This window comes from Gouania willdenowi, chromosome 10 (assembly GCF_900634775.1).
Source record: "Gouania willdenowi chromosome 10, fGouWil2.1, whole genome shotgun sequence".
NCBI classification, from domain to species: domain Eukaryota; kingdom Metazoa; phylum Chordata; class Actinopteri; order Blenniiformes; family Gobiesocidae; genus Gouania; species Gouania willdenowi.
Genome location: NC_041053.1, coordinates 20129242 through 20188135, shown reverse-complemented (window position 1 = coordinate 20188135; position 58894 = coordinate 20129242). Strand labels below are relative to the sequence as shown.

At 38.9% G+C, this 58894-nt stretch overlaps 4 protein-coding genes across 5 annotated transcripts; 1 reads left to right on the top strand and 3 right to left on the bottom strand.

Annotated features, from left to right (window-relative positions):
• Positions 1–543: 543 nt before the first annotated feature.
• Positions 544–41659, bottom strand: abcb7 (ATP-binding cassette, sub-family B (MDR/TAP), member 7). Of its 2 annotated transcripts, XM_028458717.1 has the most exons (16): positions 41298–41659; positions 37680–37757; positions 37528–37605; positions 30041–30160; positions 23658–23790; positions 19020–19288; positions 18494–18582; positions 18242–18329; positions 15080–15254; positions 13728–13885; positions 8998–9161; positions 8721–8850; positions 7420–7591; positions 5626–5729; positions 4473–4580; positions 544–1849 (listed from the first exon to the last, which is right to left on the bottom strand). In XM_028458717.1, the coding sequence occupies exons 1-16, from the start codon at positions 41442–41444 to the stop codon at positions 1631–1633; spliced, it is 2232 nt and encodes a 743-aa protein (XP_028314518.1). In that variant the 5' UTR covers positions 41445–41659; the 3' UTR covers positions 544–1630. The 2 variants fall into 2 exon arrangements, with proteins under 2 accessions (XP_028314518.1, XP_028314519.1); XM_028458718.1 differs by lacking the exons at positions 37528–37605; positions 37680–37757; positions 41298–41659 and adding an exon at positions 33388–33496.
• LOC114470512 (uncharacterized) lies at positions 33407–36277 on the bottom strand. Its single transcript, XM_028458719.1, has 2 exons — positions 34765–36277; positions 33407–33524 (listed from the first exon to the last, which is right to left on the bottom strand). Exons 1-2 carry the CDS (start codon positions 35966–35968, stop codon positions 33496–33498), a joined length of 1233 nt encoding a protein of 410 aa, XP_028314520.1. The 5' UTR covers positions 35969–36277; the 3' UTR covers positions 33407–33495.
• On the top strand, positions 41456–50060 carry uprt (uracil phosphoribosyltransferase (FUR1) homolog (S. cerevisiae)). Its single transcript, XM_028458721.1, has 8 exons — positions 41456–41660; positions 41728–42033; positions 45783–45825; positions 45918–45987; positions 46117–46179; positions 48134–48295; positions 48978–49076; positions 49658–50060. Exons 2-8 carry the CDS (start codon positions 41798–41800, stop codon positions 49762–49764), a joined length of 780 nt encoding a protein of 259 aa, XP_028314522.1. The 5' UTR covers positions 41456–41660; positions 41728–41797; the 3' UTR covers positions 49765–50060.
• On the bottom strand, positions 49991–57230 carry zdhhc15b (zDHHC palmitoyltransferase 15b). Its single transcript, XM_028458720.1, has 11 exons — positions 57096–57230; positions 56752–56778; positions 56587–56681; positions 56381–56501; positions 56053–56122; positions 55922–55954; positions 55730–55850; positions 55404–55536; positions 55184–55310; positions 54933–55051; positions 49991–51410 (listed from the first exon to the last, which is right to left on the bottom strand). Exons 1-11 carry the CDS (start codon positions 57217–57219, stop codon positions 51406–51408), a joined length of 975 nt encoding a protein of 324 aa, XP_028314521.1. The 5' UTR covers positions 57220–57230; the 3' UTR covers positions 49991–51405.
• Positions 57231–58894: the final 1664 nt, after the last annotated feature.

Genomic DNA, 58894 nt, shown 5'->3' with positions numbered 1-58894 from the left:
AAACTCCAGATATCAGCTTTAGACCAATGATCTATCTATTGTTAGGCAGAAATGTTACACATCATATTAAAAAGTGTGCCTAATTCTGATTTTAGGAAACTCAATTCCTTTATTAGTGATATTAGTGTTAAGTGTTTATTATAAAATTGTCTTTGGATTTTAACATGACCTGCAAGCTATTTATTACATTTGGCACATATCAAGTAAATACATAATGTTCCTCTTTTAGTAGCACTCTGTTATTTATTATAATGAATTCAAGTTAAAGTTAAAGTTTAGAAAATATTGCAGTAAAACCACAAAAATATGTTTCTATTGTTTTGTAATTGAGGTTGGAAATATTGAATAGGTTTTTACCAAAATCAGTACATACATTATTGTGTATCTTATTTTGTTTATGGAATTAATGTTTCCGTGTATTTCCTTTCAGTGTCAAATTTGAATTAGATAAAATATTTAGCTGCAACACTGTGGGAAAGGTTAACCTTTAATGTGCACTAAAAAGTGATTCAAAAGCAAATCAAAACATCATCAGGCAGCATACATTATTAGACAAACATTTATCATGGTGTCTATAAAGCACTCGGCTATAAAACAGGTCAATACATCATGTGTATTGTACAGGTCATCCAATTCAATTTCATCATCGGCACAACAGCAGAGCAATATTCCTTAAAAAGTGTGCATTATACAATCAAAACAGACCTCAGACAATGAGGACAAAAACATCAGGAGAGATGAAGTGCTTTAAAAGTGCTGCTGCAGCACTTCTAAAGCTCTATTAACTCACTTTTCCAGAAGAAGCCAGCCGATCAAAGTGAAACGATAGGCATCCCAGTTGTTGCCTCCTGTGGGGTCACTCATTCATTATACATTGGAGTCTCTTCCTGTCAGCTCCACATTTATATCTGTGACCCCCGCCTCCAAACCATTCACCCACAAAGCGGTTCAGTGTGTGCAGGAGTACTAATCTAATTATATTGTTAATGGTTTTTTCCAATCAAACTGTCCAACCCTTCGTTACATTTTTAAACAAGGGTTTGGAATTACGTGGGAAATAATTAGCACTAAATCAATCAAACCTAACTTCCACACTTAGGTTTTAATTGAGATGTTCTGTTCATACTGTGCAACACGTACGCATATTTTTGTATTATCAATTTGTTTTGTAAATGCAATGTAAAAATTCAATCATTACAAATCTCTAGCATATGAGTCATTACATGTACTTGTATCTCTCACCATCGAAATAGAAGATGTCAATAAACCTGATGTCAAAAATGAGGAGGAGGGGCAGCTATGTTGACTAACAGATGTCTTACACACGCGCATGTGATGTACAAGGTCTCTTATGCGTTGCTTCGGCTGAGACGAGTGGCGTAGAAGCTCCGTCTCTGGAAAGCAGCCAGTGATGAACACACTCACTCCCTGTTATGCTTCTGCTCCTCCTCCTTTATTTTGGCAGAGGTGACGTTATGTGCATAAAGAGGAGTAGAGACAGTCACACGGGGAGGGTTTTTTTTTGGCTGGAGTGGGTGAGTAAGCCCGTTCACAGCTCCGCACAGACCACACCAGCACAGGACAGGCCATATGTGAGAGATTCACCAGCACAGAGGTGGAAGAGCCTCTCCTAACAGGAGCAGTTCCCACAACCCTTCACACTGTTGAGGATCTCCTCCTGCAGTTTTTTCCTCTCCTCCTCCTTCTGGGTCAGCCGCTCAGCCGCCGGCCCGGGCGGCTTCTTTGTGCCGTTCAGGATTTTGTTGTTCTGGGCGTTCCACAGGTCTGCGTACAGGCTGCCTGGAGTGCTGAGGAGGGTTTGGTGGTTTCCTCGCTCTGCCACTTTACCCTGAGAGAAAATGACGGCGATTCATGGGTTTATAACATGGACTCACACGCTGTGAAAATGAGAGGATATAAATCTGAGTCCTATAGTTAGCATCTCCTCACACACAGCACTGACCATGGTCTCAGCGGAGACTAGGCCCCCCCAGAATCCTCGCCGCCTCTCCAACAACTGTTGCATTTTGCTCTCACAAAAACAGAGACTCGCAGACACACATGAACATCCACACGACGCAAACACACACCCCTCCCACACAGTCAAATATGAATAAAGGCCCCCCTCCCCCCTCCCTTCAACATGCAGAGGTGTTGGCATCATCTTCAGTGCACCCGAGATGAGCATGTGACTTTCACTCATTATTTTAATGAGCCCCCCCAGGCAGTCCTCTGCTGGTGACACCAGCAAACGCTATGGCGACATCACACGCAAACATGCCTTCGCACCACGACCCTCTGATCCTTGCCATCTGACTGGAAGCATGGGACGCCACACGCTGCAGTCGCCACAGTTCAAAGCAGCCTCTTCTTGTTTTATCTTCTCTGGCTCAAGCACTGGTGGAAAATGTCACTTCACCTGGGTTGCATTTTGTTTTAACTCATAAACCAGAAAATAACTGGCTTCGCTCTGTTTCCTTTGTGATTTGCAGAGGCTGAGCCCTGCCCAATACATACTGTAGCCTATTTTTTTTTTTTTTTTTGTACCAGTAGTACTAGTGTGCAACGCCAACTGAAAACTGGATAAACAAACTTTGGCAGATTAGGTTAAAAAACAAACAAACTGCAGCTACGTTACTGCATTTCATTTGTGAAAGTATGAATGTGCTGCCATCTGAACCCAGACATCTGTTAAGTGAGCAGATTGAGACCTGATTCTAAATGGTTCTCAGTTAGCTTCTGAACACTCGATTAAAATGCGAAGATACACCGCCAAACAAAGAATGTGGAGGAACAGTTTCCTTAAAGGGGACATATTATACCAATTTTTCACCCTTTAAAACAGATCCCTGTGGTCTAAATGACATCTGCGCTGGTGTTTGGTCAAAACATAATATGAATTAAGCAAAGAGGGGAGGTTTAAGACCCTGTATTATTGAGGTCTTTGGGAGCGTTCTGTTTTGGGAGTGTGGCCCTGGATTTGCAAAGACCACCCCCTTCCCCCGCCCCTCTCTTCCATGACAACTCCCCCGTCCTTCACCGTCTGTAGAGTCAAGGCAGCAGCCCTTCCCTTCTGCTACAGTGACATGGCTGCAGCGGAAGGCTTGCTCACCGGGGCAAAATTAAAGCGGTTAACTTCTTGAATAAGCCTACATTCTGAGTAAACTCATCTTTTAGTAACTCCATAAGTTGATCATTTAAACCGTAAAAGCAGCGCTGTTAATAATTAGCAATGTAAACATACGGCCGGAAAAGAAGTAATTAACCCTCTCTCTCCCCTGCCACCGGCTCCACACACACACACACACACACACACACATGCACGTGCGCACTTTTACTGTAGCGATGGAGTGACCAAAAACACCACTATGTTCTAGCAACTCATCACAAGCGATTGAAGTGACTGCAGTCGCTACAGTCGCGCTCGGTGTGAAAAACACTGGCGGACTTTCGCAGAAGTTTTTGTCAGGTTGGGGGTGGAGTCCATGGGTGGAGTTACCAGCAGAGGGGAGGGTATTTTCTTTCTCGATTTAGCTTGTGACATCACAAACTTAGAAAATTTGAAACGGATCAATTTTCTCTGTGTTATAAGACTTACGCAGACCTCAAACAAATGACTGGATGGGTTTGTTTCACATTGTGTGTGCCAGTGGACACTCAAGTTACTTCATATGTGATTAAAAATATAATATTATAATATGTCCCCTTTAAAGAAGATATTTTTGTAGAAATACTGCCTTTCACATTTTAAAAGTGATGCTGCGCCCCTTCCAACGAGTGCATTCCACCTAACACAAGGCTTGTTGTATGTTGGTAATTAAAGTTCACTATGAATTGCTTAAAGAAATGTCCTGAAATGCCATCTGTTGAAAAGTAAAAACACAAAAAACACATAGAACATAAAATCAAGCATTTGCAGCCCAAAGGTGAACAAAGCCCATAGAAACACCAAAAAACAGCATGAAACGCTCTTGGTGACGAGGACTTCCATAGAAAGGCATGTTTCGCACAGGATAAGGCTTCATCAGTGCCTGGGAAGCTGGCCCATACATTATTAGTCATTGAGACAAACAAGACACGCCATCTGACCAAAACAGCCAGTCGAGTCTGACTGCTTTAATGAGCCCTTATGGAGAAAATAATACATTCACTTCTACCCACGGTGTCCTGTTGTTGTTGCAGTTAATGAGAAAAGGCTAAACAGAGCATTGGTTTTATCACATACACACACCAAAGAATGCGAGGTAACTGGAAACAAATGAATACTGTAAGGATAGGTACCTGACTTAATCCTTGTTTGTGGAAGACAAAAGAAAAAAAAAAACAGAGCACAAGTCACCCTCTTTCCTATCGCTAAAAATTTGTCTAATTGGACACACAATTAACACAGGAGTTAAACACTATTGGGCTCCTGTATTTTTTATGTTTATTTGTCACACATTAAAAGAAAAATGAAGTGGATGAGTTCTTACCTCATTTAGCGCTATGATCTCATCTGCATCTATGATGGTAGAAAGCCTGTGGGCAATAAACATAGATGTCCTGTCCTTCACCATCTCCTTCATTGAAGTCAGAATGTTCTGAAAGCACACAGACAAACACCATCACTCCTCTGTTAAGCTTCACAGGAGTATTATTCTTCAACAATGTCCAAACTTGGTCCTGCATTTAAATTTTTTTTCACACTATTAACACACTGATACTGCACAACTATAATGCATTGCACTATTTTATTATTTTATTATTGTATGTCTTACTAACCTGTTTTTATTGTTTATTTTATTGTTATTACTAACCTGCCTTTTGACATCTGTGTAGCTGCTAAATACTTTTAATTTCCTATCTATCTATCTATACACCTAAATGTAAAGAGAGGGTTATCATTATGGAGCAGGAAGAGGTTTAAAACCAAGCAGACTAGAGATTAAGACTAAAGACCAAGAGTCTAAGCACTAGTTTGGATAACTCTGCCATCATCGATCGGAAAACAGTTCTGAGTTTGTTATATGTGTGAGATGTTGGGGGGAAAAAGGAAAAAAATGAATGACAGGATATATATGAAATGTATGCCTAAAATGTAATTCAAACACTGAGCTTGGTGAGCGGTAAAGTCAACACGTAGTTGCTCAGCAACATTTACCTTCATATGTTTTTCCTCAACCAAGTTTAAATATATTCATAATCTAAGCAGATGATCCCATTCAAAGCAAAGCAACCAAAAATCTAAATTACCACCACCCATCACCCCCCAGGTCAGAAAGGGCGTGTTGAAAAGTCTCATTAAGAGTAACATTTACCAAGACGGCGCAGTTTAGGCAGAGTCATATTTTAAAAGGAGGAAAGAGCAGCATGTGGCATGGCAGAGCAAAGAGGTGGTGTGTGTGTGTGTGTGTGTGTGTGTGTGTGTGTGTGTGTGTGTGTGTGTGTGTGTGTGTGTGTGTGTGTGTGTGTGTGTGTGACGCAGAGCGGAGCCTAATAACTGTGTACCTACAGCAGGTGACCGAGTAGGTGTTGTTCGGCTAAATCTGCACGCAGGCATGAAGACGACGTGCCAACTGGCATTTGTAGGAATGTCTGTGTGTGTGTCGGCGTGCGTGTGTGTAGTCATGCTTTTTGCGAGTCAACCTCTTCGGTGATGGAGTCGAGGGAGGACGTTGCTTCGTCATACAGGAGAATGGGAGGCTGCTTCAGTATAGCACGGGCGATGGCGACACGTTGCTTCTCTCCTCCTAAAGCAAAAATAACCAGCATCAGATAAAAAAAAAAACCAAGTGAAACATGTGATGTTACAGCAGGCTTCTCATACAGGAGGCCTGACCCTCACACAGTACACGTGCTCCCTGCTTCTGTCTAGCAACAAACTTTCATTTCATTATATGGAAACAACCAGCAGGCCTCAAAGATTTCTCCTACTGTGTCCGACTTGCCCTTAATCACAGCAGAACCCTCGGAGTCCTCTTGAAAATAAGCGGCAAACATTCAGAGTAAACATCAGCGGCAGCAGGGCAGCCAGGGGACGTTAGGAGCCTTAAACTGTCCTGATACACCCCTTCCTTCCACGCAAACTCACCAGCAGCTGTCACGTACATCAGCGGTGATATTAATGAGAAGTTAGTCATGTCTTTATTTTGTCTGTTCTCTCACTCACTCAGTCACACCACACACAGAAATCTGTGCTGCCAGTAATTGCGTCTCGAATGCTGAGTGAAGCTGCTCACACTGTGGGTTTACGTGGGCTAAATGAGTTGCAGAGTGATGCGAGGAGCCTAATACTACACAATCTGCTGTGGATCAAATGAGGGCAACTGAAGCTGTTAGGCAACATGTCATTAATCAAGTTCACACACTGAATAAAGGGAAAATGATGAAGTGATGATGGTGCAGCTAAGGATTAATCACACATTTGAATACTTTTTGTTTAATGCCTTGTTCGTGCAGGCTAGGTAATTAATGGGAAAGTATACAAACTTCCAAAGCGGCCTGTATGGGCCTTTTCTGATCACACAACACTGTTAACTCAAGCTCCAATAAAAAAAAACAAGAAGAAAAATTTCAGCAGTTTACAAAAGCTTTAGTGTTTTTGATGGCAGATAATATTGACTATTGGTTGGTGGTAAAAGTAAGTAAGTAAGTAAGTAATTTATTTATAAAGTGCTTTTGGCAGATAAAATCACAAAGTGCTGTACAAAACAGGAAATAAATAAAACAACACGAACAACATCATAAAAGCATAATAAAACAAAGGTGCATTTACATCAACAGGAGCAGTATCATAAAAGGATAATAAAAAATAAAATCCATTTAACTAAAAGCTTTTCTGAAGAGCAAAGTCTTCATATGTTTCTTAAAAGTGTCCGCTCAGTTCAGCTTCCGAAGAGACTGATGCAGGATATTCCTGTGAAAGTCTACCCTAACACAACTTTAACTATCCTGTGTTATGTTATTGACCACAGGGCTTCATTCTACAAATTAGTTATTTGTTACTCTTGTAACAAAATAAATATGTTCGCCCATGTCCGTATTTGTATGGAGCATTAATGAGCCTTTGGACCAATTTTTGGTCTAATACAAAGGCTTCCAGCTGTTGTTCTATTTGCTTCCAGCTTTATCAGAATAATGTATAACAAACTATTATACAGGTTTTTCCCTTTTCTGATAGAGACCCAATTTATTAAAGTTGTGGTGATAAAGCTGTGTGACAAATGTCAATTTTAATCGTTCCAACACTTCTGTATGTTGTTAATTCACCAATATAATCCAAAGGGCACCAGTATTACTGTAATCAGCACAGCTGCACTGTGAAATCAAAAACAAGCAACGAGCAATGCAGTCAGCAGCTGGAGTTTCATTATTCACATCAGTAAACCATTTTTAGTACAGAGACAATATTTAAACAAAAGACAAAGCAGAGCAGCAAACCTGACAGCTTGAGGCCCCGCTCCCCAACCTGGGTGTTGTAGCCATGGGGCATCCTGAGGATGGCGTCATGGATGCCAGCAAGACGTGCCACTTGGTACACCTCCTCAGGTGTAGCGTTGATGTTTCCATACTGCAGGTTGTAGAAAATGGTGTTGTGGAACAGAACAGCATCCTGACAAACAGCAGAGTTAGGGGAGGGTGGGGGGGTGGACGACAATAGAATAAGCTTTAGAGTTGTATAATAGTAAGACAGAAACAAAGGAATGCAGATAACAAATGTCACAATAAATAAAGGGAGAAAGAAGGAGGCAAATGACAAAATATGTTCATGCACCATCTGTTCAAATCAGCCTCAGAGCTCACTGCACTACAAACTGAGTGAATTCAGCCTATTTACTACTCTATTAACCAGGGTTTGGGTCAATTACATTTTTTTGTTACATTCATGTTTTCAATTACCCATGTTCAATTACAGTGACCTTTTTTTCCAATTACAATTAAATTACAATAATTTTTTTTATTCCCAGAAAGTCCAATACAATTATGTTCTCAATTATGAAAGTTTAATTACAGTTAATCACAATTACTGAGCCTGAAATAAATAACCTAATAAAAGTTAACCTTCCCCTTGTGTTAGCTTTCTGTTAGCATCTCTTATGATAATGGGTCCTAAATCAGCTGTAAAATACACTAAAAACAAACATCTATCATTTAGTTTGTTTCCTATCTATTGGTTACCTTGTTTGGCTTCATAATCAATGACAATATAGGCATTCATATTTTTGGTGTGGACATCTGAGTCTTTTTTGTGTCAGTATACCACTAAAATTATATATTTATCATGGTAAAATGTGGGTAAGCTTGGTATAATACATACATCAATAATTGTGAAATACATATGTGTAGCACTGTAACGTGGTTCCACAGTTTTGCATTAAATTATAATTGACAATTTCATATAATTTGTCATGGCAATTACGATCACATAGTCAATTATCTAAACTCAATTACAATTGAATTATGATAACGACAGCAACAGATTTTTTAAATTACAATTATAATTATGCCGTAATTGTAATTAATGATCAATTATGCCATTACAATTGACCCCAACCCTGCTATTAACCATTAATGCTACTTTGCTTGGTTCTGCCTCCTTGTTGTGAAAAAAAATGCTTTAAAAACAATTTTATAATTTAAAAACTAGGCAATGCGCTTAACAAATTAAAAAATGTAAAGGATCTATGTGGTGAAAATAGCATTTTCCTGTTATATTTGTCTGGACTTGTGTTGTCTCACACCTGAGGGACGACCCCCAAAACCTTCCTCAGGCTTTCAAGGCTCACGTCTCGGATATTCTTCCCTCCGATGTAGATGTTCCCCCGCTGGGGCTCATAGAAGCGGAACAGCAGCCGCACAATGGTGCTCTTCCTGCAACCAGACGTGGAACCAATCATCAGCGTCACTCTGTCTGCGTGTTGCACCCCCACAGATTATATCTTGTGATAAGACTATCTGAGCATACAAATGAGACGACACAACTCTGTGACGTTTAGTAGTGTCTCATAGGTGACTTACCCCGACCCGCTGCCACCAACAACAGCCACCTTTTTCCCAGCTGGCACCTCGAATGACACTCCATTTAAGACTTTCTGGCCCTCCAGGTACTCAAAATAGACGTCCTCAAAGCGGATAGTGGCCTCATGTGGTGCAATGGTTAATGGTGGGGCCAGATCACGCTCCTAAAGAGGAACATTGGAGGGTTAAGTGAGCAAATGATAAGCGGGAAGACAAATACAGAACAGCCAGTGGCAGACTTAGATAAGATGATGCAATATTACTCCAACACTTTGTAAAGAAGCTGAGAGCCTATGCACACTACATGAAGCAGAAACACCCACAGCAAACTGGAGAGAGCATGTCAAAAAACCACTTGATTCTTCACTTGCTGCCCTGAATGCTGCCTGAAGGATCAAGGTGTGAAAACTCTTGGTAAATGGTGTGCACAGTGCTGATCATGGTAAGCCAATAAGTAATGTCATACTTCATCTGAGAGGGAAGGATTGTTCTGCTGCATTTTTGCACTTTCTTATATAATCACCCTCAAACCTACATAACATACTATAATACAAAGAAAGTGCATGAATGCATAATTTAACAATACGGAGTAAATATCAATCAAAATGACCATATAATCTAATTTTCTTTATATAATATCTCATTTGCAAAATCCGATAACTTCGTTCTTGTAAATTTAGTTGAGGTGATGCCTGTCAAATCAAAGTTGAATGGCTTTTGTAACATCCTCTCATTGGTTGAAATGTATTTACTGAAAATTCACAAAAACGGAGTTATCTGCTTTTTCAATAGAACTCGTATATATCTAAATAATGGATCCAAAAAAAAGGACAGGGGGAACATTCAGCACATAATGGCCTTCTGGGCTGTGCTCTTCCACAGAGTGATACACGAAAAATAACAGGACACAGTAATTACAGGCTGGTCATGAAGCAACCTTCATATTGTTAGACAGCAGGTGCACATTTGCACTACAGCACACTTTTCTGAGGAAAAATCAGCAGTGGGGACAAAAAACAAACACCAACACTGATCAAATAGTGATTCTCAAATGTTGGTTGTTTTTAAGATAATGTAAATAAATTATTTTAAATGCATCCTTTGGGTATACCTGCTTTATCTATACTGAAAAGATAATACAGCAGTGTTTAGGGTGCCTGTCCGTCATTCTGACAGAATACCAAGGAAAGGAGAGCTTGGCTGTATTTGAAATTACATACTAGCGTACTCATACTAAGTCTGACGTCAAAATTACTATGTAGTGCGTTCACATTAGATTGAGTACGCGAGAAATACCCGTGACAGTTCTTAATTATGGACGGTGGGCAAACTATTCATACTCAACCACCCCATGATGCATTGAGGGCAGAATATAAAATTGTCCTGGGACCGGCTACAAGCTAAAAACATCTCCAGTTTTAAAAAAAAAAATCGTTTTTAAAGCTTTTGTAAATAGGGCTTTTGTTTTAAAGTTAACCAGAAGTTTTGTCAGTAGCACAATGTGGGTCTCCGAAAATCTCCAAAATGTCAGCATGAAATGTGTTTCCGTGGATTTTATGGATCTAATGTCCAGATGTTGATATTCTGCTTTGTCAGTTTCTTGCTTAAAATGCTTTCACAATATATCGCGGTAATTTTCCCAAGATAACAATATTATCGCGATACAACGATAATCAATATAATATGGGAATTTTCATCCACGGTACATTATGATATCTGTGCCACTGAAGAAATTCATAATTTATCTACTGCACTGAATACATTTCACAGGAATTACAAAACATCGTCAAACAATTTCACATGAATGACAGCCAAGTAAAACAAACTGCACAGTGGCTCTTCGTAACATACAAGAACCACAACTAGTCCAATGTCCTTGTGTTGTTTAAGTCTTTATTTTTCATGTATCATGTAAAAATCACTTTTTCAAGCTTTACATGATGTTACGTGTGTGATTCCCTCCAGAAAAATAGACATCCAGTATTTCTCAGATGTAATTCTCACATGTTTCTGAGTAATCTTTAAATCTCCTGCCAGCAGCCATTTTCCTGCTGTTTTGCTCGATGGGGACAAGGCTCCGCCTAGGGGACGAAGCCCCTCCTATGTTCTCTTCCTTAGTGCAGCCCACACCACCTGCCTCTGTAGATTTAGCTTTTAATTTACTTATTTTAAATAGTTTTGTAAGAAACCCATGGCTTATGTTGTCTGTACTCATGAATAATAATAAAAATAAAAACATTCTTTAAAAACTCGCTCCCCTCCTTGTCACTGTCTTGTAAAGCGACACCTTTCAAACACTTCCCAGGAGTACAAGAACTACAGAGAAGCGCTAAGAATCATGGGATATGTAGGATTTTAATGAAAACTACTACGCGGCGGTGTGCCCAAGTATGTAAGCTCTGAGGAGAGAGAGTATGTTTGACCCTTTACAGTCAAGGTTTTCCAATCATATGCTAGAATTTGTTCCTTCAGTGTGTTTTAGTTTAGACTGATGTTGACTAGTCCTTTTATCATTCCTTTCTGTTTAAATGAAAGTAAATCAGGTGATTGACACCAAGTGCAGTGACCACAGCTTAGTTGGCACACAGAGAGATTGGTTTCACTGATGTCATCTGAATTCCTTTACTTTATGGAGACCCTTGTGAAGCATTGTTCACTAAAGGTCATGATCATAAAAGTGACAGACAGACAATTTACTTACACAGCACCTGTCTGGTTCAACCAGACTCAGTTTAGGAGGTGAGCACTGGCTCTTACTTTTTGGTTTGAAATTCGTCTTGTGTATATTAAAGCAGGTTTAAGTGAAATTCAGGTACTCCCTCTTATGCAATAACACATTCTGCTATATTCCCATTGCCAATATCAATAACCATGACTCTTTTCCCTCTTGTGGTCTTTGCATCCCCCTCTCTGCATCCCTTTTTTATGTTTTCAGAGCTGCTGATCCGATATAACGATATCTTGGCTCACCCCATCTTCTCCAGTTCCTAACCTCAGCAGCTCGAGGTCAAGAGTTACAACCAGCATCAACGGTTCATTTGGAGGTTTTTTCTTGTTGAAAAATTAATTCTTTAATGCTCTCTGCTTTGAGTGAATAACGAATCAGGGCGATATTTGATCTAAGTCTTGTGTAACAGGCAAGAGAGTTGAGACTTTTAACGCCCCTGATAGATTTTTCACATACCAATCTATATGGAAATGTTTTTTTTTTTCAGTGTCAGATTAAGATTGCTTGGGTGGAACAAATGTTTACTTGTAACTCTGATTGGCATGTAAATCATTAGACGCTATAACAATTGTGCACAGCAGGCAGAATTCTACACACAAAAAAGGCTTTTGTTCAAAAGAAAACTAAAAAGGAAAAAATGCAAGCACTTGAGTGAAATGAGCCACATGCACAGGTAACCACAGGCTGACACATACAAAGCTTTCAAATAGCACTTGCTGAACACTGGCAATCTACTTTTACCGACAAGCCTATCTGAACACTAGGATTAAAAGAACAGGTATGTATAAGGCAATATGAGCTTTGGGACCAAGACGGTGTTAGGCCTGATTTGTCCTTATTCTAAATCCTAAACAAGAGCACAAACCTCCACCAAAGCACCAGATATCCAGATGTTTGCAGTTATCTGGATCAGTGATACTGAATATGGTACAATTATCATTCACACTTTAAAGGCTTGGAAAACATGTCTATCCCCATTAATAACAATACAGTAGGACTATATCGGCAGTGCATTCCCATTTTTTGGAAAAATTGCAAAAAAAAATGCCCCATCAGGATTCAATCCAGATCAAACTCAGTGGGGTAATTGAGGAACCAATGAAATATAACTGAGTAAAAATTTGACGTATTCCATTTGTCAGACAAAAAAAAACAAATAAATGACAGTGCAAATGTTATCTCCTTGCCAGAGGTAATAATATTACAGAAAAATCCTATCAATGTATTAAATGTTAATATAATATGTCTTTATGCAGCAGTGCATAATTGTAAGTGTACAGTCACAATGGAGTGGAGTGTTGTCCTCACCATGCATATTGTTATTAGTGGGGTAACAGGAACACCAAGAATCAACACCACTAAACAGGTGGAGAACAAGCAAACTCCACCAACTCCAAAGGTCTTAGGTCTAATTGACCCAAACGCCTTCATTCTGTGAGGTGTAGCTCTAGCATGAGTCAAAGCACTTTGTGCTTACATCTAATGAAATAAAAGTTTGCCACTGTGCTAGGAGGAAAGTAAGGAGACACCAAAAGTTTAACGTGAAGACCTATACATCTAGGATAACATGGGGTTTTCGGACTGATCACACGTCTAACAACCAGCAAGTCACACATTTCATACAATGTCATGCACCCAAGTGTTAGTGGTTGAGGAAGCACCTGTAAGCATGTAATTGCTATGCTTGACTTTAACCTGTAATTTGTTCCAGCACATGCCAATATTTTAATGATGCAGCCTCAGAAATAACCTAAGTTTTCTGGTAAAATCTTTAACCAGTTGCTCATTTGTATTCTCTGTGGTGTGCTATGGAGGAAAAGGTTGTGCCTTTTGTCAGGCTTTGGGGCTTAACAGGAGCTTAAGAGTTCAATCTGAAACTGAAAGCTGATTTATCACTGCAAAGTTAAACTCTTCACTTTAGAGAATGTAAAACATACAAAAGGAAGCGCTCTCTTGAGAGCGTTGAACACAAAGCAGTGTGTGTCAGGACGGGACACTGTACCTTGATCTTGGTGTCCACACTGAGGAGGGTGAATAACGTGTTCATGTCTATGAGTGCTTGCCTCGTCTCTCTGTACACTGTGCCCAGGAAGTTGAGAGGGATGGAGAGCTGGAAGAGTAGGCCATTCACCATCACCAGGTCACCCACGGTCATCGTACCTACAGGATGGCAATCAGAAAAACTCAGGGCTGAGTACACGGCTCAGATAAGAACAGAAATGCTGCTGAATGTGAAACCTAAAACAACAATCAAACTACTCTTTCCTCCTTCAAGGAGACAAAGCATCAACCCCTCCTGTGATTTCATTTTTTGCATCAAGGCTATGTAATTTTCCCATTCGTGCCACTTTTTCATGCTTGCTGTACTTTGTTTTCATCTAGTTTTGATTATCCAGTTCAGTACAGTTTTTCCTTTCCAGTTTCATTTGTTTGTATTTTGTATTATTTCTTTCCAAATGTTGGTGTGGGTGTGGAGACAACATTTCAGGTCAGGTAAAACTATAGCCAACTATAGCTGCAGCATGTAAGTTTGTTTGGCATAATTTGGTCAGAAATCGATAATCATCTTTGAGCATATTGTAATCCAAAGTGTTCTGAGTGGACAGTGAATCTCTGCTCCTTCTCCTGGCCCCGTAAAATGAAGTTTAGAAATCCTGGAGCATGATGCAGGATGTCAGCCAATCAGAGATCTTTCTACAAACACGTGTGCTCCATGAGCTGTTTTGGGCAATACTATTGGCTGCTCGAGTGAAGTCAAGCGCATTCACGTACTATCGGTAGTAAAGGTGCCATTACAGATGTTCCAGCAGCAGAAGACCCCATCACGGTGTTAGGCACAACAGTTACACGGCAAATCAAGCAGAAAAAGGCAGAACAAGATGGAGAAGCAACAGTTTAAAGGCACAAACATGTTCGGGAAAAACGAACCGTTGTGCTTCCTCGCGGACCCCTGTGACTGCACAGGGTCCGCCGCACACACTGGTGTCAGAGGGAGAATGAGAATAGACGAGATAAATTGCGTGTAGACCTAAGAGAAACTTATTCAAGGTGAATTAATTTTACCGTTTGGATGCGGAGTGATGGTTGTCACTCTGCCCTGAGCAGCAGCTGATATCACAATACTTGCATTCATGTTAGACTCTCTAAAACACCAGAAAACTCTCCAATAAAACATGAGAAAGTCCATACATTTGTCACTGGTCACCGGAGAGAAGATTTTACATGCTGCAGCTTTAACACTGATGAACATTTTGTATTGCTTTCTTGTCACAAAAGAAAAGACATAACTGACACCAAATAGTTATAAACAAGCACAATTCACCCATCACCATGTACAAGTGCAGAGTCACCCACCTGCTGCAATCCCTTTGCTGGCTAGCACCATTATGCTTGTGAGGCCGACGCTAAAAATCACACTTTGGCCAAAGTTGAGCATAGCAAGCGTTGATGTGGTCTTCAAAGAGGATGACTCATAAATCTTCAGGAAGCTATCGTAGCGTTCTGCCTCATATTTCTCATTGTTGAAGTACTGCAGGCGAGATGAGGGACATGGTTTGAGGGAGAGGAGAAAGTAATGCAGGTCATGGACACGACAAACAGATCGCAAAATAAAAGGAAAGTGTACGTTGAGAGAGAAAGAGGAAAAGAAAGAAATATGGTTCTGGCTAAAGGTTAAGCAAGCGTGGTGAATAGTATCAGGCAGATAGACACTTTAGTGCAGCCTGCCTCAAAGATGCATTTGTTCTCAGTGACCTAACCGCTGTGCAGAGTCTGGGTCTCAGTTGGCCTCTAATGCACTTTCTCATGTCTCAATGTTGTCTTGCTCCCCACAGATTTTAAAGGAAGTCGAGTTAAACCAGCTTTTTTTGTTAGACGCTGCAGATGTTAAGCTCTGGTGTTATGATCGCAAAAAATTACAGGGAAAAAAATCATGTGTATTTACAACTGGAAAAAGGATCGAAGCGTCAATACACAGGAATTTTGACAAATGTATCATTGGAGTGTCCTCACCCTGTGTGTTTACAATAGAGCAGCTTACACAGACACATTACACAGAGCTCTGCTCAGTGTTACTGATGAAGATGTGCAGTTATTATTTATGTAAATAAAAGCCTTTATGAATCAGCTATGACCACTCATCATTACATCCGACTGCACATCAACAAAATTAACTGCATAATTGTACCAACTATCTTTTACTGTGCGACCAATCACTTAATATTGTTGCCTCAAGGCCATTTGTTTGGTTTGCATTATTGTTTCAATGCTTTGCTTACGTGGGCGACTCTCTTGCTAAAGGCAATGATGCTGAGCTACTGACTTCATATTTATTTGCATATAAGGAAATGCAGCAGAGAGAAAAAGAAAAAGTAGAAGAGAGAGGGAAGGAAAGAGAGAGAGACTCATGGAAGAAAAAAGAAGCCATGCTCGGCACGATGCTCAGGTTCTCATCCAGCTTTTTGTGAAAGTGGAACGGATTTCTGAGTGGGCGGAGATCTAATTACATATGCACACTCACAGCTCAGAGTGATGCTAAATCTGGCCGCATTGACACAGATGACACAAAATAACACAGAACAAATTGTTAAGAAAAACAGGACACCAAATAATACAGCAAAGAAAATAGCATGGCAACTGAAATATATTTGGAAAGACAACACTACACAACCATACATCACTGTTCTGCACACAAGGCTACGTCGAAAGAACCTAAAAACAGTTCATGTTTCATCATGTTTACAATGCATTATAAGGTTCCGTATTTATTTACATGAGGTATGCGTCAATCGCCTCCAAAATTACAGCTCAACTATGAACCACTCAAAACGCAGCCTCCAGTGACACAATCTGTTTAGCTCAAAACAAACCCAGTGTCACACTTTGGGTGATTGAATTGTCCAGTGATGAATGTCTAATTGTTTGCAGTGACTGGTGTGGCATTTACAAACAACGCTGACACTATTTCACACATCGTTCAAAAGAAAAAGAAGTGAAACCCAAGGAACTTTCCTAAATGTTAATGTGTACTATTATTTGTAAAACATCTGGGGCTATGCTAAACTATATGATGTATTTAAGGTGTTCATTGTTTAGCTTTTATACTGTACATTTATGGGTTCAGATCCACTTAAAAGTCCTCGCTCTCTATTACGAGCAAAACTGGTAGCCATTAACTTTCTTATCACTACTGTAACCTATAAAAATTGATTTAAAGTTTAGGTCAATATTATGGAAATGTCTTCATTGGCAGAAACCTTCAACATGCAATAAAAACAACCATGGTTAGGGTGAATTACAATTGTATCCATGCAATTGATAATTCATTACAATTATGAGGTGTAATTGTAAATAATTTGTTGCTATTGCAATTATTATTTAATATTAATTGAGTTCAGATAATAGACTTCGTAATTGTAATTGGAAATGAAAATTCTATAAAAACTGTCAATTACAAATTAAACGCAAAAGCAGGGAACCATGGTACAGTTCTATGGCATACACATATGTTCACATTCAATAAAATATGTTTCATATCAAGTTCACCTGCCAGTTCTCTTGAGGATCATTTTACCATTAAAAAAAATGAAATTGAGAGGTATACTGACAGAAAAAAGGCTCAGAAACCCACACCAAAATTATTAATACCAATATTTTCATGGAAAAGGAAGCCTAACAGCGTAATAAAGAGATAATGTGTTTTAGTGTATTTTAGTAGTATTTTACATCTGATTTAAGACATGGATCAAAACCGACACGTTAGGAGATGCTAACAGAAAGCTAACAAAAGAGGAAGGTTAAGTTCTATGAGGTTTAGATTTAATTCAGGCTCAGCAATTGTGAATAATTAAATTTGAACTTTAAATAACATAATTGTAATTACTTTCAAGGGAAAATAACAACTGTTATTTCAATTGTAATTGGAAAAAATGCCGGTCACAATAATTGTAATCGAGTTGTCATTGAACATGGATAATAGAAGATGTAATTATAATTGAAAAATGTAATTGACCCCAACCCTGAAAACAACCCTACAGCGAGTCCATGGGATGAGCCCATAAGCCTACATTGTAAGATGTATCATGAGGTTTCTACCTATTTTCAAAGCAGCATAGTTCATTCTGGATAGTTAAATAACAGCGTGAAGCAGAATATTAATAGCCAACTTAATTATTTACAGACATAGAAAAGGATCATGTAGCATACAGTGCATCAATAGCTGAACTCTTTGCACGTACAGTTGCTCTTACATCAAAGGTTGAGGAACCATAGGCTTTACATTTGTGTGATGTAGCGCTGAAACTCCAGGGAAATGAAAGCATAAGGATGAACTGGCCATAAACCCATTGAAATATTCTCATCTCCTAGTTTTGTATATTTAAAAAATCTTTGAGTTTTAATGCAGATAGAAATAAAGTAAAAGAGAGTGAAGGGCAAATTCTAAGAGTGACAACAAGGCCAATGAAACACTTGTGGAAAAGTCCATTTTGGATGCATGTGTGTGTTTGTGTAACTCACCTTAACAGTCTCATAGTTGAGTAATGAGTCAATGGCTGCATTTCCAGCTTCATTGTCTGCTTTGTTCATCTCTATTCGGAAACGAGTCCTATTTGCAAAGACATAACAGAAGGACATAAGGACGTTCATTAGTGCACGTTTCTCTTATTTAGACACAGAAAGCTCAAGAAGAAAATGTTGAATCCCTCTCAAGTTTTCTAATGAACTAGACCAAAAAAAAAAAAAAAGAAAAGCTGAATGTTTCAGTCCCACCTCCACTGGGTGAAGAGAATGGTGAAGAGCGTATAAGCCGAGAGGGTTCCCAAGGCCACTGCAGCAAACTGTCCACCACACTTATAATACTACAGGAGAGGGAAATATGTATAGTCAGAACAAATCATCTTTATGCACCATAAGTAAAGAACCACAATCAATCCATTAACTTCAATGATGGCACAATACAGCATTTTTTACCATGTTGGACCAAATGTCTACTGAATTAAGTGCTGCAAATATTGGAAATATTGCTGGTGCAAAAAGGGATCAAGCTAATATCAAGGTAATTATTTAATCAGGTGAGCTGTGAGCTTGATTAATAGCATAATTTGATTGGGGAAACAAAAGAAAGAGGGCCAGGTTTCACTAATAAATGAAATGGATTCATAGTTTCACACACCATTTAAACTCTAGGTACACTCAGGCCATGAAGTTACAAAAAACCCAGTAAAAACAAAGAAAAACCAAGAAATAAAACTGTAAGCCAACTCCCGCCAGGTTTTGATTCAACGCTGAAACTCACCAAAATGGCACTAACAAGGCCCATCTCAAAGACCGTTGGACCGAGGTTGAAGACAAGTGCGCTGAGGATAAAGGAGATGCCGCGAGTGCCGCGGTCAATGGCCTTGGACAGCGCCCCAGTCTGGCGGCTGAGATGAAAACCCAGATCTAGGTTGTGCAAGTGGAGAAAGACGTTTTTGGCAATGCGTCGAATGGAGCTCTGGGCCACTTTGCTAAACACAGTGTTCCTCAGCTCGTTGAAAAGAGCTGAACCAGCTCGTGACGCCCCATCTAAGACAGCAAGGAAAATATTAAGGAGATTGTGAGAAGCAGAAAGTGTCAGAAACAAAACGTAGATGTGACCATGAAAACACCAGATGGTTATGATGCAGTAATACTATGTAAACCATTAATTTTACTGAAGGTAAACAAACACATTTCAGCTCGCTGAGGACTGCATGAGCTCAGGCCATTAACTCAGAGGTAAGTCTAAGACAGGAGTGCCCAAATATGGTACTGTGGAGCCCCTAACATTAGCTTTATACGATTGTTTTTTTTTTAATTTGAGCTTTTCTGGTCTGTGCGTTCCAGGACAAATGGGCACCCCATACAGCAACAAAATCCATTATTACCAAATTATAACATAAAAAGTGTTGATAAAATATTCCTAAAATACCCAGTATCAAATGCATTTTTTATTATATTTTTTCATTTTATATATTTAATGTCAATAGAAAAATACCTTTAGCAGTAAAACATTTTATAAAAATAAATTAATTGGTTTCTTTAACATATTTCTATTAGTCATGAAAAACGTGAAGAAGTTCAATAAGATGACAGCAGAAACTGATTGTGCCGATAAAAAGAGAAATCTGATTACCGTACTTGATGGAGAACAATCAATATAATAATCAATTGCTAAATCAATCAATAAATGCAGCTCTAGTGCTGTGAGAAAATGTTCAGAAATAGCAAGACATAGTCTAACACATGAGCTCTAGTCTCAGAGTTCTTCTGTAATTATAGAGCTGGATGATGTCTCAGTCTGACAAAACAATATCAACAACAATGTATAAGAGTGGCAATGACTTGTTATGTTTCAGCTGTGTTTTTCATTATGTCCAACAGTGGACATAATGAAAAATAGAACATATTCATTGGGGGTAATTTGTAAAACATTAGCTTTAATTAGAAAGGTTTTCTAAAAAAGTACAGGTTTCCCTCTGTTGCTACTTAATAACTGTTTTAGGAAGGGGTTAGCGTTTACGTTTTAATTAAAGATGATCACGTGGCTTTTCTAGAGCTTGGTAATGTTAACGTTGTTAGCTAAAATACAGTAGTTGTCGATGGTCAAATGTCACAGGGAAATAAAATGCACACGTGGCAAACTCACTAAGATAAAGGGTGGTAAACCAGGTGTGTCCCTAAATCATTTGGTGACGCAGTTTCCGCACCTGCTGCAAGGAATTCACTAAGATTGCAGAAATAATTAGTGCATGTGCAGAAGTGGTGGAGACCGCCCTATTTAAATGAGCGTTTTGCTCATTCAATGTGGAGAGGTGAGGCGCACAAAAGCGCACATTGACATTTGAGGAAGTTAAATTGGAGGCAGGTGGACTTCTCTGTCTGCTGCACAAACATTTAATAATGTAGAAAGCTAAATAAAATGGGTTTTTTTTAAACAACTTGAAAACCTAAAGATATTTTTCTCCCTAATTTAATGTGCCTGCTCCGTTAGGTCCTGTAACTTGGCTCTGATCAGTCCATGAAAAATAGGCAGATTTGGACAGAAACCGTCCTATTGATCTGCCATTGATCTGATTTAATGCAGCAACACACAACATTAAAGCAAGATGTTATCAAATGACCATAACCATGATTTGGCATAAAAGCTGCAAACTCCAGCAGCTTGGGTTGCACCGATCAACGTCATCAAAGATAGAAATAGTTATCAGCTACTTTAGTAGTCAGCTCCCATGTTGCTACTTTAAGGACAATTCTGGCTCAACAGGACAACTGGTTGCTAACAGGTTACCTAGCCGCCGCCAGCTAATGACCAATCACGTGTAGTCCCTGCTTTGAAAACATGGGTAACAGGTTTGAAAGTCCACAGATACAGTGCCGTCATTTTTTTATTTTTTTATTTCTGCAGCTGTTGACCAGTTGTAACTCTTCGGAACAGAACTGTAGAAACCATCTGTATTGAAATATGTATCAAATGAAAAGCTTATGAATGCAGGTAAATAACCAAAATCAGGTTATGAAACGCCCTAATCTATTAATTGAAAGTCAGGGGTAGATTTCACCATTTGTTACAATGTTTCTGTGAAAATAAACGTTTAACGATGGTTAATTTAATTCTAAAACTTTATCAGTAGTATTCAACTTTACTAAGTACTAACTGCATCACTCATATGTATACATCTTTGTGAGTTTGAATCGTGAAAGTAAATTAAATCTTAGATGGGAATCATTGATGACAAGAGATTCTGAGGATACCTCACATGGTCCATGGGGGCTACCTGGGGCCGTGTTGGTGACCCCTGATTTGGACTAATACATGGGTGGGGTGCACAGTACAGAATGGCTGGTTCCTGAGTACTGTGCTTGTGCTTTTGTATTTGTTTAGTGAGGGAATATTTATTGACTTTATCAATTACAAACAAGAGTGCAAAGTTCCGCTAACCGCAAAATATCGTCATTCAAACTTTGAAGGCTTGTATGAAATTGCAATGCCCCATTAATAATACAGAGCACAATATAGTAGGCTCTATGGAAATCCCTACTTATTGGAAAAATCGCAATGAAATGCACAGGTTGGATAATTCAGGATTCAAGTAGACATATTTGAATCAAATTTCATAAAGATCAGTTAACTACGAACCAAAATATGTATTTTTGAAATTTTCACAAATTATACCAGATAGGGATCTTCTGATTCTTCACACCGATCCAGAATCAGCATATTGATCCAGATCCCTTCCAAAATTCAATAAAATCTTCCATGGCCTAAGTTCTGTCTTTCGTTAAAATTTTGTCAAAATCTGTTTAGAACTTCCGACGTAATCCGGCTAATAGACAAACAAATATATAAACCCTGGTGAAAATAAATAGATAGATAAAACATTTGTTTTTCTTACAGAGAAAGCCCTTCTTCTGTTTCAAATAAAATACATTTAACCAAGTTCACCTACATCCAAATACCGTATTTTTCGGACTATAAGGTGCACTTAAAATCCTTTAATTTCCTCAAAAATCGACAGTGCGCCTTATAATCAGGTGCGCCTTATGTATGAAATTAATATGTCAAAATGTTTTAGTACAACTTTGGTAAACTATGAAGCTGCACTGCTTGATGGATTTTTGCGCTTTAGAGCTACCGTAGTCAGGCGCCTCGTGGAGTGATATGTACCTGTACTGTGCTTCAACATACTGAACTGAAAAAGTGAGTGTATTGTTCTGTATTTTACGTGTTAAACCTGAACAATGTTGAGAATTATTGTTAATGAGTTGAATAAAGTTTGACTTATCTGACTATTTTGTTTCGCTTAATGCGTCTTAATAATAATATTAATAATAATCATAGTAATAATAATAATAATAACAAACCGGTGCACCTTATGTATGAAAAAAGACCCAGTCAGACCCATTCATGGATAGTGCGCCTTATAATCCGGTGCGCCTTATAGTCCAAAAAATGCGGTAAGTGTTTTTTAATCTTTTTTTTTTAAAGTAGTTTATGATGTGACTGTACCCTGTGATGGACAGGCGCCCTGTCCAGGGTGTACCTCTGCCCTGCCTAGCGCCCTTTGAGTGCTGAATATAAGCCACCAGCAGACTCCTGCAACCCTGAACAGTAGCAATTGGTCACACTATAAATGAATGAATGAATTAACGAATGAATGAATGAATTAACGAATGACTGGTTGACTTACAGTATGTTTCAGAGTATCTGACTTGATGACTATTGAGATAGTCATTAGTTGCAGCCTTAGTGTTGGCAGCTAATTTTATCTTAGGTTGGTGCGTGGTGTTACACAGCAGTGACACGACATATAGTTTTAATGATACCTATAATAGTCATAGGAGGTATATAACTTTTATCATAGGCTTTAAAGCCGACCAGAGACACTTGCAGGAGCTCTTGGGCTGACAGAATTATTTTTTTATTGCTTTTTATCATCAGCTCAGCTCAGAATTAAGACAAGCGCCTCACTTCACGCCTCACTGCGACTTGCTGTACTTACAGGGACTGTTTGGACAAAAGCAAGAGCTCTCAATAAACACAATGTAAGAAACCACCATGGCCTTGGCATTACACCATAAAAAACAAGTCACTTTCAAAAGAATATTAGTGAAGTCTTCTCTGCAGCTGCTTTAGAAATATGTCACCTCTGTGTGCCAAAGAAACCGACAGGTATCAAACTGCAAAATCATCAGCACTTACAAGAATTTTTTGTCAGGATTAGAAGAAGGGAACTGAGATGCATTAAAAGGCTCATGATGTAAACAGGGTGTGGGAGTGGGGTGAGGGGAGTGGAAGGTTTTTGTGGGGTGTTGCTATGAATGTGAAGGTAAAGGTCAGCTTGATAATAGGCATTCCCGCAGTCCCCTCTGATGAGCACAGCACCTGCTAGTGAAACACAAGTCTGGGACTTACAGCCAATCAGCATGGCTGTTGCCATGGTTGCCACGGTGCTTGGCGCGTCATTCAGGTTCAGCATGTGTCCCGACATCTGGTTAAGCTCGTCCACAGCATACTTAAACATGAAGGGCACCGTCACATTGGTGAGCTTTGGAGATATAGAGGAAAGAAAAAAGAAGAAAGGAAACATTGTCAAACAGCATGTTACAAAAACACTTGTGGTGAATTCAATCGTTTCTTTTTTTAGGAATAAGATCAATTAGTTTTTCAGGCTTCAAAATATATCTACAAAAAATGTAATTAAAATTAAAAATATATAGCTGCAAAAACTTTTTAAAAAGGCTACAGAGCTCTTATTTCTTAATTCTTATGATTATTCTACAATTCTATATTTGCCTAAACATTTTGGCAGAGTATTGCTGTGACTGCTTCCTTTTTTTGTTCAAATGTATGTTTTATGTTAGGTATTTGTAACTATATTTAAATCCACAGATTGGCAAACCAAAAAAAATCTGCATAGATCAGAATATCTAATTAAATGTTTGCCAATATGAACACTTTATTTTCTGCTTCCCCCTTTTTTTTCTCCTTTCCACAAATTTTACAAATATTCTAACCCCCAATCATGTCTGCATTGTGTCTTTGTCCAACCTGTGAATGGCCAGCCTTATATCTTACGAGTTTGTCTTTTGTTTGTCAAAGCAGGTTATAAAATAGGCTATGTAAATGTATTTTGGTGAACTACATTTACATAGTTTATTTTTTATGCCTCAACTGTTTCTTTAGCACTGCTCCGGTATACACAAGAAATTATATAATGTTTTCGGTTTAGTCAAAATTATTTACCTTTTTATGAGTGGAATTTTTTCCAATTTCATTGTGAATATTTGGTAATATTTGGTATATGTATATTGTATTTTATCATTTATTCACCCAAATGAAAAGAAAGGGACCTTGTCAGGCTCTATTTCACCTGCTTTACAACTCATAATTGATTACTGCCTCCTGTCTTTTCAAAAAGTTTACTATTTTAACCAATGACAGTAGATTTCACATAAGCAACATCATATAAATCTGTCTGAAAGAAATAAACTAAGTTTGAATCCTAGGATGCTGTAGGATGAGTTAAGTACACATTCAAAGTGTTTCCATCTTAAAGTCCAGTTTCAGTGGAATTGATGGGAGGTACAGGTAAAAGACTAAAAATGTTGGAAATAGTTTAGTCATGTTTTTGTAAAATCAAAGGGGTGCATTAATTATTGAATATACTAGGGCACCTATTCTGGTGACCTAAAGCACTACGTTTTGATGAAAGCCCTCTTTCGCCAGACTAGAGCTTTGATCCTCACACTGTTAGGCGTGTCTCTAAAAATTAGGCGTGGTGCAGAGATTCTGCAGCGCAGTCCAGTTGGAGGACAGTGCGGTGCATCATGTATGCGCTACAATAAAGACTAGAAAACAGACTTTGCTCCATGGAAGAAGGTGTTCTATATCACAGGCAGGGTCCAGTGCAGACTGCAGACACAATGCTAGTGTTCACCTACATGAACAGGTTTTTAAACCGATTTCCAATTCTTGTCTCAGGCACGTTTATCTAACTGAACCACAAACCTGAATAATAAAAAAGTTTGATCCAGTTGAAAGAGGTGGGGCATCCTAAGATAAAGATACCCCACCTCTCTGCTCTGAAAACACACCTTGAATAATTACACAAAATAGGGGCCTATGTTTTAATCAATGGGGTGTTTGAACACTGTCCAAAAAACATGTTTACACCACAATTGTCCACATGAGAAGAAAGCAGTGAACAAAAACAGATGCAGCAGAGCCATAGCTCAGATTTGGTGATGAATTATACTTAAGACGTTAAGATGCACATCTGTAGCTTCAATAATTGGTTTGGAGGAAAAAATCTCTGTAACAGATGCATGGTGGATAATTAGTGTCATTAAAGGGGACATACAGAATTATGAAAAATCCACTTTTGCAGTCTTTTTTAACACAAATGAGGTAAGTGAGTGTCCACACAGCACACAAAATGTGAAATAAATCCATCCAGTCATTTGTTTGTGGTCTGTGTAAGTCTTACAACACAGAGAAAATTGCTCTTCAATCAGTTTCAAATTTTCTACATTTGTGACATCACAAGTGAAATCTGGGGAAAAAATACCCTTCCCTCCGCCTGTATCTACCCATAGACTCCACCCCCACCCTGATGAAAACTTTTGCCAAAGTCCACCATTTTTTTTTTCTTGCTAGCGAAGGAGTGATGGCTACCGGCAAAACTAAACATAGAACTTGCCTGCTGCCGATGTCGCTCCTCCACAGTGAACATACACTGTAGTGTAAGCACTATTTGTTCATGCTGAGATATACTCTGCTCTTGTGGTTTCCAGCACATCTTGTGGTTCGGTGTAAGACCAGGGAGCATTTTAACACCACAGTTTTAGTACCCGTTATATCACCCCATATAGCTGATCTGACGCGGTTGGACAAAACAAATGAATATCAAATGTAGTTAGAAGAGCATAGTTGGAGAAGAAAATGACTTAGCAGCTTAACACTCCGTTGAGAGTTTGAATGAGTGCTGCTGTTGCTAGATAAATACGGACCCTGAAGCACTGAGACAGAGTCACAATCACAATAACCGCTTAAATAGCCATGTGTTTTACTGTAATGTAACGTGTTTTTGGCTGAAAACAATAACAACAGTGTAAATAGCACAATAAAATTGCTTTGGTCATCACAGATTTCCCTCATAAAAGAGCAAGACATGAAAGTCAACGTCTATAGACACGCCCACTCATGAATATGCATAGGCCCCTAAACAGCCCGATTTTTAGAACTGCTCAGAAAGTCACTTTTAAAAGGGCTAAAACTCTGGAAAACAGGCGAGTTTGAGAAAATAATCCTCAAATACTATTTTTGGGGGGTTGTTAGAACAAATGGAGATGGGTGAAAAATAGCATGTTACTGGACCTTTTAAGTTCACCTGCTAAAAGTGGTCTTAGTGTTAAAGCTGAGCTATGTCCTCCTTTCCAAGTCTTCTGTAAAGCTTGTCTGTACAATATGAAACCCTACATGCCCAGAGGCACAATACTGTATTGCAACCTCAACATTTTCCCATTGGGTGCATTCAAATCTATGCATACAAGGAGACCTGCATGTATTCCTCTTGACTGGCTGTGCTGATGCTGCTCTGCTGAGGAGGCTGCTGCTTCCTGCTAATGGAATTGAAATGGTTATTAAGGCTAATTAAAAGCACAGGGACAGCTGTGTGACTCAGGCTGGGCGGTACGCTGCGCATTAGGACAGCATCATACAGACAAGCAGTTTTTTTTTTAATTTCAAACTCATTTCAATTGAACCTCTCAACCCCTGGTGCAGGGGAGGGTTGCATTTTGTTTCCTTGTGCAGTCAAACACTGTGTGATATTATTTTGTTAACAATATCAACAAAAAAAAAATATGTGGAAAACACAAGCAGAGAATAACACAAACCTTTCTTCAACCCGACTACAGAAGTGCACCAAATAATGCTCCATTTATACAGCCAGTGCTCCATCTCCAGGGTTCTTTTCTTGATACACATGGTATTAGAGTCAGACAATAGAAGTCCTTAGAGGCCCTCAAGGAAAAACAATATCTACCACTTTGCTACCAAGACAACAGGACATGACATAAAAATACCCTGAGCCTATTATCCCAGGCCCAAAACATGTTTGCAATATTACCACTAATACATGATAAGGTTGGATGCGCTCTTTTAATCCGTTATAGGCCAGCAGTGAAGATTAAATCAACACTGTGTCAATCTGTACCTGGCAATGTCATCCCGTTATATAGAGACACTGTGTCAAGTGGAGGGGAAAATGCTCCGGGCTACGCAGAATTAGTTTAAGCTTATACTGTGACATACAGACTGACACACAGAGAAAAAGGGCTTCACTTTAGGCCTAGAGAAACAAGAGTGGGTCCACAACAATTAGCTGGAAATGAAAATGTCACTGATAATGTGGCTTACAGAGGTGGGCTATACTCAAACCAACCACCTAATTATTCTTTGATTGAAAAATTGCCACCATGTTGTTGGAGGCTTTGGTTTCATGAGACAAATTGCAGAAACGAGGGTACCTCCAACCAAGCAGGAAAATAGAAGGCAGAGATTGGATCACATGTACAAGTTCTCTGCTCCTTAGCACACACTAGAGGGAGCCATGCTGAGTGGCAGCAGGACATGCTTATCTAGGAGCTGTGAATTTGAGATTGTTTTCCACGGTGTGAATTAGAAACCATCAACAAAAGTAGAGGAAATACACCACACACTAATTGATGCAGGCTATTAATTATTAACAACATTACAAGAAGTTTAAAATGAATCTATTGTTTGGTTTGACATGGATGCAAATGTAAAAAGCAGCTTGAAAGGCCTTGTCGAAACCAATGTGTTGTCATCAAGCTCTGCAAAAGCATGATAATGAGCCATTCAGCTGATTCAGGTGTGTTGGAGCAGGGAGACATCTAAAAGTCTCAGGAATCTGGCCCTCGAGGACTGGAGTCCGGCACCCATGATCTACAATCATCAAACGAAGGCTCTGTCCATTCTGGGGCCGCTTCCTACATGTTTGAGCAAGCTGGCACACAGCCAAGAGATCCGAACGATGACAGAAAAAGAAAAAAGGACACAAAGCATCGACGATAGGTCAATTAAGGCCAATTAGGTTTTAAGTTAAAGCTGATGGAGACAATCATTTTGTAATCGGATAAAGATATAGTGTAGTCTAGGGCAATTTTTTTTCTAGTTTCCTCCCAGTTTTCCCTCATGATATCACCTCACTCCGCACAGCATTAAGTGCTGGCCGCGTTCGGAACTTTCCGTGTAAACCCCTAAATTAAACATTTGCCATAGTTTTGCAACAACTTTCAGTCCGTGAAAACACCAAAATGTATTGAGAAGTCACTTTAGCAGTGTTTCTGGGGGCATACGCAAGAAATCAAGCTAAGAATTAAGTAAATAAAACACTTCTATGCATCTGTCTATCCCAATTTACATCACCTTCTTACTGGATAAACTTTTAATCTGCATATTTTAGTCGACAAGATCTGTAACAGGTTTAGTCAACTAAAATCTTAATTTCATTTAGTTGACTAAAACTAGACTATAACTTCAAAAGTCCTGATGACTAAAACGAAAATGCATTTTGTCAAAAGAATGATTAAAACTATCAAAATTTGTGAATGGCTACTTGTCGATATGTTGCCCGGAAACCGACTGTATGCCCAATATGGACTTAAGATAGGAATGAATGAATGCTTTCATTTGGTTTTGTGTCATTGTTAAGTTTTTTTTTTTACAGCTCAATTTGAGCTTCAGTGACTGATAACCCATATAGAAAACTAATCAGAAAATGTTCCAATATATAGCCTAAGAAATGAGAAAGACAATGTGATGCAAAACAAGGAAAATGTTCTATTTCTCAGATTTATTCAATATAAAACATTTGAGCCGACGCCAGTGCGGAATATCTTACCACTCTCTGATCACTAAAAGGCAACATAGGGTGAATAAAAAGTTAGAAACAAGAAACCACACTGTCGCCACCTACTGTTAGAGTTGCCAAGACCACAATGCTGCAAAAATAGTTTCCTACCCTAATAAACATTTTGACAAGGGAAAAAAAACTGCAAATTGTAGTACATTTTGATGAATCTGTGGAGAACACCAAAGCTGTTTTAATCATTTCTAAAATGTTTATGTGTTCAGCTAATCATTATTTATGTTGTAGGTCTGAGGTTTTTGGTGGCAACCCCCCCCCACACACACACCCTATTTAGACTAAATCTGAAAAGAAATGTCCAGATAGCTGATGGTGTAGCAACTTCCCACCATTTTCAGTCAGTTCTGAAATAAACACTTTATTGAAGTCTCTGGCTACATCTGCTGCAACAAGCTGCCACTCCTAGTTTCTGCGACTGCATTGTTTCTTTATCTTTTTTAATCTTCAACAGCACACTTGGAGAAAAAACTTGTTTTGTTGCTAAGTTCAGTCTTGAAATTATGCATGTGACTTATGATATGAAACAGGTGAGTTGTTAGGTGAGTTGATTTATCCCTGTTTTAAGCCGCCTAGCCAGATGTTTCTGTTTCAGCTCAACACTGCTTCTCTCTCATCCTACAAGGGCATAATATGAGGATTATCAGCACCTGTTCAATATAATTAGTTACACCTGATGCTAACCTAAATTCTTACTCAATTATGAAAGTAAAAAATATAATTGGACGCTGGTTAAAATGTGTGAAAAAAAAAAAGATACTGTGATAAAAAACTTTGATCATACGGCCCAGAAGTAGTTAAACTAAAGTTGCCAAAACAGTTCTTTTAAAAACATTTTACATACCTTGGATCCTGCGAGCAAAACCAGAGAGAAAGCAACCCGGGCTCGAAGGTCTGGCCGATCTTTTGGCCAAACGTAGGAAAGCATTGCAGACAGAATCTGAGTTGTGTTCACCTCCTTCAGCTTTGAAAGAAAAACATATCAAATCATGAATAAATCAGTCAACTCTTAAAAAACATGTGTACCATTGTGAAACAGGTTAGTTTTACCCTACTGATGATGTGTTGTTCCAATAGTAATCTTATGTTGTTTTAATAGCTTTAGCATTTTCTTTGATGATGTTTTTATAGTTTTAGAATGATCTATTGTGCTGTTTTTATAGTTTTAGAATTATGTTTTATCCTGTTTTTATAGTTTTAGGAATGTTGTCTTTTATGTTGTTTTTTATAGTTTTTCGGATTCTTCTTTTATGTTTTTTTTATAGTTTTAAGTTTATCTTTTAGGATTACTATCCCAGTCTTTCCTCAGAGTGGGCCCTCTGCACTAGGGGCTGTGATGGGCCATGGTTGCAGTGGTGCTGTCTCGTGGTCCTCAGTGATGGTGAATAGCTTCTGCTATTTTGCTGGACTTGGGGCTCTGTCTCATCGCCTTGTGCCCATGGTCTGTGTCCTGCTCCTGGTGCAGACGGCTCCTTGTGCAAACTAATGTAGTAATATTGATAAATATGCAATAAATTGTAAACTGTATGTTTACCCAAGATGGAGCAGAGCAAACATTTTACATTCCCTATGCCAGTCACAGTAACATAAAGATGGCTTTCTGGGCATACACAGAGAAACTCAAATGTCAGCAGGAGTCCCCTGGGACAGGACAGGACAGTCTCCAGGTGGACTTGGGGATCCAGGCTGACACTACAAATCCCAGGAGACACCTGGGCTGTCATCGCAGCTGAGACTGATATTCCACTGGTGCCAAAATGGCTGTTTACCCAAACTCCAGCACACATCTGCCACAGGGGCTGTGTGCAGGCCAAAGTATATGCAATCATTTCTCTAATCAACTCAATATGGTGGCAATGTGTAACTGGACTGTTGTATGGCAGCTCCTCAAAACAAATGACTGTGAAACTGTGCCCAACACCTGCTCTTAATCAAATACAATAAAGTGGTGTGTGCCACTGCAAAGACGGGATTAGTATTAACTACTCACTACGCCCAAGCACTAGTGGAGGAGAGGGAAGAGCATCCAAGCTTTCACAATTAAAGCCTCAGTCCTACACACTGAGAACAAAGAAAGCTGCCATCTGTTGGATTTTTAATGTACAGTGTTTTCCATGCAGTCAACAAACTACATCATGTTTTGAGGGACATTGAACAGAATTGCATGAACTATTTCCCTCCATCTTGAACGAAATTAGTTCAAATTAAATTATTTCATCATCACATGATATTAGAAATTTTACTTGTAGTGTATTATTGAAAGGAGAAGCCAATGGTCACCCCCACAATGCCTATTGTACATTTCCCAACTCAGTGCATAAATAATTTTCAGTTATTCTATACTATTTAACAGAGATGTCCAGAAGCGTAGGCGGCGGTCAGAATCGCCTACTACTCTATTTCTGGCTGCCTTCTACTCTTAAAGCTGCAGTTCGTAGAATCCTCTCTCTGCTCCGTTTTGAAACCAAACCCGAAACTCAACCTCCCTTACCGGTATATTTTCTGAACACTCTTAGCTACTTTTTTCTCAATATAGACTAGTGACAAATGTATGGACTTTATCTTGTGTTGTTGGAGATTTTTCTGGTGATTTAGAGAATCCATCATGAACGCACGTATCACTCTAGTTACTGTCCGGAGCAACGCGGCTGCTGCCGTCCGCTCGTCCCTGCCAGAGATCACACAGAGGTGGCTGTGATCCCTGCTGACTGCCGCTCTGAGCGGACTGATAGCCATCACTCCACTTCCAGACTATAAAATTAATTCACCTTGAATAAGCTTATCTTGGTTTACACGTGTCTGTCCTCACTCTCTCTGTGACACCTGTGTGTGTGTGTGTGTGTGTGTGTGTGTGTGTGTGTGTGTGTGTGTGTGTGTGTGTGTGTGTGGGGAGGACCCTGCACAGTCAGGGGGATCCATGAGGACACAAAGCGATCTGTTTATCTTCAGTATGTTTGTGGCTTTAAACTGTTGCTATTCCACCTCGGTTTTCCTCTTGATTTGCTGTGTAACTGTTGTGTCTAACGCTGATATGGAGACTTTTGCTGGGACGTCCGTCATTACACTTTTACTACCAAGGGTACCTGAACGCCCCTCGAATTTAGTCGAGCAGCCAACAGTAATGCCAAAAACAGCTCATGGAGCACACGTTTGTAGAAAGAGCTCTGATTGGCTGAAGTCCAGCATCACACCCCTCGATTTTAAATGTCATTTCACAGAGACAGGAGGAGAATAGCTTCACTGTCCACTCAGAACACTTTGATTACAATATGCTCAAAGATTTAAAGCTTTAAACATGTTGTTGAAGTTGCCATCTTAAAGATAGGAGCGCCGGCAGAGGAACATGACAGAGGAAAGGAATCACACAGCTAGTCTTTGGTTTGACTGCCATGCACCAACACACACAGAGAGAAGTGGCAGGCAGTCATTTATTGATTACCACACCCAGCAACTGATTACAACAGCTGATACTCATCAACCACGGCCACAAACAATAGTAAGGTGTAAGAGCACACAAAATAACATTCAACACCCCCACTTGCTCTTAATTTTTCTCTTTTTTTTTTTTTTTGATTTTTATTTCACCATCTCCCTGTGCAAAATCCATTCCAAGAAAATGTTTTAGTTTACCAAGATCTTTCATTTTGAATTTTTCTCCCAATGTTTCTTTCACACTTTTAAGTACTTTGCTGTCACTTGCTGCAATAATAAGGTCATCAACCCATATTATCAGTATTATTTTCTCACTTTCAGTTTGTTTGCTGTAAACACAATGGTCAGCTGAATTTTGAATAAAATTGTTTTGGATCAAAAAATCATTTAACATTTTATTCCAATTTCGTCCCGACTGTTTTAAACCATAAAGTGATTTGTTAAGCTTACAGACAAGCTTCTCCCCCGTTTTTGACTCTACTTCAAAACCTTCTGGTTGTTCCATATATATCTCACAGTCAATGGGAGCATGCAGATATGCCGTTTTTACATCCATTTGATCCAGTTCTAAACCATATTGAGCTGCAATCTGTATTAAACTGCGTACTGATGTCATATCAGCAGTAGGAGAGAATGTTTCATCATAATCAATCCCTGCTACTTGACTATAGCCTTTTGCCACATATCTGGCTTTATATAGCACTTTAACTGGATTTTCTTTAAATGTGTAAACCCATCTGCCCCCCACTGCATTTTTACCTTCTGGCAATGTAGTTAGGGTAAAGGTATCATTCTCCCTCAGAGAATTCATCTCCTCCTGCATAGCCTGGGACCACTGGTCTGATTCTGGTGAGCTCATAGCCTCCTTTAGCGTTTGAGGTGTATCACAAGCAACTCTGTAACAGTAATCAATACTGGTGAGTATAAGGTTATCATCGCATTTTATCTCACACTCATAATCTCTCAGATACTGAGGGGGTCTCCTCTCCCTCTTTGGATAACGCCTGCTCTCATCTTCCTTTTCACCTGTAGCGGTGCTTGGGTCACGCTCACCTACTCCTGTTTCTCGGGGAATTAACTTTTCCATTTGTGATAGATGAGTTTCAGTACCCTTACGCAAAACATAGTCATTTATTAATTCATCAGTCTGAGTTTGGCAATCAGTGACACTCTTTTTAATAAATTTCACCAATCTGTTTTTGACAACTCTCCCTGAATCTGGATAAAAAACTAGATACGCAGGGCTGTTTTTATCATAACCCACAAAAATCCCCTTATCACATCGAGAGTCCAACTTCTTTTTCTTTTGTTTGTAAGCATAGCATTCTGAGCCAAATTTTTGCATTTTTGAAAGATCAGGCTTTTTTCCCGTTAGCAAGAAATATGGGGTCTGTCCTATGCGTCTGTTATAACACCTGTTGCGAATTATAGCTGCTGCCTGAACTGCATAGGTCCACAACATTTTTGGTAGGCAACTCTCAATTATCATACATCTTGCCATTTCAATCAAAGTTCTCCAGCTTCTCTCTGCTGTGCCATTCTGATGTGGTGAATAGGGAGAAGAAGTTTCATGTCTTATAGTATTTTTACTAAGCAGTGATTGGTATTCTCTGGATGTAAACTCTGTCCCATTATCAGAACGAATACATTTTATTTTACCATACGGTGCCACATCAGCAATAAACTTCTCTGTACCTCTGACTGTGTCACTCTTAGCTTTTAAGAAGTATGTAAATATTGCACCTGAATAGTCATCAGTAAATGCCAATATATACTTGAAACCGTCTTTTGCTATTGGCTCAATTGGTCCACATAAATCTGTGTGTACCAGATCAAGGGAAAACTTAGATTTTTCTCCTGCCTCTCTATTCCTGCTTTGAACAAATTTACCCTGGGTGCACACTTCACATAGGTTAGGTGTTACAGTCTTACTTTTGATTTTCATCCCTACTGTGACCGCTTCCAACTTTAAGACATCCTCATAGTTACAATGTCCTAGGATTTCGTGCCATGTTTGAACGTCATAGCATCCATTACATTCATCGGCATCCTCTGTCACTGTACATAAATAAAACAGTCTATCCAGCACCTGAATTTCAAATGTCACACCATCTTTATGAATCAGTCTGTTCTGACCTTCTTTGAAGACTACAGTTGCTCCATGGGAAGTCGCCGCCTTCACTGAGAAGATGTCCTGTGGAAAGGATGGGACGTACAGCGCCCCACTCAGCATAGCGTCCATCACACGACCTTTATTGTCTCTCAGGCGAACTCTGGCCGTACCTTTCTTCAGCGCGATGCCGCTGGTCCTCTCTCCATCAGCCAGCTCCAGAACATGCTTGTGTGGTTCAAAACTTTCATCAAAGTCTTTGAATTGAGTGATGTTCCTGATGATGTGTGAGGTTGCTCCGGTGTCCACCATGAGGCCTTTCTCATTCACTCTTCCAACCTGGACTTCATTTACGTGACCGATTTTGAAGACGAACGTGTGGTCCTCTTCATCCACCGCCCGCTGCACCTTGTCGCGCTTTCTCCGCCTGCAGTTGACATCCTTGTGTGTGGAGCTCTTGCAGAGACGGCACCACTGTCTCTGTTCCCTGCGCTCTCCAGTTGTAGCAGTACACTCTGCAGCTTTATGCCCCCTCTGGCCGCAGGTATAACAGGTCAGTTTCATGCTCCAGCTTTCTTTTCCTCTGGCTTTCATCACGCTGTCACTGTCTGAATCAACAGCATTGAACCTTTCAGTGCTCTCATAGCTGCGGAGTTTGGCCTTAAACTCAACGAAAGTCAACTTCTCATCACTCTGGGTTATGTGGATAGAGAAGGGCTTAAATTGTTCCGGCAGACCTTTCAAAATCATAGCGATCAACAAGTCATCACTAAAAGTCTCTCCTGCATGTCTCAGTGACGTAATCGCTTTCTCTGCCCGGATGACGTAGTCCGTGACGCTCTCATTAACAGCTTTCTGAAGGGATGTTAACTCAGTGTATAAGCTGATCACTCGGGGTTTCCCCTTACCAGCATAGTGTTCCCTTAGAATCTTTAGCGCCTTTCTGCCATCATCTGTTGCGTCCCTCATTACAAGTGACAGGCTTTTATCATCCAATACTTGAATCAGCTCTGCATAAGCGTCTTCATTTTTCTCAGCGTCGGCCTCTGCACCTTCCTCATCATCACTGGGTGCTTCATTGATGATGGTGCTCTTTAGACTAAGTAGACGCAGGTGTGCCAGAAACTTAGTTTCCCAAAGTTCATAATTTTTCTCATCTCCGTCGAAACACAAACGACTCCATCGACCTCCAACATCTTTCCTGGGCCCATAACCTGTTGAAGTTGCCATCTTAAAGATAGGAGCGCCGGCAGAGGAACATGACAGAGGAAAGGAATCACACAGCTAGTCTTTGGTTTGACTGCCATGCACCAACACACACAGAGAGAAGTGGCAGGCAGTCATTTATTGATTACCACACCCAGCAACTGATTACAACAGCTGATACTCATCAACCACGGCCACAAACAATAGTAAGGTGTAAGAGCACACAAAATAACATTCAACACATGTCCATAAATGATTCCTTACCCCTTTAGCACCAAAAGAATGTCTGTAATATTACATGAATATCTGTAAATGTCAGGTTTTTCTATTAGTTCAATACTTGGACATCATTATCATGAATACCAGATTTCAACTTGTAAATACATTAGGGCTGTGCAATTAATCAAAATTAGATTACGATTTTGATTATTACACCCAACGATTACAAAAATAACATAATCAATAAAAAAGATTATTAAAAAAATATAAATAAATAAAATGACAGAAAAACACACAAAATTACTATAAAAGCTCTTTGTTCTTTCCTGTATTAATGCTCCGATCACTCATTAATTCTAAATGCTGACATGAACGTTGATCATGTGGCCCTCTGATCAAACAAACACATTATTTTGGCCTCGCTGTGATAAAACATGCAAAAAATGCTTTGTTTTGTGCAAAACTGAAAATAAGTGATTTTAGTGTTTAAAGGATTTTATTCATGTGTAATATATTTTACATTGTTTTGTACAAAAATAATAACTTTTTGGTTGACAAAAATTTTCGTTTGAATAATCGTGACAAAAAATATTTGTGATTTTTTTTTTTTTTTTTTAATATATAATCGAGCAGCCCTGAAATGCATCATGCAAACAAAAACTAGGTGAGAAAATACACCATGCAAAGAAAAGTGCTACAAAATAAGAGAAAAGCAACAATTACACTAATATAATGCATCAAAAGCCACTCTATAGCATCATTTTTGCAATATTATCTGGACATCTTGGATTTAACAATGCAAATTATTGCAAGTCACCACCAAAAGCTTTATACCACTGTTTGATCATATTTTTTTAAACTGTGCTACTTTCCTGATTATTTTTCGAGGCACCATGAGCAATGCTTATAGAAACATCACTTTCTAGTCCTTGAAAATTGTCTGTTCCTATCATTTTAAGGAAGTATATACCAAACATCAAAATCTTTACCCACTAATAATAATGTAAGATGGGTTTTGACCATTGTGAGACAGGTTAGTTGCAGCTTTGTAGTAGACTTTGACACAAGCATTACTACTGACCACAGACTCACATAAAGCATAGAGGGAATGGAAGGAGGAGTTGACGGACACACACACACAGGCCACTTTGTGAGCCTTGCTGCCTTACTGCCAGGCAGGTTTGGATTCACGTGTTAATATTTGAACTCTTATTGTTCTATTAAGAGTTTCCATGAGAATGAGTGTTTTTTTTTTCAGTGTACATTTCCTCTTCCAGTCCCAAGGCGAGGAAACACACTACCTCCGCAACAGTTCAACAGTTCTTAAAACAATCATGGACAAACTGACAAAGTGCTGTACTCACCACATTTTTTGGATCTTTGCTCAATCCTGATCCTGCATTTCCATGCCAACATGTACGTTTGTCTATAATCTGCACATGCTGAAAAAAAGTAATGAAATAAAATGTCACAGTTTATTCGTAGAAAAATAAAACGCTCTCTCCAACACACTTACCCTTGCTGCTTCTAAAATCCGCCGACTGTTTTCGCTGCTGTTCCATGTTGTTGTTCGCAGGAGGGGCAAATGATTTAACTACGGTAAAATATAATAGAGATGATATTTTTAGTTGAGAAAAATATAAAAATGGAAACAGGTTACATACATGGTTTATACATTGTGCTGGAAGAATTACCTTCACTGGATTTAAAACCATAAAAAGATATAACACCAGATTTAAATTTTTTTTTTTTTAAAACAACTTAACTTTTATTTATTCAATTATAAATTATTTGTATTGATGCAAAAAAAAAAATAATAAAGTGTTTCCATAATTTCCTGATTATATAAACATTTTTTTTGTTCAAAGTGTTTTTATTGTAGACATGATACAAAACAGAAGAAAAGAAAAAACAACAATGTCTTCTTTTTTTTTTTGGCTTATAACCCACCTTCCCCCTCCCACAGAACACTCCCACCCTGTTGCACCTTAAAAAAAATAATAAATTACCAATAGAATAGAAATATGAATACAACATCATTCTGATAGAATAAGTGAGGGATCCACCTGTTTAATTTGATCCAAGATGGGTTATATAAACATTTGTGCTCTGAAGTTTACATTTCCTTTTGAAATGTGTAAATGTGCACTACTACTATTATTTGTGTGCTAATTATATTACCTATAAGTTTATAATAATTCAAATAAATCTAAATTATTACATCATAACAAGAGCACTCAGGGTGGAAAACCTTCTCCAAGAACAATCAAGTACAGTGGTGAAAGGTGCAAAGGATCTCTGTGAAACGTGTACTGATAGACGCTGAAGCCAAATTCATGCTGCTGATACATAGTTTGGATTTTCTGGAGCCACGGGTCAGGCTGTGGTGTAGGAGTACGTGTCCACACAGAGGGCTACAGCGTTGACATGACATGGAAACATACGGGACACGTTGGCCTGTATCAAGAAGACAACACGCTGGTTGCTGTGCTTGCTCGCATCATCACAACATCCCTTTTCAGCTGGGTTGTTTCGTTGAGAAAAGTATTTTCACTTGAAAATGGCCCAAAAGTGCGGCACCAACAGTGGTCCGAGATGTAAGAAGTCGCCAAGTTGACACAAACCTTTATTCTCAACCAACAGCAAAATTCAATTGTAATAGCCAGGTTTCGACCCATAGAGCAGCGATTCTCAACTGGTAAATACTTAACTCATTCAGTGCCAACCATTTTCAGAATTTTTACCCCCCTCAGTGCCAGCCATTTTAGAGCATTTTGACAGATTTTTAAAGACCCACAGAATATTTTGTACTATGACAATCTGACATCTGAAACCAGATTCTGAAAGATTAGACTCTCTACTTTCATTCACATTTTTTTTTTGTTTCAAGCTTGTTTCATTCTTCTGTAATCAGAAGTTGAATAGAGGCAAGTTTTCATACAAGTTTGTGACAAAAAGCTGAGAAAAACGTTTTTTTTCTGAAAACAATCTATTAGTGACTTTGAAGCAATGTTGTTTTTTTTTTTTGCTTTCGGGACACCTCAACATTAGTTTCCTTCTATAAAACTACATAAACAACACTGAGACCAGGCTTTTGATGGCAACATTATTATTATTTTTCTATCTATGTCAGAGTTGAATGGTTTGCTTAGTGTATTTTGGCCATCCTCCAAGTCTCTCCCCCCATTAGTTCCCACACACGCAACTTCCTCCTCATCCCGGACATACCGACTGTCATTTTTTGATTGTTTTCTCTCACCATCGTGACACTCTCAATAGTACACTTAGGTACCACACATGCTCTGGTCGAGTGTGCGCTGCTGTGAGCTGGCGGGAACTTCAGAATCAACTCTCGTAGCGCCATTTTATGTCTCGTAAACTCATTTCCTCTCCCTCTGAGCTCTGCCCATCACGGTGATCTCTCATCCAAAGGTGCTCTGCTGTCACCTACATGTCACCAGTTGGTCACGACATCATGGTACAAGCTAGATATTCACCGGAGAGCTTCGTCACACTGTCTCCTAGCAACCCCAGCCGGAAAACACAATTCACGTCTATAGACGTGAATGGCACTCAATGAGTTATTGTCACTCATGTTGGACTTGTCTTTTATTTTGAAAGAAATTTTTCTTTTGACAGGCATGCTGTGAAAATGCATGTTGCACAGGAAAATATATAGATTTATGTTTTTTTAAAAAAGATTACATGTGTGTTTTCAACAGCTAATTTTGAAAACATTTTATTTGGTTGGTAGAATTCTAAAAAAAAAAAAAAAAGCAAGTGTCCCCTAGTACGTAATACGTATCTATATACCGGCAGTCTATCCATATGAAAGATGAAGATCTAAGGTGCCTGACTCGAGGATTCTTCCTTCCGCTGCCGTGGGTTCGAATACCGCTTTGTCATATTTATGTTTTAATTTTAACATATAACACAACAAATTCCACCTTTAAAAATACATATACAAAAAAATAGATATAGGGTATTTCCTGGGTTAGGGCTAAAATAAAAGGGTTAGTGGGGTAGCTAAAAATAAATATGAGTTAAAATGAAACTGACGGAAGTTCAAGTCACGTGGTGCACCTATCACATGACCTAAACTGGCCAATGAGGGGCATTTTGATGCAATGCTTTTTTATAAAAGCCCAATATTAGTAAAGGTTTAATGGTTGTTGATTAAAAGTAACAACAATTATCAATTTGATCAGATATTGATTGTTCATTTTAAAAGTAAACAGTTTATAGTCTTGTGGGACCAAAGTTTATATAGAGCAGCTAATGATGAGTCATGTGAATAAGCTGACACTACTTGTAGTAACCCTGGGAGGACAAACACTCTTATCTAACCAGTCAGTCGGCCCTAATGACACGTGACTGGGACCACTGTAAGACTCACAGACCAAGATATTGATAACCACAAGACTGTAAGGAACACACCCAACTTGTATTGTTTACCTTAAATAAACAATAATAAATAGATTATGTAATGCACGTGACTCCCTTGATTCGTACAGTTCAACACTTAGCCCTGGGGGAATTGAAAAGAAAAGATAAAGTTATTTCTGTGTCGACCTACAGACAAAAGCCATGTCTCAGGCACATGGTTCATTGACCTGCTGTGTGTATGAGTGTTCAGTACATAGGACAGCCTGTTTCCCCCCCACCTCTGCCCTTTCTGAGGGAACTGTCTTTCCCAACCAGTGTTGCGGTTAAACTGGTACCCATTTCATCTGGTGATCAGCTTCCGGTTGCGTCACTGGTGGTGATTGTGAAAGAGAAACTGAAATTATTACAGCTCTCTCATTAAGAATGTGGATGTTATCGTTGGCTGGAGTCCAAAATAATAAAATTCAAATTAACACTGAACAACAATGGTTGAGGTCATTAAACGCACCAATAAACACACACACAGCAGTTTGAGAGCCTATTTAAACTATTGAAATGGAATATTTAAGAAGCATGAATTAAAAGCAAAAATCAATAACATGTTTTATTATTATTATTATTATTATTATTAATAATAATAAACTGATACGGTTAATGTGGGGAACGAGCAAAGCAGACGCAGTCGGAAGTAGTTCACCAATTATAACGTTAACCAGTTTAAACTTAAACCCGGTGTCCTCACACTCACCACACAGGTGTTCCGACGTTGTCCCGGACCGCTAGCAGCAGAGCTCTTTTTCCACACATGATACGAACTCGTCTGTCGAACAAGTAGCGCTAACTTTCGCTTCTGATAGTGAAAGGCACACTTGAGCGGTAGCAACATCGGCGCCATGTTGACTGTGGAAGGAGGAGGTAAGTCAACACACGAGAACACCGGTCAGGGCGCCACTTCCGAGCATGTTCGTCATTTCCGGGTCGTCGTCGTCGTCGTCGTCGGCGCTGTCAGTGTCAAAACTAGTCAGATAACGGTGATTACCGCGTTATAAACAACAAAGACACTGTCACTTGGTTTCAGCGCGAGGCGTCTGGGAGTTCCCCCTTTAGTGAGGTAGGTGCTGGTGCGCGTGTGCGTTTGTGTGTGGCAGTAGCACTAGAGAACACGTTGTGTCTTATAGTGAGCGGGCAGAAGTGGGTCAGCCAGCAGACCTTTACAGCCCCGCTTTGAGACGTGCATCCAGACTCAGGATGCCATGCCACAACCAGCAGCTCAACAGTATCAGCAGCGGTCAGGAGCACCCGATGAAGCAGGTCCGCTTCGCCAGCAGCAGCAGCAGCAGCAGCAGCAGCAGCAGCAACGTGTCTGGGTCTCTGTCTACCTCTGATCCAGAGACCCAGGAAATCCACGACAGTTTGGGACCTCAGCTCAAACTTCTGCCTCTTAACGACCAGATCCGCGAGCTACAAACCATCATCAGAGACAAGTGAGTAATGTTATTGTGAAATTCTTCCATTGTTTCTTTAAGAAATACTATAATTATACGTCCTTATATCTAATAACTCTTATATAATGAAATATACCCAGGTCAACTTTGTCAAAGCCTTTTTTCAGGAAAAAAGTTTCAGAATATCTGATTTCAACTTAATCTAAATCTAACAATAACACAAGCATGTACGTAAGCGAATAGAACAAAGCAGATCTAATCACTGGCACAGTTATTATTATTATTATTATTATTATTATTATTATAAGACCGTTTGAGAACAAAATGATAAATAATAATAAATCAATCAATAATCCTGTACATAATTCGTATTGCTTTAAATCAGCAGTGAATGTCATCTTGTGGCCATACCAGCCTGTGATGACCTGATCCCGTTAGATCTCGGAAGCTAAGCAGGTCTGGGTCTGGTTAGTAGTACTGAGAATTCAAGGTGCCACAGTGGAGTGGCAGTCACCCTAGTGGTATCTGTCATTGTGTCCTTGGGCAAGGCACTTTACCCACATTGCTTAGTATGAATGTAGTGTGTGAGTGAGTGTTGGTGGTGGTCCGAGGGGCCGATGGCGCACTTTGGCAGCCTCGCTTCCGTCAGTCTGCCCCAGGGCAGCTGTGGCTACAACAGTAGCTTACCACCACTAAGTGTGGTGTGAAAGAATAATCCCTTAATTCTGTAAAGCCACTTTGAGTGTCCAAAAAAGAGCTATATAAAATGCATTATTATTATAATTATTATCTTTAACTAACTACAATAACGGATCCTTTGATTTTTAAATGTAAAACATCTTTCAATTAAAGATATAAACTTTTGAATTTATGTCCTGACCCAAATAAAATGTGTGTATGTCTTTAAATCCTGATGAGCTCATGTTTGACCCTGACCATCACTGATGTCCAGTGGGGGTTGTTGCCGATTCTGTGGTCTGTCCAGGGACCATGGTCTCTGGACAGACCACTGTTAGTATGTCTTAGTATTTTATACTATGTAAAAGTACTTTGAGCTGCGTTTTCTTTGTATGAAAAGCAGTTTTTATAAATAAAGTTTGATTGATTGATCAATTATTAGTATCATAACAAAAGAAGACACATGGCCAGCCATGTGCCAGGCCAAAGGGAGGAGAGACCAGCTAATAACTGCTGGACAAAAATGATGACAAAAATTATGTTTGAGGCTCCTGGAGGGAGCTGACCCTGAGGCCCACAGCTGTGTATCACTATTAGATGAGTGCCTGTTTTTTTTCTCAAAATGACGATATGATATGAATCTTGATATTGTTCACTTACACCCTAAAGACTATTCTGGGTTAAATGAGCAACACATTCCACTGCAGGCGCCACAAAAATGACAAGATTACATCATCCTGTACAATCCCCCAGTCACAAATGGAATCCACTGAACCTTATGCGTGTGATATGAGTTTACGTCTGATTAGCTCAAAAAATCACGCCCCTTCCATTTATACTAAATCTACCACTTGCATAAATTAGCGTTTGATTAAAATAACATGTTCTTGAAAATTGATCCAATTTGTCTAAATTTTAGTCATTTTGCCTTTAGCCTTAATCTAATACTTGCCTGTTGTAATTTTGTTTTTAATATTGTAAATATTAAGATGGCAAAATAAACTCTGGTAAACCATTGGTATGCATGAGTAGAAAAATATCTGACATTGCGTAAAATAGAGTGTTGTGAGTCCAGATGTGGTGCTGTTTTTTGCTGGCCTGTTCAGTTTCCCTGGCTAAGCAGCATTCACTTGTTATTGCCGTTAGTTAGTACCTAATCTGTGATTCCTTGTGCTCCGGAGCCTCTTCACATGGTTCCTGGAGGAGCTCAAAGTAGCGCAGCTGCTCCTCCATGTCAAGAGGAGCCAGTTGATGTTGCTGCTTCCCTTCTTTTGGAAGTGTAGCAGGCATTCCGAGAGGATAGAAACCCGAGTTTCAGTATTTTTTAATGGAAATATTTTCTATTATTTTCCCTTCCCTTCAATGGTCGTGCTTTGAAACATATGTAGTTTTAGTACAGAAAGTTGAATTTAATCTCAGTCTCACTATTTGTATAAAAATGCAATTCATAGTTGAGCTTTAAACAGAACCGTATGACCAGACAACCTGTTTTTCTTCCCTGTATAAGGTTAATCATGACTTTCCCAGTAAATCCTGAGCAGTTATAAACACAGTGAGTGGCACACATGTCACTGCTAGTTTGTGTCACAACAACACTGCTGTCCACTGCAGTTGTTTATCCTGGCAGCACAAATAATACCACCGTAGTCAGCTCAGAATAAACGGCTCCAAAATCACCAGTAACCACTGATAGCAACTATATGTACATGTTTTACTGTAAGATAGTTTCATGGCTATAGAAAATACGACTTGTTAAGTTATATTTTGATACATTTCATTGTGAACTTTATTATTACTATTATTATTGCACATCTAGGTCTAATGGTTCATTAAGGGAACACATCTATAACACAGCAGGCTTGGGAATTTATGATTACTTAGAATTATAAGTTTCCTATCATAGTGCATGGCTCATAGATCATCGATTGAACATCATTTACTCCAAAAAGAAAGAAAAAAATGTTTAAATAGCTGCTTTTTTTCATTTTTTTTTCTTGGAACAAATTATCTTCGATTTATTGATCAGTGAGGCCTACTACACTATGGATAATTATGCAGCTTTAAAATGTATGAAATTCATTTGTCTTCAATTAACCACCACAGATGCTGCCAGTTTTCCTCGTCTCCAAAATCTTTGTGCGCATATTTTCACGACAAGTTTTTCTAAATAAATAACATTTCCACAGGGAATTAGGCCCCGTTTTCTACATGCAAGCTTTTAGTGATAGAACGATATATCGGCCAGCTGATATTATTGGACGATTTTTGCGTTTTTTTACGTGGACCGGCATCGGCCAGCTGTTGCGTTCGCCGATCCGCATTATTTACAGAGAGCAGAAATATTTTTTACTTGTTCTTGTTGTACATCACATATTTCTAATATTTGTTAAAGCTAGGGTAGGCGATTTTCTCCAGATACACTTTTTAAGTTTTTGGTTGAAATTGTCATTATGTCCTGACAGAAATTAAGTTTTTGGTCATGTTTTTTTAACATATATCATGGTAAAGTTTATTGTTTACTTACTGCTGAATGAGACATGAGACAACAACGTTTCTACACAATACAAGCGATGAGCTTAGGTCTGCTATTGGAGCAGCAGTGCGCATGCATGTGAGTGAGACGGAGCACGGAGGGGCGAGGGGGATAAAGGCGGAGCCATCAAGGAGGCTACATTCAAAATCATGCTAGCTTTTAATAATCGCCTACCCTACCTTTAAATAGTTTTTTACTTGTTGTCGTTCTACCTCACCTTTGTTAATTTCACTAAATGTTCCTCTTTTAAAAATTGAGACTCGTACCCTTTGTTATCATTGTGTACGTTTTTTGAAGTAAATTGAGGGAGCAAAAGTAACATCAGCTCAAGAAAATCGGCAGTCCGTATTGGTCATCGGATAAGGCTGATTGAAAAGAACTCGGTATCGGCATCGGCCGTAAAAAAAAATCCATATCCCTACAAGCTTTATACACAAGGTCCCTGGGCCTGAGTTTTTGCGGCATTTTGTGACAAACTTTATCCTCAATGTGAGACAAAGGTTAAGATTTTATTTTTGAAAGACAAATGACCCCATCTCACTGCTTAACCTAATGAGGTTCATATTTATATTTCCAGGACAACCAGCAGAGGAGATTTTGTATTCTCTGCAGATCGACTGGTAAAACCACATCAAACTGCTGAACGCGTGTGTATGCACTTTTTCAAAACTTAAACTTTTTCTCTCTTTTTTTTTTTTTTCATAACCAAAAGATTCGACTGGTCGTGGAGGAGGGCTTAAATCAGCTTCCGTTCTCAGAGTGCACCGTGACAACACCAACAGGTTAGAAACAGCCTGAACACCAACATTCATCCAGGTTTTCTCTGTTATACAGTCAGCAAACCTTATCCTGAGTCGTAATATTCAAAATATCCATGTTTGACATAACCTCTGCTTCATTATTCCCCTCAGGGTATAAGTATGAAGGTGTTAAGTTTGAGAGAGGAAACTGTGGTGTCAGCATTATGAGGAGTGGTAAGTAAAACCTGCTGAAGCCCAAAAAATATTATTCTGCTTTAAAGGTTTGTGCTACATCTGCTCTGTATATTATATAGTGCTATATATTTTTTCATGCTGTACACATTGACTGTCACAAGTCCATCAGATGGAGCTGTCGCCAGCACTGAGTCACAAACTCTTCTTTCACTAAACACATTTATTTATTTGAGAATGAGCTGATTTTAATATAGAGCGATCTGTGAGAGACCCGCAGTCAGCACAAAGCAAACTACTGGCAAATAGATTAGTTCCTCTTTCCTGGGTCAGTTTCATGAAAACCATAAATCATCACTTTAGAAAAGTGATGCAACTGTGTAAAAGTGAAAGGAACAAGCTTCTCCTTCTGGACACAAGCTTGGGTTCCAATAAATACAATAAAATGCAATCCTCTCCACTTTGTGGATGGTCCAAAGATGTGTTCATGGGCAATCCTTCAATAAAGGGCTACAGTTTAAATAAACGTAGCCCTTTGTCAGTGGCTAGCACATTAAAGGGATCCTCCACTGTCTTTACAAATGTGGCCTAAAATCTTTGAAATGCAAAAAACAAAACAATATTTTGCACCATATTTGTTTGAAAATGGGACTACTTTACCATTTTAAAACTTGTATTCCCCCATCTTGAAATCGCGTGATTGAAGATGTCACACAGCCCCATTTGCCTGTAAAAATCTCATTGTTTTCTATTGGAGTCAAGCATTTAGCCTGCTTTTTAGATCATTTAGCAGCTTTTTCAGTCAAAATTCTAATTTGTGCTGTTTTTGGTTGCTCTAAAAAAAAATTCAGGAAAAGTTAAAGATGTTGATGTAAACCCCTTTGGTTTTCCAAAAGAGGATAAAAACAGAAAAATAATCTATGACCGCAGGGGGTGACGGTTCCGACTCTGTGGTCTAATAGTCACCCTTAAACAGTGCCCAGCTCACTCTCTGGTGGACAGTTGAAGGACTCCTCCCCAAAAGGGCTTCTATCCTCAGGGTTTGTGCATCTTCAACAGTCTGCAAAATAATGCGATTTGTTAGGCTTAGATCTTCTAATAAGTACATTTTAAAGGTTTTAGGCCACATCTGTAAAAACTACAGAGGATCCCTTTAAGGCTGCAGTGTAGGCCTGGAAAAACACTAGATCTGTGGTGTCTCATTACCCAAGTCTGTTGTTTTCATCTCCACTATAAACACTCTATTTGATACATTTTCTGATAAGTTTTGTGCATTGCATTGTGGGATGTTGAGTCCTGTAGACTGCTGCATAGAAGTGTTTTACCGTCGCTGTTACTGGTGTTTTCACAGACAAGAAGCTGTGGCAAAACAATGGTGGATAGTTTTTTGTGGTTTACACAGAAAGTGTAAAAAATAGTGGGAACAAACATGGTATCCTTGTCTGGCAAAGAAACAAAAGCAAATGTGAAAAAAATGAAGGAAATGAAATTTCTATTCATATGTCTACGTGGACTCCACGTCCCACAATGCAATGCAGGAAGCTTTTCTGACAATGTCACGAAAAAAAGTCTTCACATTGGATATCAAAACAATTTTTTGAGAGCAATTTCAACCTTTTACATCTTTTTTCGAACAAATTATTTTCATTTTTTTTTTGGATTTATGAAGTTTACACTGTAGATTGATCTGATAAGAAGCAGCTTCAAGCAAAGTTCTTGGAGAATGTGCATCTGTGATCTTGTGTTTCTTGTGACCAGTCCATGTGTATTTCTACTGGGACAAGTTTCCACAGTCTCTTCACAAAAAGCAGGTCTTAGTAAAGGTACAGATGGTTTTTAATATTTGTTCACTAAGTGTCACACACATGTGTGAGACCTTAAGCACAAACAATATTTAGGATCACTGCCTATAAGTATAAATAGACAACTCCAAAGCACACAATGACCATTGTATAAATCCACTCACACCTTGTTGTGGTGCATGTGTTGACTTTAGGTGAGGCTATGGAGCAGGGCCTCCGAGACTGCTGCCGCTCCATTCGCATCGGCAAGATTCTCATCCAGAGCGACGAGGAAACGCAGAAAGCTAAGGTCTACTATGCCAAGTTCCCCCCTGATGTGTACAGAAGAAAAGTGCTGCTCATGTATCCCATCCTTAGTAAGTAAAAGAGAAGCGAGCACAGCTTATCTGACTGATGACTTTCACATGCATGTAAATGTCAAGAGATTTCCTCTATTGTGTGCATATGCAAATCCAGTTTGAGGTATTTATTCCTTTTGAGAAACCTCCCTCCAGTTGACCTTCACTAGCACGTCTGCATTTTTACATCATAACTGTCCATTCACACAGCTCTGATAATTATAGCTCTCATGGGGGAAATTATACAGTGCCTGGGAGATGGCCACCAGGCTGCTGGATCCCATAATGAGGGCTAACAAAAATAGGATTTTAATAGCCCTGCTTTTCACTGTCTCAAGGAAGCATTTATCTGCACTCTGTTTCTGAAAAGAAGTGATGGTGACCAATATATATACGGTATATATTTAATTTGTCGGGATGATGAGCTGGCTGTGTTTTTATTGCTGTATGTTATTGCTAACAGGGTGAGAAATCCAGAGCTGTCGAGAATCCAGACGCCAGTGCCAGATCTGTTCCTCACTCAGAGCATCGGCTACATTTAGATTTATTTTCACCCCCCAAAGTAGAACAAATGTAGTCATTTGTTCCCACAGATTTATTGTTAACATCCTGCTAATCCGTAAACAAAATGATATGGTGTCTAAAGGAAGAGGAAGCACAAATCTAACCTTTCATTTTGTGTGTGTATGTGTGCCTGCAGGCACAGGAAACACAGTGATCGAGGCAGTGAGGGTGCTGATCGAGCACGGAGTCCAGCCCCGACACATCATCCTACTCAGCCTGTTTTCCACACCACACGGTACACACACACCACAGCTTCCTGCACTTCAGCTGCATCAATAGATGGATCAGGATCAGTGCATTACGGCAGGGCAGGGTACACCCTTGACAGGATACCATTCCAACACAGGAATAACGGCAAATAACCACTCATTCTTTTTAGGGAATAGTAAATTGATGTGGATATCAAAGTTTCCACTTTGCTACATGGGCATAAGCAACATTTTGAGGACTTTGTGACAAAGACCCAAAGTAGCATCTAGAGCAGATGGTGAAAACAAACAAGAATCAGTATTTCCCTCAGGGAGGGGAGTGAATAAGCAGTGTGTTATTGCAGTGTGTAAATCTAACCATCACTGCCACATCAATGTTAATAATGAGTGATAATTCATTACTGCTTGCTAATAAAGTCCTTGTGTGTTTTTCTTCTTTATTTTCAAAATCACTCGTACATTGTAATTCAGACTTTAATCTAGCCAGAAACTGACTTTTCCCTTGAAGGCTTTTTACTGAATGTGCTGTTCACTTTCTACAGCTAACGCAATGCTAACAATAACCAGATAGCATCTAAAAATGCAATTATTTTTTTCTTTCTTTCAGGAGCCAAATCTATTATCCAGGAATTCCCTGATATTACCATATTAACAACAGAGGTTCACCCAGTAGCTCCCACACATTTTGGACAGAGATACTTTGGCACCGACTGAACCGAACCAGAGGAATATGATGTGCAAAGTGTTTTTTAAATCTTCTTCGGTAAACTTTTTCCGGTCTCGTGTTCTCTTTGTTGTGCCAAATACTGCTACCTAATCGACTGTGTTCCTGAAGTGGCACAGAACTGTGTGATCGTTTGTATTTATTATGTCGGCTTTTTTTCTTCTTCTTTTGCAGTGCATATTTCTGTTATAAAGCAAAAATGACACCAAAATTGTAAAGAGTTCAACTCAGATGGATTTATTTTGCTTGTTACAACTGGTGGATCAATAAAGGATTTACACTTGTTTGCAGACAAAGCTGAGTGAATGAATGATGGGGAAGCAACACTATCACATACTGCAACAGCTTCATAAAGAAAAAAAAAAATCACATTTGACGCTTGTCTCTCTGGTATCGTATGAGAAAAGCTCATAGGTTTAATGGCTTGTTTTAAACATGACATAATAAAGCAACATATACAGACACTGCCCGCAGCAGCAAAAAATGAATAAACTTGATACACATTTTAACATTAAATAGTCACACCCACTTCTTAAAGAGTCCTCAAACATCAGCGTTATTTGGCCCACCTAACTTTAAACTCATCCGAAGTTAAATAAAGTGTCAACATCACAAATCTTTAAAGTTATACATAAATGTTTATAATTTATTTCAACAATAAAAAAATTACAAAAACTTCACTTATTTCAAAAATGGAGAAGAGCATTTCGCAGACGAGTTTAAAAATGGAAGTAGACTCCTATGCACTATCAAATCAATTATTACTTTATAACCTTCCACTCATAAGGAAACCGGTTAGTATGATAAACACTGATTATGATTATCATCCTGTAAAAATCACAGTATGTTTCTCAAGCTCTCAGCTTTACCACCAAAACCACAATAAATTCTGATCGTGTACAAAGACGTGATATGCTGCATGTTCTGTACGTTGCTAAAGTATGATCAGTAACTTCTATTACAGATGTAAAGTCTTGGTGAAGTAATTGATACTCGATTTATTTTTAGCATTAATAACAAAAACCGAACAGTAACTGAGATGATCAAATATTCCGTAAAAGCAGACCATTTTCCTATAAACAGGTGCCAAGAAAATGTTGGCACTCAAAAGCAGGAGGAGACATTCCTAGTAAGTAATAAGGCGTAATTCCGAGTCATATATTCAGATTGGCATCCATCCATGGGTGAGACGAAAAGGTGGTCCAATTCTTTGTTCATGTGTCAATGAATAACTACAATAAAGAATTAAAAATTCTGCTGGAAGTGAGATTAAGATAAGGTGCATAAACATAGATTAACACACAGCCCAAGTAACACCAGTTTAAGTCCCATTGAAAGCTGCCACTTTAAAATACATAATAGATGCTGTTGTTGATCACTGATACTGGAGTTAATTCTCCTGCAGCTACCAAAGATGTTCTGTTTTCATCATTTGGTCAAACACCAGGGTGAGGATGGCAAACAAAAAATCCCAAATGCAGTTGTTTTTCCTTTGGCCTCCTTCGACATTTCTCACTGCGTTTGTAACACATCCAGCACGTTGTACACTGGGCTGGTGTTATATCAGTCTGTATCAGCAGCAACAGTGTGTATTATTCATCCATCCTTATGGTAACAGATGGGTCTACGTCTTATGCTGGAATTGGAGAAAAGAATGACTGATTTAATTTTACGACAAAGCCAACAATTAAACAGCCAAAACCAGGTTTAAAGCAGTGCCTCTAAATGTGCGGGTCAAAGATCTGTCTTCACTGGGACCGAGCGCTGTCATCTATTCACCATTCTTACTAGGGATACAGGTATCATAAGATGGATAAATAGATATATATATTTCATTATTTATAGAGTCTATATTTACGTCAATAGATACTCATTTCAGTACTAGGTGAGTAAGCAAATCTGAGTACTCATATTCCTTATGGAAATAAGTAGTATCAGATTTCCCAAATTCCTACAATGGGTGGTAATGTTTGGTCTTCTGATAAAGTAAACATAATAACTGGGTCTCTGTGTGTAATATTTTAATTGTACTTGGTTAAAAACTTGTAATAAAAATTCCATACCTTGGTTTTATTTAATTTATTCACTGAGTTGACCACTGGATTTTATTATAATCCCTAATTTAATTGGATTATATTTTTTATTTGAGGACACTGAAGTGCAGTTATTATTGAGGGTGTTTGTTTTTCAGTCCAATGCCAGAGACGCTGAGAAACAGGTTTGAAATGAAGCAGTTCATTCAATCATGTTTATTAACTGCATTACATCCAACTGACCACAACATTACATTATGATATCAGTGCTTTATCGCAAATGTTGCACAGCTGTTAAAGCTGCTTCATGCAGCGTGAAACATGAACACAAGTGATTTCTAGTCTTCATGACGTAACATGTTCTGACCACCAGGTGGTGGCAGAACTGTTTGCACTAACCCTAACCCACACTAACATCAGACCCAACCAAGAGCCACAGCTCACTAGAACAGAACAGCAACTTCGGCAAAAGTCGACGGGACATGTGACTAAGATATAAACAAAAGGTATCCTTAATAATAGTTTATATTGTGTGATGTAACATAACCAACTTCAATCACTCAATGCCGTTGTAGCCTATTAAGTGGCTGTTGTTTTTAAACATGGCTTTGGGAAAGTTCAAAATGTGTAAGTTCATTAGAAATGTGTTTTCTAAACACCATGCATTCACTTACAGTGGGCACGGAAAGTATTCAGACCCCTTTAAAATTTTCACTCTTACATTGCAGCCATTTGCTAAAACAAAAAAATCCTTTTATTTCTTATTATTGTACACTCAGCACCCCATCTTGACAAAAAAAACAGAAATGTAGATTTTTTTGAAAATGTATTAAAAACGAAAAACTGAAACATTACATCAAGTCATAAGTATTCAGACCCTTTGCTCAGTATTGTGTAGAAGCACCATTTTGAGCTAGTACAGCCATAACTCTTTTTGGGAATTATGCAACAAGTTTTTCACACCTGGATTTGGGGATCCTCTGCCATTCTTCCTTGCAGATCCTCTACAGTTCTGTCAGGTTGGGTGGTGAACGTTGGTGGACAGCCATTTTCAGTTCTCTCCAGAGATGCTCAATTGGGTGTAGGTCAGGGTTCTGGCTGGGCCAGTCAAGAATGATCACAGAGTTGTTCCGAAGCCACTCCTTTGTTATTTTAGCTGTGTGCTTAGGGTCATTGTCTTGTTGGAAGATACCGTTGGCCCAGTCTGAGGTCCTGAGCACTCTGGAAGAGGTTTTCTTCCAGAATCTTTCTGTACTTCATCTTTCCTTCATTTGCAAACAGTTGTTTTGTCCCTGCAGCTGAAAATCCCCACCATAGCATGATGCTGCCACCACCATGTTTCACTGTTGGGATTGTATTGGGCAGGTGATGAGCAGTGCTTGGTTTTCTCCACACATACCGCTTAGAATTCATGCCAAAAAGTTCAATCTTGGTCTCATCAGACCAGAGAATCTTATTTCTCATAGTCTGGGAGTCCATGTGTTTTTTGGCAAACTCGGCATACTACTATGCACTACTGCATCTCTGGAGCTCAGCCACAGTTATCTTTGGGTTCTTCTTTACCTCTCTGACCAAGGCTCTTCTCCCAAGATTGCTCAGTTTGGCTGGATGGCCAGGTCTAGGAAGAGTTCTGGTCATCCCAATCTTCTTATTATTATGGATTATGGAGGCCACTGTGCTCTTAGGAACCTTGAGTGCTGCAGAAATTCTTTTGTAACCTTGGCCAGATCTGTACCTTGTCACAAAAATGTCTACATTTCTGTTTTTTTCTGTCAAGATGAGGTGCTGAGTGGACATTAATGAGAAATAAAAGGAACTATTTTGATTTTAACAAATGGCTGCAATAAAGCAAAGAGTGAAAAATTTAAAGGGGTCTGAATACTTTCCGTACCCACTGTATCTCACACAAACATGTTTTTGTTTTCAAAGCATCAAACGATTCAAATTTAGTGATGACTTATGCTTTTTATGTGAAAAATATGATTTTTTTTAAAAGCTGCAAGAATTACTGAATAAAGGCTGGTTCAGAATGCATCACAGTTGAGGCTGCATGATTAATTGACATAAAATTGAAATCTAGTTATTTATTGAAGGGCATTTTTAAAAAGTTGAAATCAGAAATCTATTTTCTCGTTTAATCATGTGTGATCACGTGAAGAGTCTTTCTCCCTTTACAAACTGTAGAAAAACAAGTTTCAAACATGCCTAATGTGATAGACCCCCGCTACAACCTATTCTTTTTTAAATGTTCATTTTGTGAGGTTTCTTTCTAATGCAAGGTTCTCTTCTTAAAAAATGCTGAGGGATTCATTTTTGGTTGGGCAGGGAGTTATTTCATCAAACCCACAGGGGATTTAACATTCTGTGTTGTTAATTGCACTTTATTCCCAATAAGGAAATGTGTTTTTTACTTTTTCAATTAAAAGAAAATACTTGCAATAATTAAATCCAGTGTCTATTTATTTAATTTTTTAAGGGAAGAAACCTAACATGAAATCAGTTACAGATTGGATAGTGTGTTCTTCATAGTATTGATGAATATTATCACCTAGTTTTTAAATTTTTGACACCATAAATTTAACAATCCTGCCTTTGTTTGCATCTAGTCTTCAAGTGAAAAAGTATAGCAGGTCCCCACGTACTGAGCCTAAGTTTGTGGGTTATGAGAGTTTAAAGGTGTCTTGATTCGATATCGGATTATATCAGCCTGCATCTAAAATCTCCAATATTAAATTATTGAGGTTATTTTTTATTCAGTTTTAAAATCTTCTTGTGTTTAAGTTCAGTAACCCATTGATTAAAACAATAAGGGTCTATTTTTTTCCTCATACCTACTGTTGCTGATTCTCTGTTTGAGTAATATCAATTGATCAAGCATTTTCTAACGTCCCACACTTGAAATTGAGTAAAAGACCTTTGTATGATTAGTGCCGACTGAGTTTTGAATTGATGGATATTGGCCAATACTAAAGGATGCAATATCAATATTGTACTGGAAGTGAAAAAGTTGTAGTCGGACACCCTTGTAAGAGTTTGCTACACCTGAATATACAAAAATACCCTAACCGACACTACAGAGCATGTGTAAGCAATCCTACACATGACGAAAACTGAAGTGAACTCACCCAAGCTTCCTTCCTCTGATCCGTCATCTGACTCATCCCACATGTCCTCATTGGGTAGTAACGGATTTTGAGAAGCTGAGCTGTGATTCTTTAAAGGGAAGTGGTGGCCGTTTCCCTGGCTGACAAACACCAGTTACAAAAATGAGGTAAAATCTTGTTAAAAACAAGCTAAAACGGGTTTCAGCTGTTACCTTATTCCTGTCTGCACACATTGTCCTCATTCAGTTATTTATGCTTTCATGTGATCTCACCTTGTAAAGACAGGAATGAGCCACAGTCTCCTATTCTCGCCAAACACCTGCTCGAGGTTTTTGCGGATTCCTACGTTGAAACCATTTCTATCCGCTCCACTGATGAAAACTGGAGCTGAGAAGGCCTCTGGAAAAAAGAGAAGCATAGTATTGATTTATTACGCCAATTCATATTAGCAATGAGTTGAAGAAGTCTTTTTCTAAGCCTGTGCAACTTTACCTAAAGTGGATCTATTTTTGGCCACCAACCAACAATGGTAGCCAAAGAGGAACATGAGACTGATGAAGAACATGAGCGCCACAAACATGAGGAAGAGGACATGGAACTTCGCAGGCCCATTTGGCAAATCCCCCTAGGAGAGAGAGAAACAGGAGAAGTGGAAACCTGAGAAAAACAAAGGGGCTTTGGTGCGCCATAAAATATACTGTAGCATAAGGCTCAACACTCTGATCCTCTGGAAACGCAATCGTGTTGATGACAAATGACTCAAACTTTACCACACGTCTACTTTATCAGTGGATAAAAACAACAACAACAAGACTCACCACCCAGAACTTGAAGAAATACTGAAAGACTGACGCCGCGATGAATACACAGTACAGCATGGAGTAGGAGAGGAAGAGGAGGAAAAACTTGTAGTTGGAAAAACCCACGCAGTTGTTCACCCTGAAAGAAGAGTGACAATAGTGAGGGTCACAAGTGTACAGAGAAACATTAGCAGCTATGTTAGAGCTTACCAGGGACAGTGATGGTCCATCTTTAAAACACACCTTAGACAAGATAAAGAAAAGTGTTGGCAAAAAAAACAAAACAACAACACTTCAACATCTTATAGTCTCTATAGAAACCTGGAGATGGGTTGTCTTACGTTTCACAAACTGAGCAGTGGTGACAGCGGTCAGGCTTCAGCACCTGACAGCGATCGCAGAACCTGATAGCTAGGGGACAAAAAGAAGAGCAGGGCCGGGTGAATGAGCGACACTTGAGCTAAACCAAGGCTTCACTTCCTGCCGCCTTGAGCTAAGCCTCAACAATCAGCACGAATGAAAAACGATACAGTGACTGATAACACAGGACAGCGATGCTCAAGGGGGCACACAAAGCTAATTGTGCTAACCTACTTAGGTTCACCACACTGATTTTTAGTGAGATAAGAAAGTGAAGCAAACGTATCATTACATTGGTAGTTCAATTACCTCCGGACTGCGCTCGTGTTGAAATAGGAAGCTTCTTTGAAATCTCCACTAGGATTTGCTTCTGTGCATCCGGCCTCTCTTCCAAATCGTAACGTTGCTTGTCAGAGTACGAGAGCTGAAACTAAAACAACACACACAAGCTCACGCATCACCACACGTCACGTATGTCAGCTGTGTCCAAGCAGATGTTCGAGGGAAGCGCTGACCTTCTTGCACGGTGTAGCAGGTGGGGTAAATATGGACTTCCAGTATGTCCAGAAGAACATCACAAAGCAAATATGAAACATTAGAAGATACGCAACTGCAAAACACACACAAAGTCACAGTTAGAGATGAAGCAGCAGTGTGTCTGGTCAATGATGGTCACTTACCTTTCTCTAATGTGTTGGTGATTGTAACTGTAACAACAAGAAGGTCCCAAATTAAAGACTACACGTCAAGGGCATTACATGTTCCAGTAAGGCATTGACAGGCTAATACAACCAGGCTGACAGCTTTTACTTTGCTGTAAACGTGAGTCAGGATATAAACCGTGCTGTCATTTGATCTAAATTAATAAACATAAGCAGAAAATGAAACCGCGACTGGCAGCTGGAGCCGCTTCCGCCTTTTTTGCTAGCTGTCTGTGACCATACGTTTGTCAACAAAACGACGCGCTAATCTGTCCATAAAACGGATAAAAATCACACAAAACAGCACATGAGGGCACACTTACACAGGCACAGCTCAAAGACGTAGGCATAGTACGACCACAGCACCACTGCGGTGATAATAAGGACGGGAATCCAGGAGAAAACCCTTTGACAGCACCTCAAACCCCTGGAGAGAGCCATGTTCATCTGAGAGCTGCTGCGCTCTGTGCTCTGCTACCAATCCTGGGATTTATCCATTCCTCACATCGGGGAGCGATTTACTCACCTGGCTGCTCGAATGACAAAAGCAGGTGATTTTTCTTCTTCTGTCGAGTTTCAAATCAAGTGTTTGTTACGTATTTGTTTTTTTTTTTGTTTTTTTGATAACTTTTATCGAACATGTGCAAAAACACCAATGCAAAGGACACAAAAAAGAAGAAAAAAGGGGTTTACATGTCAGAAAAATAAAAACAAAATATTGCAAATCAAATTATATATACTAGTGCAGTGCCTGGAGGAAGTATGTCTTGCCATAGGCGTAAAATTGCCAATATTCAAACCTAACTCACTTACGTTGATGTGTGTCTTGTTGGGTTCTTTCTTTCTTACTGTGGACTTTATATTTTGTTCAGCGCTTTGATATATATATATATATATATATATATATATATATATATATATATATATATATATATATATATATATATATTACAGCTGCACACTTGGCAGCTTCCATTCCCACACAAGCGTTCACCCACCCCTCCTCCTTTCATCCTTATTCATGAGAACATGGCACAACCATACCTGTCCATACCTGTCAAGTTTTGGATTTGAAAATAAGGGAAATTTTCTGGCGCCCACTATGAGCCGTCCCACCTGCCCAACCAAGCTACAGTATCCCTTATATTTTATATTATAAAATACCCACATATCAACCACTTACTAAATGCAATTATGTGGTATATCGACCTTTATCAACATTGAAATGCTGTGAACATTCCTACTAGAGCTGGGCAATATGGACCAAAACTCATATCTCAATATATTTTCTCAAAATGGTGATATACGATATAAATCTAGATAATTTTATCAAATGAAGTCTGACCAGAAAAACAATTCTGGGTTAAATTTGCTGATGCAAAATGCTACACAGACACATTTATTAACAAACAGCTGCACAATATGTGACACTCATTAATCCATCTAACTGAGCTTTACATGTTGTTCTGAGAAGTAAAAGCAGTGACTCCTAAAGCTAGTATTTTATATACATAATAAGCTATTACATATACATATATATGAAATATTATAGTTTTCTATATCGCCATAATAGAAAACTCGATACATCTTGAATCTCGATATATTACTCAGCCCTAATTCCTAAATTATAAAACAGCCTAAATAAAAACATAAAAGTGTATATGAAGCACATGTGTTTATTTAATATACTTACAGTTTATATACAAGTCAACACGTTGCATATTTACTGTTAATTTCACATTGTTTGTCTTTAAGTTAGACATTAACATTTTATTTTCATTATATATTTTATTATAATTTCTCATGTTCACTCATGTGTTTCTCTGGTATTCACTAATGATTTATTAGACACATTTGTAGCAGACCTAACATCCTTTAACATTTTATAAAGCAGTGTATATTTATGGAGCTTGTGATTGGCTGATTTTTCATGCTGACTTATGTGGTTCCTTCCGCTGTGGTAGATGCTAAAATCTCAGTTACTAATCTTACAAAACATGTAACTGTGTCCCATCTACTGCTCTGTATGAAGATAAACTCTGTCTCATTTTACAACGTATTTACACCAGTTCTTTGTTTTATTTCACTGGAACGCCTTCATCCATCTCTAATCTGAGTTGTT

Bases quoted from the DNA above. Each gene is read 5' to 3' on its own strand.
- LOC114470512 (XM_028458719.1), bottom strand. From the start codon at position 35,968: ATGGCAACTTCAACAGGTTATGGGCCCAGGAAAGATGTTGGAGGTCGA. The intron at 33,525-34,764 runs GTCAGAACAGAC...TTACTGTTACAG, and splicing joins AACTGTAGTCTTCAAAGAAG to AGTTGCTTGTGATACACCTC.
- abcb7 (XM_028458717.1), bottom strand. From the start codon at position 41,444: ATGGCGCCGATGTTGCTACCGCTCAAGTGTGCCTTTCACTATCAGAAG. The intron at 30,161-37,527 runs GTGAGTACAGCA...TTTCTTTCAAAG, and splicing joins GCAAAGATCCAAAAAATGTG to CTGAAGGAGGTGAACACAAC. The intron at 19,289-23,657 runs GTAAGTCCCAGA...TTGCTGTCTTAG, and splicing joins AACAGCCATGCTGATTGGCT to ATGGGGCGTCACGAGCTGGT.
- uprt (XM_028458721.1), top strand. From the start codon at position 41,798: ATGCCATGCCACAACCAGCAGCTCAACAGTATCAGCAGCGGTCAGGAG. The intron at 45,826-45,917 runs GTAAAACCACAT...CATAACCAAAAG, and splicing joins TATTCTCTGCAGATCGACTG to ATTCGACTGGTCGTGGAGGA. The intron at 48,296-48,977 runs GTAAGTAAAAGA...GTGTGCCTGCAG, and splicing joins GCTCATGTATCCCATCCTTA to GCACAGGAAACACAGTGATC.
- zdhhc15b (XM_028458720.1), bottom strand. From the start codon at position 57,219: ATGAACATGGCTCTCTCCAGGGGTTTGAGGTGCTGTCAAAGGGTTTTC. The intron at 56,779-57,095 runs GTAAGTGTGCCC...TTGTTGTTACAG, and splicing joins CGTCTTTGAGCTGTGCCTGT to TTACAATCACCAACACATTA. The intron at 55,955-56,052 runs GTAAGACAACCC...ATCTTGTCTAAG, and splicing joins CACTGCTCAGTTTGTGAAAC to GTGTGTTTTAAAGATGGACC.